The sequence below is a fragment of the Pteropus alecto genome, unplaced genomic scaffold (genome assembly GCF_000325575.1).
Source record: "Pteropus alecto unplaced genomic scaffold, ASM32557v1 scaffold106, whole genome shotgun sequence".
NCBI lineage: Eukaryota > Metazoa > Chordata > Mammalia > Chiroptera > Pteropodidae > Pteropus > Pteropus alecto.
In genome coordinates, this window is record NW_006442103.1 from 13,633,350 (window position 1) to 13,704,405 (window position 71,056).

The 71,056-nt window shown below is 36.5% G+C and overlaps 3 protein-coding genes, 1 non-coding gene and 1 pseudogene across 9 annotated transcripts; all 5 read right to left on the reverse strand.

Moving 5' to 3' along the window:
- Positions 1 to 3,209: 3,209 nt before the first annotated feature.
- On the reverse strand, positions 3,210 to 13,350 carry NRAS (NRAS proto-oncogene, GTPase). 2 transcript variants are annotated; one of them, XM_006919666.3, is made up of 7 exons: positions 12,635 to 13,350; positions 12,003 to 12,130; positions 9,422 to 9,600; positions 7,782 to 7,941; positions 7,142 to 7,265; positions 6,748 to 6,790; positions 3,210 to 6,632 (listed from the first exon to the last, which is right to left on the reverse strand). In XM_006919666.3, exons 2-5 carry the CDS (start codon positions 12,111 to 12,113, stop codon positions 7,146 to 7,148), a joined length of 570 nt encoding a protein of 189 aa, XP_006919728.1. In that variant the 5' UTR covers positions 12,114 to 12,130; positions 12,635 to 13,350; the 3' UTR covers positions 3,210 to 6,632; positions 6,748 to 6,790; positions 7,142 to 7,145. The 2 variants fall into 2 exon arrangements, with proteins under 2 accessions (XP_006919728.1, XP_015450925.1); XM_015595439.2 differs by having other exon boundaries at positions 7,239 to 7,265; positions 12,635 to 12,785.
- Positions 10,703 to 10,818, reverse strand: LOC112469066 (annotated as a pseudogene).
- Positions 10,828 to 10,900, reverse strand: TRNAV-UAC. The gene has a single exon. It is a non-coding gene; the product is annotated as a tRNA-Val (tRNA).
- On the reverse strand, positions 12,899 to 47,871 carry CSDE1 (cold shock domain containing E1). Of its 5 annotated transcripts, XM_025052329.1 has the most exons (21): positions 47,716 to 47,871; positions 41,266 to 41,653; positions 34,387 to 34,527; positions 32,489 to 32,687; positions 31,397 to 31,506; positions 30,907 to 30,999; positions 30,203 to 30,300; positions 27,885 to 27,966; positions 27,421 to 27,549; positions 27,179 to 27,304; positions 26,350 to 26,562; positions 24,653 to 24,793; positions 24,407 to 24,571; positions 21,580 to 21,687; positions 20,795 to 20,970; positions 20,129 to 20,241; positions 19,001 to 19,120; positions 16,425 to 16,603; positions 15,419 to 15,582; positions 14,551 to 14,683; positions 12,899 to 14,191 (listed from the first exon to the last, which is right to left on the reverse strand). In XM_025052329.1, the coding sequence occupies exons 3-21, from the start codon at positions 34,516 to 34,518 to the stop codon at positions 14,144 to 14,146; spliced, it is 2,529 nt and encodes an 842-aa protein (XP_024908097.1). In that variant the 5' UTR covers positions 34,519 to 34,527; positions 41,266 to 41,653; positions 47,716 to 47,871; the 3' UTR covers positions 12,899 to 14,143. The 5 variants fall into 5 exon arrangements, with proteins under 5 accessions (XP_024908097.1, XP_006919725.1, XP_024908098.1 ...); XM_006919663.3 differs by lacking the exon at positions 34,387 to 34,527; XM_025052330.1 differs by lacking the exon at positions 30,907 to 30,999.
- A 3,518-nt stretch (positions 47,872 to 51,389) lies between these two features.
- On the reverse strand, positions 51,390 to 59,971 carry SIKE1 (suppressor of IKBKE 1). Its single transcript, XM_006919667.3, has 5 exons — positions 59,697 to 59,971; positions 59,358 to 59,463; positions 58,362 to 58,504; positions 57,090 to 57,203; positions 51,390 to 55,836 (listed from the first exon to the last, which is right to left on the reverse strand). The coding sequence occupies exons 1-5, from the start codon at positions 59,853 to 59,855 to the stop codon at positions 55,735 to 55,737; spliced, it is 624 nt and encodes a 207-aa protein (XP_006919729.1). The 5' UTR covers positions 59,856 to 59,971; the 3' UTR covers positions 51,390 to 55,734.
- Positions 59,972 to 71,056: the final 11,085 nt, after the last annotated feature.

The following is a 71,056-nucleotide window of genomic DNA, read 5'->3' on the forward strand; positions in this document are numbered from 1 at the left end:
GGGTCCTGCGGTAACAGCGCTGGGCACTGTTCCAAGTTTTTTGTTTTTTTTTTTTAGAACATATATCAATTTATTTAAATTACACAATAAAAGTCTTTTGAGGAACTATAATTGAGGAACGATTACTATAAAAATTGAGAAACTATTATCTCCATTTTACAGTTGAAGAAATTCAAGCATAAGACACGGGCTTGTCTGAGGTCTCACAGCTAGTAAGTGATAGAGGAGAGATTTAAACCCAGGTATTCTGGCTCCAGAGGGGGGGGTCACTGTGTGAGAAATACTACTGCTTAGTTGTGCACTGACCATGACGGCCTAGATGGGTTCTGGACTAGACATGAGGATGTGATATAGTGCCCCCCAGCTTGATAGGTGATTGGAGCAGATGGGTGAACTGGTGTTCAAATGTTTACTTATGGAATCTTCGGACTCAATCTTGAATGGAAGCCTCAAATAAAAGCCAGATGAAAGTGGAACTGCTTCGTTGAAGGAGGCGGCAAGGGAGGACAAGCAGAGCCCCGCCCGCTCAGACTTTCTTGAATATCTCCCTTATGACACTCCAACAGCTTTTGAGCGGCATGGTTTGAAAACTACTGGTGAACCAAAAAGAGCAAGGATCTAAGATCAGGAGAACTGGGTTCAAATCTAGAATCAATCCATCCTTTTGTAGTGGATTGTTTTTTTCATCAGTAAAATGAAGACCATTTCTGTTTTACATGGCTGTTATGGATTAGATGAGGTACGTGAGAGCACTTGGAAATTGCGAAGCGATATATAGCTTTGAAAGAAGAGACCCAGGTGGCAGTGAGGCACAAGACAGTTTCTGGTGCATCTTGGGTAGCCCTGAGTGTTGAGAAAAATTGGGAAGGTGACAACCCTGGGCAGTGTCAAGAAGGCAGCAGCTGGAACAGTAAGGCTAAGCTATCTACGTCGCTTGCTTAGAGTAAACAATGTCCTTCTCTGCTGAAGCGATCACCAAACTGCAGCTAAGAAATTCTGTTTTAGAGATCCTCTCAACAGAATGTAAGAGATGAATAAGGGGCCACTGTCCATCTAGTTCACTGCTGTATGTCCAGAGCAGCACCAGGCCTAGGCACATAGTAAGTACTCAATAAAAACGTCCCAAATGAATTAGGAAGATTCATAAGGAAGATGTACTGAGCCAATGAAACAAAAGGGCACATGGCTATGCCTCACAGCGGGATCCAAATGTGGTTCTCTGAGAGGAAATGTCACAGTAGCTACAGAATGATGGGATGACAGGGGCACAGACCTTGGTAATTTCAGTTCACGTGTCATGGTAGGGTTTCATTTTGGACTTTAATATTAAATGTCAAACTCCTCAAATTTACAGGCAAAATGAGCATAAACTTAAGATTTCTTGATCTAATTTTCAAGATCTTTTCACTTTGTTCCATTGATTAAAAAAAAAAAAAAAAGTTCATGCCAGGGATGTCGGGTCTCAGGTGTAAATGTGGAGAACTGATTTACACTAAAACGCTTTTCAAAAAGTGCAAGTTTTCTTTCGTACTTAAATAGCACACGTAATGCAAACAGCTTGAGCTCCTCCAGCAAGTGTCGATAGTGTCAATTTCCCCACTTGCACAGCAGCCATTCTAGAAGATCGCTTTTCCTAACCTGGATATTTCAGGCTCCTGCATCTAAAGGCTCTAGTAGCAACTGCTCAGTTCCAACCATGTCCTCCCGTTAGGCATGTAGCTGCCTCTATCTTTAGAAACATTTGATATTAGCCCTCAGTATAGCAGGTGCTGCCTTGTTCTACGTGGTTCTTACAAATTCGTGGTAATCCGTATTTACACTGGCTTTAAAGAGATTAAGTTCATTCTTTTAAGATGAAAACATGCCTCCCACCTCCTCCGGTAGGTTAATAAAGAAACTGTTTTGGAGCTAGTGTGAAGGAAGTCATCAATTCAGTCTCCAGAGAATGATCAATTCTCTAGGTCTACTTCCAGCCAGGAATCTGAACCTCTGCCCCTTCTGGCACTGCACAGGGCATTTGTTACCTGTATTTTCTATGTTCCTAAAGTTCCAGTATTCTTTGACTAAGGTGTTGGACCATGTCTCATTGCCCAGTTATTTTGAAAGCACGCCAAGCATATCCCTCCCACTTGGATCCTAGATGTTCTCTCTCTCTGTGCTCTCAAGTCATGGAGATGGACATTCTCTGAATGTCTCTCAAGCAGCTTTGCAAAATGATCCCTCATACAGCCTCTTGGCCCCTTTACATGTATTTATGGATATCAAATAACTCACGCAACTATGTTGGCCTTTTAATGACCTTCAGTATCGCTTGTGATGAGAACAGAAACCCTAACAAAGGCACCTAAGAGGTCCCCTCATATCAAGTAAACAAGCTTCTTTAGCTACTTTTTCGTTTGTCTCCCTGTAGCTTCATTTTGTCAAGCAGAATAGCAGCTATCTCCAGAATAAAACATCCTTTCCTCTCACTTATTGGGGGTCAAATATTAGTAGAACAAAGTATCTGATATGAGACATAGATGACTGATCTAAGGGGGAAATCTGTTTTAGATACACAGTCCATGACTGTCGCATCCATTTTACAATCTAAAACATTTATACTCTTTCTAGTAGCCCAATGTAGAAACAGTATTTGTCACTTGAATGACGAATCTTCTTGTTTAATTCTGTCAAATATTAATAATCTCCCTCCTTGCCCTACTTTTAAAGAAAAAACAAAAAAAAATTGATGTCTTCGGGAGAATAAACCAATGTCCTCATAATTACAGTATTCCAGTGTTAGGCGGAGAAGTCTATGTTTGAAATTATTTTTTTATAAATAGTTGGGATATGCTAATTCGACTTCCCTATTTTGCAAATGAGGAAACCATGGGCCAGAAGAGTAAAATTACAGTTGAAGCCCATGTTCTCTGACTCCTAGACCAATGCTCATCCACTGTACCAAGACTGGTCGACTAGATGGAAGACAAAGATGAGATGAAGACCTCCCATGGTTGTTTAAACACGTCATGTTAGCGTGAGAGAATCTGCCATGTAGCTACAACTCATGCCTATGAATTGTCCCCAGGGGAATAATTTAAAGCAGGCTCTGACATATTTTATATTGAGATAAAACGAGGAACTCTGATCTTCCAACAAATATCCAAACGTCACATCCAAATCTGAAATTAATATTAACTTTCAATAAAGGCACTTCAGTTGGAAACAAATTATAACTAAGCAAAGAACTTCCAGTTTTTATTTTTTAAACACTGAACAAGAAAAACATTCAACCAAATTTTTAAAAATTAGAATGGATTAATTTACAATAAAATAGGCAACTTAGAATGTCAGCCCTTTCATTTAGGGCCAAGGAGGCCAAGAGTTCCCGTTTTAAACAGCAGAATTGCACAATTGATAATTTTACCTATATTTGATGGCACAAAAATATAAAAGTCATACAATATCCATTGAGATCATCCCTTCCCTCCAGAGTAGAATTCATATCATCGCTTCTTAGGTCAGTACTCAGGCTTTTAAAAATCACCAGTAATATTGTGAAATATATCTACAACTACTCCGATATGAAGAACACTTTTAAAACAATTCTTATAGGAAACACCTCAAAATAATTTTGTGGCACATTGAACAAGAAACAGCAAAGATGAAAAGTAATGTACAAGAATTATAGTCCCTTGTTTATAGAAACCACCCAAATAAAATATTTTCCCTAATTAGTTATCTTTGCTTCTTGTAATTTATTAGTAGAGATGAATTACAAGAAGCAGAATGCACCACTTTTTTGGTTCTTGGTTGTAGCTGCCAGCTTAAGAGTTCGTGACTGTAAATGTAAAGCAAAATATGATTATGCTCACAAATTCTGGAATGGGAAAAAAAAACACAAAATATCTCTTTAAAGTGTTTCTCTATTCTTGCTTTCAAGTCAAGACAAAAAATTCACAGCAGTTTAAAAGGATGATGACTGACTAAACACGGGGCCCACTAAAATACATACTGAGAATAATCTCACCCATGACATTCCCGAAGTGAAAACTGTAAGAAGTATAACATTATGTCACCAAGTAACGTTCTATAGGGAGCTGCTGGAGCAAAGACAGCACATGACAGATTAGGCACAGTGGCCTTTAGACAGAACATCTTATTTTCATACTCCTGAACATGCGACCTTAAGAAACAAACAAAGCAATGTGTGATTTACGACAGCTGGCCAGGCACTTAACTGGGGCAAAGAGACTTTCAGATTCTGAGGTAAGCTGGAATTGTTTTAGCAATTACATACATATTCTAAAAACCACACTAACTGAAGTGATTCAGCATTCAACTGTAACTTCGTCACTCTATTGCGCCAAAATTCACACCTAACTTCTTAAGCTAGGAAAAGAGCAGTTTTCAAGTCTGAATTTTGGCCCCATTTAGATACTTCTGTGCTTACGACATATTTGAGAAAACCGTAATGTACATCCATACAAGGGCTAAGGGGACATGAGAAAAAGAGTCACGCTGTCAGTCACATAAACAAGACAACAATGATGACAACTGAGGTGACAAGCCTCAATCCAGCCCCAAGAAAAATCACAGAGCAATGCTCTAAAAGGGCAGAAACAAAGCAGCAGAGAGTTTCTGTTTGCAGGTGTTGACAGCACTGTGGAAGATCTCAAAATTTATGCTAACACTCTAGTTTCATTAGACTCTGGGCACAGTGTAGATTTCTTTTCCTCTTCTGAATTCATTTCAAGGCAATGTGGACTTTGCTTAATAAATGAAAATTCATATTAGAAGATGCAGTAAGGTATTTACATATTAGACCAGAAGAGAAAGTGGCCATTTTGGAACTAGTCTTTAACCAAAAGTTATCTAAACCTATTTTTCATTAGAATTACCAGGGTTTTATCTGCAAATGAAAAAGCCAAGTCTCTAAAACCTCAAAACTAATAAGTAATTACATTTCCCACTCCCTTCTCAAACAGAAATTACAGTCCAAAGGTTACTTCTTGTTCTGAACAAGCTCATCATGTTATGTCATATGCTGACTAAATTAATCAACATGCTGTTTTAAACCCTTCAAAGGACATGATGGATAAAGAAAAATTTTTTAAATTTTGAGCTGAGGTACTCTCATTCTCAAAAACATAGTGAGAAAAAATATTGGCTTAATTTAGAGTGTCCATGTGGCAAAAAAGAAAAAAAAGTCTGGATACTTTATAAGGACTCTAAGCTGACGCTCCTCAGGATACCAAGTTTTTGCAGTCGTGGTAAAGGATTTGTGCTAACTGATCTCTTCTTTCCTGCAGGACTAACACCATACACCTGGCAAAACTACCAGCTGGAGTTACCGGTGCAATGAGCAAATGTGGAAGAATTTCTCCCTCTGTGACGCTAACTGGCTCCCACAAGTTTTGAAACTGTGACCCTGGTCTATTAGCACCACGCTTTACTCAACTGAAATAATTAATCAAACTGCAGTTGCTGTGGGGTGAGGAACGGGGGCGGAGGGGGGGGCGGCGAGGTGAGAGGGGATTGAGAGCAATTATACACATCATTAAGATACCATGATACATGATACGCAGTGAAAATGGGTCTTTTCATATGTTTGAGGCTTGAAAAATCATTCATCACAGCTATTAAATAAAAGGGCATCAAATTTTTAGTTTTGAACACCTTCTGAGCTTTCTGATATGACCCAAATTTAAATACAAATGGAAGTTCATTGAACATTAGATTATCTTATTGGAAGAAACAAATTACATACATTTTGTAGGTAGTAACCTACACACAAAAAAGTGAAGCATAGGTAAAAATTAAGAGAAATTACTTATAATTGTTTCCAGTTTCATCTTTCTCATGAGAGAGCCTAAAAACAAGTCTATGGAAAGCCAACTTCACACACGTAAGAAATGGCATCTGCTACCTATCGGTATACCTTTCCCTCAAAGGTAGACACATCACACACATATCTCAGACATTCATTTCCATGTATAATGGTTTTTGAGACATATATCCCACTGAAGTGCTATAAAGGAAGTCTACGAAGCACTTCTAGGAAAAAGGCACTTCATTGTGAAAGTTAGATTTAATTGCATGAAAGTCGAGAAGGCTGGGATAGACTCAGGTCTGCATTCGCTTATGTATTTACGGATACAGAGCAGATGCCAATTTATAGAGCTGCTAACGTTACAAACCAACCAAACAGCAACATTAACTATATTCTCAGCAGAACAGTAATGTATGACATTTCTCCAAAAACCAACATAGTTCCAAATTCAACAGTAAAAAGGAAAAAAAATAAAACAAAACCACCAGCACTTGCTACTTTAGAGATCAAGACGTTGTTTTCTACAGAATTTCATGTCGAGTTTGGTTCTCTGTTTCAGAGCATGAATTGCTTTTCAGATGAAAAACCTGGGGTGGCAGAGGTGTGTGTGTTTGGGGAGAACCCAGGGTGGAAAAGCACTCGGGAGGAATGAGGTTCATTTCTCTGTCAGACAAACAAGTGAGGAGGTAGTTATATTCCGAGAATGTTGCGCTGATCTACCGAGAGCTGGGGAAGTAGCGGGCGCGTCTCTGTGAGACTGGAGAGGGCGACAGGGGGAGTGTCCTCCAGGAAGTCAGGACCAGGGCGGGTGTCAGTGCAGCTGAAACGAAGGCAGAATTTGTGTGTGAATGTCAATGTCACCCAGAGAGTCTGAGGAAAACAAGGTGAAGAAATCAACATGAACGATAAATCGTTCCTCTCCAAACTTGTCCTACCTTGACAGTGGCTCTTTTCTGATGCTAGAACTTTAACAGTTATCTGTAAGAGAAGGACACACACCACGTCATTACCATGCAGTTCAGATGTAGGGATTCTTCAAACTCCCGGTCAGCGCCAAGAACATGATATACATACAGTTCATAAACAATGTCTTCTAATTTCTAATATCACTGAAAACTTAATGTCTATAAAATAATTACATGTTTTAAAAATTGTTTAGAGCTCAATACTCTCAGATAAAGGGTTCCATAAGGAAAATATTTTATAGTTGTAAGTAAGCAGAGATTCTCAGTTAAATAACAACATAGAAAAAATAACAGCAACACTCCTCCAAAATGTCTGATACTAAATAGTATGATTTATAATTACGTCAAGAGAGCACACGCTCACCTTGTTACATCACCACACAAGGCAACCCCATGCAACCTTGAGTCCCATCATCACTGCTGTTAAGTTTTTTCATTCGGTACTGACGTATTTCTCTTACCAGTGTGTAAAAAGCATCTTCAACACCCTAGAAAAGGAAGAAAATGATAAAGACAGCTTAACAGACAATTCAAGTTGTAAGCTCTCTCTCATTTGTACTTTCTTACATATATTTAAAATTCCGATTATTAAATTAGATGCTAAAATAGAGTGGTTTAGAAAGATGACACTAAATTTAGCATTCTTACTGAATCACATTAACAGACTGACATACAAATGGCACATTTTACAAAAACAACATTCAATCAAAGGACAACTGGTAATGCGGAACACACAAAACTGGTGTTGATGGAGAAAGGACAAATGTTTATAAAAATATCTTTAATCAAGGATCTTCATTCTAGTAATATTTGTGTATGTTAATGTGGGAGTAAAAATGCCATACCAGAATATTAACAAGTTCATGTTAGGTTTAAACTGATTAAAAAAAAAAAAAAAATAGAACACTATTAAAAACCCGTAACAAAGAATGTGGATATTTCTAGTCAGTCAATCACACTTATCTGCCTTATACCCTTGCCAGATGCTGAAAGCTGCACTGTACCTGTCTGGTCTTGGCTGAGGTTTCAATGAATGGAATCCCATAACTCTTGGCCAGTTCGTGGGCTTGTTTTGTGTCAACTGTCCTTGTTGGCAAATCACACTTGTTTCCTACTAGCACCATAGGTACATCATCTGAGTCCTTTACTCGCTTAATCTGTTCCCTAACAAAAGGGAACATGTTGTAAGAATAAGCTTTCTGGAAGGAATAAACAGCTAGGGCAAAAAGGAATCTAGCAAATTTTATCCAGCCTAATAGTTTCTAGTAGTTTCACTCCCTCCTCCCCCCCCCCAACTACTTATAATAGACCGTGTATAATGAAGAGACTGGTTTAGACTTGATTCAGCAGCCACAGGGAAGCCAGGTACCAGTTCGCCTTCTAGCGGAAATAAACGGCTAGTTCATCTTGACACGTGCCCTTGTTAGGCTCCTCCATTCTTCCCAAGAATTTGGCTCTGGATTTAATTGGCAACTCTGAATCGCACTCTAGATTAAGGTCCGAAGTACAAAAAGTAAAGTTCGCTGCCTCTAAAAAATTTTTTGAGGCTCCCCTGAGAGTGACAATATTTAGTGGAAGATAGTCTAGCCTCTTCTCTAGATGGGTGGTGTCCAAATGTTTCCTTCAAACAGAATTATAGCTGGAAGTCCACGATATCACGTAGAAAACACCAGAACTGCCCTTCTTAGAAGGGCACTAAAGGGTCAGGAACTCCCAGCTGGCACCACTCCCCCAGGGACATGTTACAACATACCATGGAGCAGTCTGGAAACTTGCTTTAGATTCTCTTGACCAACACTGTCCAACAGAACTTTTTACCATGAGGGAAATGTTCTGTATCTGCAATGTCCAGCTACATCCACTAGTCACATGCTGCTACTGAACACTTGTAAAGTCAGTGGCTAATGTGGCCAATGATCTGATTTTTAAATTTTATTTAATTTTAATTAACTGAAATAATCATATATGGCTTGTGGCTACCATACCGCACAGCACTGCTTTAAACTCTACCCTTGGATTCCATACAAAGCCATGTACCTGAAATGTATCACACTAGCTAGCTGTGGAACCAAGCTGGGGGATGATGGCAGCGGCCTATGTTAAAGGATAATATAAGACAGCCTAAGAAGAAAAACGGCTTCTAGAAATTCAGCAAATATTTAGTAAGTGTTTGCCAACTGTTGGGCATTTTATGAAGTACTGTTATTATTTCCAAAGAGGAAATGGGAAGTAGAGCAGGTTTAGGAGGAAAAAAACACCAAATTCAGTTTTGGACTCGTTTGTTCCGGTGTGCAGAATTCTTCAAGTGGATGGAGCGTAAGCCACGATGCGAGGCTGCAGGCAGAGCACTTGCACAGGCTTTACCATGTGCTAGGCACTGTTCTGGGTGATTTACATAATTACAAACTTGTTTAATTTTCACAACAAATCTTGGTAGGGACTATTACCCTCCACGTGACAGATAAGGAAACTGAGTATTAACTTTCTGCAATAACCCCAGATTCTTCATGTCAAGCAACCTAAAACTAACACTTCACAATTAAAAAAGCTCTATCTTTCCTGGTGTGGTATCCTCATTCCCCCCACAAAGCTTCAGAACATGCATAAAAATCATCCTGTCAGAAAAACACCACACGCCTAGTACCTGTAGAGGTTAATATCTGCAAATGACTTGCTGTTATTGATGGCAAACACGCAGAGGAAGCCTTCGCCTGTCCTCATGTACTGGTCTCTCATGGCACTGTACTCCTCCTGTCCAGCTGTGTCCAGGATGTCCAACAGACAGGTCTCACCGTCTATCACCACCTGTTTTCGGTAAGAATCCTGGGGGTGTGAAGGGTGGGGACGACGGGGAAAGAAATTCCATTTTTATTAAAAACCACAGGAAGTGCAAAGCTATTGCCAAGATTAAATTAGCTCCTAAACAAGTCCACTTCTGTCTTTCTGATTTGCCCCTCAACCCACTAATACAGAATCACAAACGGAAAGTACTTAATGTCTCTTTTTTTTTTAAAAAAAGCCCCAAATCCTATATGCCTGCAGAAAGGAAAATGTGGACACTGTTCCTGGAAAAGATGAAAAAAAAATGTGGTAATTCAAGACAGCTCTACTGAATTCAGACTAGAGATTAGGTTTATGGTGTAGTTTACTAAAGTATGAACTGAACATTCTTATTTATTTACTGTATATTTAAAATTCTAAACATACCTCCATCAATTATAACCTGGCCCTAGTTAGTGTCGCTTGTGTTTATGACTAAACACACAAACACTTTTTATTTCAGACAAGGTCATAATACCAAAATATTTTTCTCCTTCTAACAGATTGTACCTTTGGGAAATATTCCTCGATCAAATTCCTAAAGGTTCCAGAGATAGTTAATAATTATTCTTCAGGAAGACAGACATGCATAGATCTTATAAAAAAAAAACTTTCAATTTGGCTCAAAAGCAAAAATGTTACTTGTATTTTAATACTTATGTTCTGGGAATGTAGGTCAAAGATAATAAGCTGATCACACTCAGTAAATATCTGGCTCCAGAAACAGAATGAGACCTAGTTTTCTCTGTAACTCACTTCATTGTGGGACTTTTATATACTTTCAAATTGAAATAGAATTCACATTGCCAAAACTCCTTAGAGCATGAAATATAGTTAAGTGTATGGCTGTTCTGAGGAGATGAGCAAAATAAAAATTATAAACACAGATTTTAGCCAAACTAATTTATGATAATAGAAGTCAGAGAAGTGGGTATTTCCTGGCAGAGTGAGGAAGTTTATTGACTGTAATCGGCATGCTAGAACTCTCTGGGGAACTGGAAATTGTACATATTTTTATTTGAGTGGTTACGTGAGTGTATACAAATTTAAAAAGTCACTGAGGTGTTGATACAAAGATTTATGGATTTTTTAAAATTATTATTTATGCCTACAGCACCTGGTCTTCCTAGGTGGTCTCCCATCCAAGTACTAACCAGGCCCAACCCTGCTTAGTTTCTGAGATCAGACATCAGGCTTGTTCAGGGTGGCATGGCCATAGACCATGGACCGTGGCTCCACTGGGGTGCGAACCCAGGACCTTCTGCGTGTAAAGCAGATGTGCTAACCACTACACTATGGAACCACGTCCAAGATTTGTATATTTTACTGAATGTAAATTACTCCACAATAAATTAGACTCTGAAAAACATTAAAAGGGTCTATTAATATTAAAGTAGTAAGCCTAAAATAAAGTTTTTTTCCTAAGGATTAGGGTGTGGATTAAAATAAAATAACCTATACAGTTAGGCATTTCTCAATTGAATAAAATTATAAAACCTTTTATTTAAAGCAGAAGTCCCCAACCCCTAGGCTGCAGACGGGTACCAGTCCATGGCCTGTTAGGAACCGGGCTGCACAGCAGGAGATGAGTGGCAGGCAAGCTAGTGAAGCTTCATCTGTATCTGCTGCTCCCCAGTGCTGGCATCACCGCCTCAGCTCCACCTCAGATCATCAGGCATTAGATTTTTATAGAAGCATCGATTCTTGGTGCCAAAATGGTTGGGGACCGCTGATCAAAAGACCTTAGATGCCATTTATTGAAGCCAATCTAAAACATGAACTCCCCCCTCCCAAACAACAGATTCATGCAGTGCTTTACCATTCACAAAAATTTAAACATATCTGATTTTGCACAACACCCCTGTGTGGTAGACAAGACAAGCCTATGGTAATAGACGAGGAAAATGAGAATCAGAGTGATTAAGTGATTTGCTCGATATCACATAATTAAGTTGCAAACAAAACTGAAATCCTAGACAGTGACTCCAAATCTCATTCTTTCTAGTCCAACCCCAATCTCAACTGCTTCAATTAGGTAAGAAAATAAAATAGCACTACACCCAAATCTCCAAATCCTTTATCTCCATTCTGATATTATTCAGACATTGCCCTTTCTATGGCCTGTGTTTCTTTTTAATAGAGCTGTCCTATATGAAGAAACTAAGTGAGTTCAACAGATTTTACAAGTTTACAGAACTGTTAAAAACTACTGTTTTCAGAAAATCTTCAGCAGCTAATAAACTCTTATCCACAAACAGGGAAAGCTTTATTGTACTACTGCATGCAGTACTCAAAGTAACTTTCCACTTTCTCTTCTGATTATTTCTTTATCTAAAGACTAGCTAAAGGGTAAGGGTGAAGGTAAAACGAAAGAAAGAGGTCGGCGGACTACCACTGGGCCTCACCTCTATGGTGGGATCATATTCATCTACAAAGTGGTTCTGGATTAGCTGGATGGTCAGCGCGCTTTTCCCAACACCACCTGCTCCAACCACCACCAGTTTGTACTCAGTCATTTCACACCAGCGAGAACCTGTGGGAAATAAGCAGTTAGGGGTAATTGGCGAGCGACATCTACAGTACTTCAAAGCTTTTTTATAATCAATAGCAAGTAAAACCAGAGTTTGAAATGTATGTTTCACACACGTGACCCTCCGCTTGGTTCTCAAAGCGATTTAGGAATGCAAAAACACTTGCAGGTGACTGTGGGCCCCAGAATTCTGGATTAGAGTCTCCCAGCTACCCCCACCCTCATCTATTTTTCAACAGTCCTTGAGCCCCGCCCGCTGTCAGCCTAAGGTCAAGGAAACCCCCTGTTCCTGCTCCTGCAAGTATTCTCGGCTTTGTGGGGGCTGCCTCCAGGCCGTTCCCCTTTTAGAGTCCCCCGCCTGTCTCCAAATCTCCCTCTCGTAGGGATCCAAACGAAGGATCCCCGCCCAGGGCCTTTGTCTCCCGCGTGCAGATTCCGCTCGATTCCTGCCAACAGCGAGTCGCATGCACGCTCCGAAGCCGAACACTGCACCCGCCAGAGCCCTACCTCAAGCTCCGGTGCCTCCGCTGCCAACGGATTTAGAACCACAACAGGGAAAAATGTTGGAGACCCCGGAACCGCCATGAACAGCCCCCACCAGGGAGCGGCACTTCCGGCCCCACCCGCTACGTAATCAGTCGGCGCCGGGGGAGCCAGTCCCCGCCCCGGCCACGTGGGCCTCTGAGACAGGAGTCATGCGAGAGGCCGCACCCAGCCCCAGCCCCTCCCCACACAGGACGTTAGCAATAATGAAAGCGCTAGGTGCTAGTGTCTCAAAAATCAGTAAAACTTTATTCGCTTCCATTCTTTCGCCATTAACAGAAAACCGGAGAAAGCAAAAATGTTTTGTGTTTACAAAGATAAACGGCCTCTTTACCCAGAGATCAAAAACTCAAATGACAATGGGGAAGATAAAAGTGCCCTCCCACACATCCCCTGAGCTGACCTTTTGTCATCTTGTGGACAAAACCTTCAGTCCACTGGCCAGGGACCCTGTCCTGTATGTGGCCAATTCAAGATGAGGGCCAAGAAATCAGACCAATCCAATCCCGTGATATAAAGTCGAACAGAAGCTACACCAAGGGTCAAGTGCCTGTATTTTACAGGACACAGGAACCAGGCGGCTACTTATAAAAAAAACAAGATTCATTTCAGGCACAACTTTTTTATTTTTTTGTTTTGTTTTGAAATCAGTAAAAGAAACTGGGTCCTAGAAGCTGCAGTGATCTAAGCAGCAGCGAGTTTGTGCATTTGTCCTTTTTTGTTGTTTCTGTTTAAATACGTTTAAATTATCACACTGCTGGCACATCTCATTTGCATGAAATTCTGCACCATACATACTATTTGTAGTAAAGTTTACCCCCCTCCCATCCCAGGAAAAAAAAACTACTCTGGAAGATAATTTTCATTGAAATCTAACCAAACTTTGTTAAGTGGACTGTGACAAGATTATAAATGATATGAAAAATAACATTTTAACATTTGGCCACCAACTTAAGGAAATGGTTCGCCTATACAAATTTTTGTAATTTTTAATATATTCTACCCTCATATGGTCCTCAGAATTAAAGCATAATGAACAGGAAAGAATGCAACTGAGTGCTAAGGCCGAACACCTTGCCAGAAGTAATGAAGGTAGAGTATATACTGAATATCAAGTGCAGAATTTCATAGGGCCAACAAGATAACAGTCTATACTTTTCACTTACACAGGGGAAGTGGATTTTGCAATTACCAGTTGCGTTAAATGCACCAAATAAAGCTTCTAAAATTGATACTATAAGGCGCCACCTTAAGTTTTCCAGGCTGCAACTGTGCATAATTTTAAAATGGTTTTCTTAAATTTATTTATTTTTTTTAAACATAACACGAGGAAGGTGTTAAAACTGGTGTAATAGCTCAATAGAATAAGTATTCCAGATTTTGGGAGGGATGAAGAGGGAGATATTCAGAACCCTTCACCAGAATCCCCCCAACTTGATCATAATGGATTAATGATGTGCTTTGTGGATGTGGTTAGTCAATGACACCAGCCTGACGGATCTTTCTTTCTGCACCAAATCCCTGTGAAAAATAAAACTGCAGTTAATGACTGGAGCGCATGACAATCACAGTACATTCACAATTCCAAAAGCACTACTTTTCAGAATCTTCGCCACCACCAATTCTTTCCCTCAGGAAATCTATATTAAGCCCTCCTGATCTATTATCTAAGCTATGTTCAAACTATCAGGAAAACCAATAAATGTGCTCCTAATGGTAAAGTTGGGGGCTGAACCAATGTGCACCAAGTCCTAACTAGTTCTAAGCAATACTGAAGCTCCTTAGGCTCTCGAGATATGCTGAAATAGGACCTCAAGCAGTATGTTGGTCTGTCCTTTTGCCTGCCACCCCCAGCCCTGAAACCCTGTATGTCCTCATACCATTGAGTTATCTGGTCCCCTTGGCTGACGAAGAACCATTAGGCGAGGAGCACTGGCATCATCCAGGGTTATGTTCTTCAAGCGATTGACCAACCTATCAGGTCGTGGAGCTGCAACAGCCTTGGGGCCTTCGCTAAAACAAAGTCAAGAGGTGAGAAGCAACACTGGTGGGAAGAAGGCAAGTGCTTGCAGAGGAGAGTGTTTTCCACCTAACTTCCCAAATGACTCAGTTTTAATGAGGGGGACTCTTACCTCATCTAGCCAGCTAGCTAGCAAGACAGGACAGACAAGTTTATGTTTTTATTCCCAACTCAAGGTGTATTACTGCATACAGCTGGGAGAAACATTTGGGTGAGGGTCCCCCCTAGACTGGTCTGCAACCAGAAAGACCAGTTTCACAGACATAAAACAAGGTAGCAGATGTGAAAAACCTTATAAATGTTAATATGAAGAAATATTTCTGGAGACTCTCGGCTCCTCCAATGGCAACAATGTTATTAAAAAAAAAAAAAAAGGCAAAAAACCAGAGCCAGAACTGCTAAACTATAAAATTAAAACTTTTAAGCAGCATATAACCTAGAAATGGCTTAATTTGAGAAAAAAAAGGTAAGCAGAATCCTTTAATAAGAACTATACACCTTTTTATGTTTAAGATCTATCATACAGCAAGTGCCCAATAAATATTTCACTGGGCCAGATGTATGAGACTAAAAATTTAGACAATAAAGACTAGAGGTAAAAAAGGCATATGAAGTATCAAGAAATAACCAGAAAGTGGCAGAATAGAAAAAAGCAGAGATGGAAAGTGAAAAAATGTGATAAAGCAAAGATTAAGAGATAGTCCAGGGAGATTACTAATTGAACTCACCAGACTCGCCAAACATTACAAGCACTGCACTTGCCAGTGCGCTGATTAAGAATCACTGAGAATTCCACCTCATCTCCGGCCTGTAGCTCAATGCCATCCTGAACTTCTTTCACATGGAAAAAGAGCTTCTTGCTATCTCCTACTTCATAGTTAATGAAGCCAAACTGAAATTTTTAAAAGAAAACAGTAACTAAAAAAAAGAACATACCACAGGGGGAAGAGAGCACCTCACTTCGAATGAAGCACAATGTGTGGCCGTAGCTAGAAGGGGTTTATAAAACATGGTACTGATGCCAATGCTCCAGTCCAGCTGCCTATGCTAGGATGTAACAGAATGGGAGTCTGCAAAACCTGTCAGGGAAGAAAGAGCTCTGAAATCACGGAAGCTGACTATAACAGCCTGACTAAAGCAAATAAAGTTGCCTTGTGCCTTCATATATAAGCTAAGTTTTTGAATTATGCAGAATCATTAGGGAGCTGTTATATGAATGTATATATTAGTCTGATTCCTTCTGGAATTAAGCTGGGTTATGGTAGTACAAGAAATAGCCATACAAACTGGTTTATTCACAGTATTGGTATTTAAAAAAGTCTTCTCTGAGGACTCGCAGAAATCTCAGTATCAGCAATAGTTTTGTTTGCTAATATTTTATCGACCCTTCTACACATGGCTTCTTTACACAGTATGCAAAAGAAGCTCTGAGCTAAAGTGTACAAAATCTTATAGGCTTTCTACTCTGGAAATGTCATTCATTCCATTTTCCCCATCATGTAACATTATTAAACACATTTTTTTTTTTTTTGCTAATATCACCATTTTTTTCTTTTCATGTGGTTTCCTTTATATTTTTATAAACTACCTCAAAAATTGAAAAAGGGGTGAAATAAAAACCAAATGAATGTTGATGGTTCTGCCTTGGCTGAAAAAATTTCAAAGTTTTGGTTACAGTTTAGTTACTGACTCATTAAGAAGACCAAATTCTGATCCAGAGATACTACCACTTACCTGATCTTTCACACATTCCACTGTGGCCCTACGTAGGGGTGTGATATTGTAGGCCATAGTCTGTGCATTCTGGCCCAGGACACACAATTGGAACTTGACACTCTCCCCTTTCTGTAGGCAATCCCCTTTGTTGGCCATTCCAACTATGCCAAATGGATAGACCTCACCTTTCATATCCCCTGTAAGGAGAAAAAGGTACCAAGTCTAAAAGCTAATAATTCACAACAGTCCTTTGCTGATGATCCTAATAAATTTTTAAGTTGCCCCTAAAAATATTTTATTACCTGAAATCCTCTACTTTGAACTTTCAGTGAAATCCTAAATACTACAATGAAAACAAACGAGAACCTGTAGCTCATTAGTACCTTACTAGTTAATGAACAGTTTTAAAACCTTTATGAAATTAAAAATAACACTACCACTCACAATCTCATTACCTAAATATTTGGTTTTTTTTAAGCATTATGGGTTGCTAATATGATCCAACGGATTATCTTCTTCCTAAGTTCGCATTATGAGCCAACGAACAGTGAAAAATGTTTCTGACCATACCCAACTGGGCATTAAATAATAAGCCAGGCAAAGACAAAGTAGATAAATTTCTTTGCCATTCCATCCCCCTTTGCTCTGATTATGGCTCCCTCAAACTAAGAGGCACCGTTCTCCTAAGTCAGAGCTCAGCACACTTTTTCTGAAAGAGTTAGACTTGGCAGTCATCTTGTCTCTGTCACTACTACTCAACACTGCTGTTGTAATGACAAAGCAACCAAAGACAATATGTAAATGAGTGGTTGTAGCTGTATTTCAAAAAACCTTATTTTATAAGAACAAGCCACCATCCTCAGCTCTGCCCTAGAGTAAAAAGCTGGTTGGAAGTCAGGGCAGGCTTTTATAGATAAAAACTGGGCCAAAGAGTTCAGCTCCTTTTCAGTTCACCTGGATGGTGAATTCGCTGAATCAACAAAAGTAGAGAAAAAGAGAAAAAATTCAGGTGAAAGTAGAAGCTTCATAACTGCAAATGCCTCTAACTATTCTCTTGATTATAGGGGTAAAAATATGCAGTGAAGATTTTCTTTGCAAACATACAGCAATCACAAACTTTGAGGAGATACTTCCAATAGATCACGTCATGAAGGATTAGAGACAGCTGGTCTGACGTAGTGGTATTAACAGTAACTACCATTTATTATATACTTATATTGATTCATACTTAATCTTTAGAGAACCTTCTGACATTGTCCTTAGTTATACAGCTGGGAAGTGGAAGAACTGGTGTTCAGATCTAGGTCTGCCTGACTCCAAAGTCCATGGTCTAATATCAAGTTACCTGTATTCCTAAATTAAGAGCTGTTCTCAGGACCAACTGAGAAGGTATGACCTGTCTAGTCCCAGAAAACTCTAGGCTCAGAGATTTCAGAAAAAGTTTCCTTTCCCACTAAATCCTTGCTTTGAATTCTACCCTATAGCCAGTGTTGAAGAGTAAGTAGGCTGGGGGTTGGGAATGCAAAAGGAAGTAACAAGTGGGAGGTTAGAGAGGAGAAAGACAGGCGATTTCATATTATCTCATGAGTTAAAGTTAACCGCCCATATCCCCTGGCACTTTTAAAGGTATAGTGTCATCATGGCATTAGTTTAAAAGACTGATTTGCTATAAAATCAATTCATATTTGGAGGTGTGTGTGTGTGGTGGGGGGCTGGTTCTATGTAAAACAGAACTTCTTAAGAACCTCATGAATTAAAGGAACATCGTGTTATAAAGATTCATTTCTTTCCCTCAAGTGACCTGCTCTTCCTCATTTATGTTCTCTTTGACTCCTAGATGACACAAGATTTATTGTGAGCCAAGCTACCATCTTTAGTTAGAATTTCAAATTCTCTCATCAACTCCATTACAGTATAAGTTTGCTATAATAAATCATCCAGTGTTCCCTACTACCATTTTTATTGAAAATTTATTTTATACATGTTGGTCCTTTGGGTGGTAACTGTTAGGAGTAAGGGGTAGTACTATAAACTCAGAGAGTTATTGAAGATGGGAAGAAAAAAGCAGAAAATGAAAATTACAAGGAACCTTTGCCTAGAGACAAATAACAGTAACCCCATGGAACCCTAGCTATTAAGGAATAGATATAGTAAACTTTTACAGGAAGTAAATATGTTTATAGAATTAAAGGGTTACTAGGAAATGGTTACTAGTGCTGATATAACCAGTGAACAAAAGGAAATTATGAAGTTGTACTAAATTCAGCCAATTGTGAATATGATTATCACATGTCATTTTATGCATATTTTTAGTGTAAGATTTTGTTCTCAGTCTATTTCAATTTTAACTCAAGAGTCAGTTGCATACAAATGTTGTATGCTCATACAGTAGTCATTTATTCACAACATAAGCCCGGCTGATCTCATTCCTAAGGGATATAAAAATAAAAACCAAGCAAAGGGAAGAAAAGTCACTTTTCCCTAATTCAGTTTTTAAGGAATCTGAAAATAACTACCATCATATTTTAAAATCTTCATGAGTGCTCATATAAAGGTAAGGCACATTTCAAACAATCTGACAGGGATGCTCTTACCTTCCTCCACGATCTCAATCATTCCTTGGTACTCAGTCTGTGTCGGATCAACACTCCTCAAGGGGCGAATGACTTTACCAGAGTAGATGGTAGGATCAGCTTCTTCAGTAATGCCATTCACTGCAAAACAAAAGTGTGTATACCTTCAAAAATTTTAAACTCTAAACTACAGGAAAAAAAACAAAATTCATCAGAACAAATGCTAACAGAAGATTGATTGGTTGCCTGCGATTCTTGAAATGCTTCTAAACTACCATCAAAATAAATTCATTTAAAGATTTAACAAGTATTCCTATTTAAAACATGTCTTGTTCTCTCACCTTTTCCAGGTAAACAAATATCACCTTTTCAGTGAGGCCTTCCCTGGTCTCTAACATGGCAACCCAATACTTACATATACTTCCCCGATTTACTTTAATGATATATATTACTATCTTTCTAAATATACTACATACAATATTTTACTCGTCTCATTTGCCTGTTATTTTCCACTAAAAAATAAACTCAAGGAGGCAGGGGAGTTGTCTAATTTCTTCACTACTGTATCCCCAGTATCCAAAACATAACGTGCACTTAAGATATTTACTGAATTGAAATGAACATTCTTGGCTGTCATTTCTCTAGGTCTCACCACAACAAAGTGTTATTTGGAGAGTTTATGAAAGCCAAAACTAAGTGGCAGGTCTTTAAAAGTCGAAGATCCTAAATGAAAGTGATTTTCTTAAGTTCCCCTTATTTTTCACATTTAGACTTATTCTTCTCCAAAGTGGTCTTCTAGAGTAATGCCCCTCTCTCCCCAACCCCATGGAGATTTCTATCTTGTTCTGTTTTTAAAGAGAGACAATGAATAAAAAGAAACTTAAAGTAAATAACCTAAAATATCTAGAACCTGTTCTAGATATTTTAAACTTCAGTGTACATCATCAGAATTACCTGAAGGGTTTATTAAAATGGGCTGCCCATCCCCAGAGTTTCAGAAAGCCTGAGGTGGGGTCAGAGAACCTGTATTTCTAACAAGTGGTCAGATGTTACTTCTGGATCTGGGGATCACACTTGGAGAACCACTGATCTATCTCTCATTTCCCACCCAAAGCACAGACTGAATAAGCAGTAGTCACAATTCATTACCCGAGTGCGTTTTGTTGACTTTTTCTGCACTGACTTTGTTGCCTTTGCCTTTGGACAAGCTGTACTCGACCATGTCCCCCAGTTCCAGACTATCGACATCACCAGAGAACTCACTGAGGGGAAAAGAAATGACATTTGAATAAGCAATGACCACAAACAACAACAGTAGCAAGTAGCTTAATTTCCTGTATAACAACATTCATGGTGTGCTTACCTATGCTGGATTGTTTTAAGCACATTTTATGTACTGACTCATTTAATCCCCAGAAATACACTATGAAGAGGTACCATTATCCCCAGCTCCAAGATAATGAAACTAAGATACCAAAAGTTAATCTTTCAATAAAAGTTACATAGGTAGTAAGTGGCAGAGGCCATGCTCTTAACCATTATGCTATATTATAACACCAAAGCAAGTGCACAACTCTCTGGTAGCAACAGATAAAACTATTTTCATTGAAGCAGAAAGGCCCCTCTCTAATGTTCAAAGCAGATATAGGCCTTTATCTTTTGGCCACATGTTCTTGATACAAAGGTAGGTGATTAACTTTTTACAAACACGAAATCTGAGATTAAAAAACACATAACCACCCAACACTAAATGCTTTTGACTCCAAAACCAAAGAATGAATAGTAAGCTCCAAGTTCCTAAAAGGCATTTCTCACCTGTAATGGAAAAAGATTTCCTTATCATGATTAGCTGTTTCAATAAATCCAAAATTATCCTTCAGAGTCGCCACATAACCCAAGAGCCTCTTGGAGTTAGAATTACGACCTAAAAGTCGCACACAAGTTGCAATCTGCTGTCCAGGCCTCTGTTTGTCACTAATACTGAATTCAACCTGTGAAAAATAAGGAAGCTCATTAATACCATGTCACTTCCACAAAGCTCAACTCTGACCTTCAACTACCCCAGACCATGCTTCCCTATTCCAAATATCCCTTATAAATTACTCTGATGGAATAGATTTTCACCAAAAAACTAGCACTTCTATGTCTCATTCAACTTTTCACAAAGGATCAAGTTTTGTCCTCTGGTGTGTATTCCTTACAGATTCTTAATTTCCCTAGAGGGCTATCAGAAAACCAGACATACTAAGTCTGAGAAAAATGAACAGCAAGGTAAAATCTTTGGTGTGATTTCACTTTGATAATGTTTCAGTGACTGTTTGAACTTTCTGGCTAATATTAATTTTATCAAAGCTAACTGATTTAGACATTATCTTACCTAATGCTTAATACTGACTCCTCATAAAGCTTTTAACAAAGAGCCTGCTAGACCCTGTTCTAATTGAATACGCCGCCTTTAAACTGGAAGATGTTCGTATATTAAACTTGTAAGCACAAAAAAATTCAGCAAAACGATCAAATTTCAAGAAACCATTTTGTAGAACTGATAATTAAGATGACAACTTTTAACCCCCCTCCTCAAATAAGCAAAATTGTCTTGCCTTATCTCCTATTTGAGGAGAAGTAGATCCTTCCACATCCTTGGCTTGAAAAGCAATAGTCAATTTCACTCCACAATCATCATAAACAATAATACCATCCTCAGCCTCCTAAAAGAACAGTCAGAATACAATCAAAGAAAACAATTTTTATTTTGAAAAGAATACAATTTTTGTTTTGAATACAACTTTTGTTTTGAAAAGAATCAAAAGCAAAAAAGCACTATAAAAGCAGCTTTAGTTCTTACAGACCCTTGAGCCAACAAATTAGCATAGCTAGAGGAATTTCCTATTCCAGATTCTCTATCAGATTTTTCATATGAACTAAAGGTGATCTTGCCTTAAGCCAGATCTGACTCAATCTGCTTTAATTGGGTTATTTACTCTTGAGAATTTCTTGCTGTTAAAGAGGGAAACCTTACTGAAAATTTATAACACACCCATTCTATACTTCTCAAAACCCATCAGAAATCAAACTGGTCATGTACTTTCAACTAGGTAGAAATTCTGTAGCTCAGGAAGCTTTTAAATCTCCCATAGCACTCACAATGTTTGTATTTTATGTTAATCAGTATATTTACCAATGCGTGAGAATTTTATTTGGTACAGGATCTAGCACAGTTCAGAGCATTTGATGTTCAAGTAGACAATTAAGTTATGACATACCAATGTTTTCACACTAACACTTAAATCACTGTTAAAACCAGGAATTAGCTCTTTGCAAGTCTAAGAAATTTCAGATATGTCATAAGAATCAATCAGTAAACAACAACATTGTACAGCAATATACAAATTATACTGTTTCTATGGTTTCAGCCATCATTTCTATGGGAATTAATGCCCACACATTCCTAAACTGGCTTCGACTCCTTTGCTAATAATAAGCTCCAGAACTCATTACCAACTATTATGTATTCAAAACCAATTAATTTCTACTCTTCTACTATTCATATTCCTGTGACTGCTATATGTTACTGAACATTTATAATGTACCAGATATTGCTGTGTACTCTGTATTATCAAATTTAATGTTATGATAAAACCATCTTCATAATTACTGTTACTTCTCATTTTACAAATTAAGAAAGTTTTAGATGTTCAACTTGACCAAGGTTAGACAGCCAATATGAAGTGATGCTAAGGATTTGATTTTGGTTGAGTGATGATGTCAGTGAATGCAGGTCTGATTCCAATGGCATCAACTCTTTTGCCAGTCAACCAAATGTCACAATCTCAGCATTCATTTTTGCTCTCAACTCTCTCTACCCATTAACCTCAATATCCAGTCGACATCTGACACTATATACTATATACACTAAGTATATGAGGTAAGACAATCCCTGCTCTCATAGAACCCAGTCTAGCAGAGCACATAGATTCATAAAGTTAAGTGTAATATACTATCATAAACACAATGTAAGAACCTGGAATACAGTGTTGGCCTAAGAAGAAAATAACAATAAAGTCAAGAAGTCTCACACTAAGGCTGTCTTGGACCAAGCCAGTTTTGACAGAGACGTTTGGAAAGCAGGCCGTTCCAAGAGCTAAAAGCCATTAAAAAATAAACCCTGTTGTTTTTTTTTTTATTCTTAATAACACCATCTGCCAATTGTCAAATTCCTACTACAGGCTAGGCACTGTGAGGGCTTTTTTAAACAAAACAGGACGCAACCATTTAAGTTCAAAAACTGAAGCTCGGAGATAAAGTAACTTCCCAAGCTACAAAGTAAGTGGTAGGTACGATGCTACCCCTGCTCCTTCTGGCTCCTTAGTTATTTCTAAAACTACATTACTTTCCAGCATCTCTTATGTACTTTCTCGTGTCTAAATCCATGATCTCTGTTCCAACTTCAAGGACTATCTAAACTATTAAATAATTTCCTATCAAGCCTCTTCCAACTTGTCTTTCTCTACCTCCAACTAGGGTTCATACTATTGCCATTATCTTCCTGAAGGGCACACCTAATGTCACTCACTGTCCAATAGAAATCTTTTTCTGAGTACAGAACAAGGCCTAAATTCTTTAGAGTAGCAATTAACACCTGCTCAATCTATCTCCATTCTGATTTTTCATCTTTATTTCTCCTACATACTTCCACAAAAGGAAAAGTCCCTATCTGCCTGTCAAACTACTTAGTGCTTTCTAAAGAGAGCCTGAATTTTTCACCTGTATCTCCACCACTCTGTGAGGAATGTCCTTCCCTCATTTATTTCCACCTATTAGATGTCAATGCCTAACTGAAACCATCGCAGATCCTGCCAGTTTAGAATTTCACCAGAGCAAAATGACCTTTTATAATAAAGCTACATTTTACATTCCTTATGAATCATTTGTTTCTATACACCTCTCAATTTGTTATTTACTTGAGAGCAGAAGCCATCTTAGACATCTTTTGTTATTTCCTATTCAGTGACTTTTTCAATAAATGAAATTCAAATGTGTGAACTGAGTCTACCCAAATTTGAAAGTTTTAAACTGCATGGAAGAAAGCACTCTCATTTTAGATAAGCAGTTCATAACAGGGTTATTTTGGGATATTTGGTGGAATCTGGAGAAACTTTTGGCCATCACATGGGGGAGAAGAGACACTGGCCTCTAGTGGGTTAAGTCCGAGGATATTAACACTACAACACACAGAACCCCATCCCCGCCCTTGCAGAGTTATCCAGTTCCCAAATTCCATAATGCTGAGGCTAAAAAACCTTGCTTTAGATTAGTTATTACAGGGAATTCTGAAAGAGATAACACTCCATTATTGTGTGGACAGTGGTTGCCTTTAAGCAGAAGAGAAAAAAGAGCTACAAAAATCATTTATCATGCAATACTTACCTTTTCTTTGCCTTTATTTGGGCTAGTGGTTTTAGGATTGGAAAAAGTGGCTTCTTTTTCTACAGTGCCCAGAAAACGATGATCTGAATGAGAATGGAATGAAACCGTGCCCTTGGGAAGCTTTTTAATCCTAATAGCATGATTTCTTTGGGCAGAGAGCATATCCTACAAAGGATAAATAAAAGTAACTTAAACTGAAAAAAAGAATCAAGAAAATCCCCCTTATTTTTCTCAAAAACTACTCACAGGAACCACAGTGAACTCTACTTCATCTGCAATATGGAGCTGGTTCCCATCCAGAACTTCACTATAGTGGAAGAACATACGAGCATCACGATCCACACACTTGATGAAACCAAAACCATCTCTCATGGCAGCAATTACACCCTGAAATCCAAATAAGATTTTCACTGGCTATGAAACTTTTTAAGACAACACATTCAAGTGTGGAAAACATCATCAAGTTAAATTCGTTAGAAATTCTCTGTCTCAATGACCCAAACTCTGTATCCACATGGGAATTTTTCCATTTTAATACAGATTCATCACTTTCAGTCAAGTAAATTAACCTTCCACCAATTGTCTCAGACTAGCCGGATGCTATTCTACTTGGCCAACATACACTAGAAAAAGTTATATTTCAATGGAAACACATGCATTCCATTTAATTCTCAATGCTGTGAACTAGGTATTATTATCCTTTTTTTTTTTTTTTTGCAAAATGAGGAAATTGAGGTTAAGAGAGGCGAAACAATTTGTCCAAAGCACATAGGTAGTAAGTGCCAGAAATCAGAATTACAAGTAAAATTCAAGTTTTATAATGAAATAATTTCCAGAAATTAAAAAGAATCTACAGATTGGTACTTCAAATACTTCAAAAATTCAACTAAAGGCAACTCTTTAGTCTCTACTTCAAAACGTTTATGCTGAGTTTAGGCACAGGAAGGACTTAAGATTTAGTTCTGAAGAGTAATAGAAATTCTTTTTTTTCCTTCTACATTTCTAAAATATCAATTCTGTGAAGGTATTATATTCAGAGTATACAGCATGTGGCAGGTACTCAAATGTTTAGTGAAACACAATTATTATGGACCTACCAATGACTTACATAATGCACACTTATGTATGAGATGGCTATTCTATAATCAGTTTTGAATACGGACTTAATAATACTGACATTTAATCCTTGCTAAAACCTGATGGTAGCCAAGCTACTTGACAATGTATTCTATACTGTAAATAGAAACAGACCCAGACTGAGAAACTTAACTTTTTTATAATTATGCATTCAGATCTCCAGATTTTTAAAGTTAAAAGCACAATGCAACTGTCAAGCAAGATCTGTTCTCTAAAAGATAAAGTCTCAAAAAAAATTTTTCATTCAATGTATCCAATTTAACTGATATACTGTAGATGTTATGACCTCCAACAGAACTAAATGTAAATTATATCTAAGAAAAATAATTAATGAAAACTAAGCTTATAAAACGTATCTGGGAAACAATTCTGGTGTATGTCACTCCTGAGCATATGCCCACTAAAAAATTTGCAAAGTCCTGTCGTAAAATACAAAAGAAACCAACCTACACTGTTTAATCTAATGTTTACTAAACATCTTACAAAAGTTTGGGAAATTTTACTTTCTAAATGATGGACTTGAACCTTCTTAATTTTCATACTTAAAGAGTCAGATAATCACTCTCAAATCATCCTGCCCAAATTTCCATTCTAAAACTTTTCCATATCTATTTCAGGATAAGCAACAGAGCTAGACATCAAACCTATGCTAACTCAAACTATATTCTTCATTACCTTAACATAAAGGTAACTGCCTAATATCGTCATTAACTTAAAGAATTTTCAATACAGTATTACAAACTTGGATACAACATTCCCCTCCCCCATACTGGATATTTATCAAATACTATCTATCCAACACTTACCATTTCTCTGGCTTCATTAGTGAACTGAAACGTGTTTGATAGAACTTCTATGTTGGTTGCTCGTTCTAATTTGTCGCGTCGGTCTGTTGAAATATTAAACCTAACATGGTCACCTTCCAAAAGGGTCACCTTGGATTTTGTATCTTTGTCTCCAAAGGGAAGTTCTTTAGGAATCACAAAGTCAACTTTGATGCGTCCTGGCAATGGGTCACTCTGATGAGAAGAAAAAACTATTTTAGCTCGAGATTTCTCATCCTTCCTAGTTCTAAGTCAAACAAGAACACAGAGCAAACCCATGTTATTTATAATAGTTCCCTAAAGGGAAAAATGGGGTTGCCAACATAAGTCCACTTTGAAAGCTCTGTGTTCTATGGCCACATGATACAACCATATTATCACAACACTGCAGTTAAGATCCTAAACTATGACACTAAGAGTAAGAAAAAGAATATCAGTCTTTCATGTTTCACAATTCCTTAGCACTGATACCACTGGTTTTATCTCGTTTCCCCCACAAAAGAAACAAACTAGGGGTGGGGTAGGTAACAGTGGTAATAAGTGTGTATACGCAAATCAGTTTTTTCCCCCAATGTGACCATATTGCTCTTAATCCTTTCTCCTTACCTCCAAGTGAAAAAAAAAAAACAAAAAACAAAAAACAAAAATAATACTTCAGGAATAAATCAACGAATGGCTTCTCATTTAGTTTAATTACACAAGAAATATTTCATGTCCCACTATTATTAACTAAACGGAATAAAATTTATGAACACTATACCCTACTAATACTGATGAGGAAAAGAAGACTCTCCCGAAAAAGACTATTTACCTGGTTTTTACTGGGTACTTTTGGGATAACTTTGGTTACAGTTCCTTCGAAATGTTCAATGCTGATATCTTCAAAGATGACTGTTCCTTGAGGCAATAGTCTGACATCTGTTGCAACTTCTTTACCCTAAATCAAAAGGAATTAGGGGGAGGAGAAAAATGTAATTTTAAGTGCTTCCTAAAAATGTAATTTAATACTGATCTTAAAAGAAGGCCAAAGACCAACTTAGGTAACTATCTTACATTTCTGTCCTTGATTGTGAATTCCACGTCATCTCCAGGCTGTAAGGTTTCTAAGTCATCCTTAAATTCACTATAGTGAAAGAATATCTCTTTTACAATATCACCTCTTTCAATAAAGCCAAACGCCTCCTGAAGCCAAATAAACAAAAAAACAAAAATAAAAGGAACATTATGTACTAGTCATGTACATATTTATGACTACAATGTACAATCAACAAGCCTTTTCATAAAATTATGCTGCAGTGGAAACAATATCTTTGGTCAAATCTAACATTAACAATTAAATTGCCCATTTAAAAGAACATAATTAGAAACAAAGGAATTTTAATAGATTACTTTTAAGGTTAACAGTGAAATATTTTTAAAGGGAAGACAAAGAGGAAAACCAAACGGTTTGGGTCTGAAGGATAAGACAAAGTAGTCAAAGAAAAAAACTCTAATTTCTCAAATTTGATGACACTTACCTTCATGGCACAAACTACTCCCTGACAGCGGGCTTGTTTCTTTTTCAACAGCATAATGTTTCGAGCACTCACAGCACCAGTACTAGAAAGGAAGAATCGGGTGGGGGTGGAAAAAGGGGTGAGAATCAAAGAGGGATGAAAAATGCATTGGCTTGGTTAGATATGTCTACAAAAACAATAAACTAGTTTTCTAAGGTCTCAAGAATTCTGTCATCACTAAAAGCAAATGTAAGGTTTATGACACCTGATCCTTCTCACACAGCTCTATATGCAAAGGATTTTTGCTCAAATCCCCTTGCCTTCTAAAGGGGGAATATATATATACAGGTCATTTTCTCTTGGACTGTTTAAATAACACCACGGGTACATGATCTTCTATTTTGCTTTTTACATTACAAAAGACATAAAGCCACAAACTAAATGCAACCAAAGATAGGGAATGCTACAGTTTTAGGAAAGCCATTCATTAAACAAACATTTGAGTAGGTATTACGAGCTGCAAACAAAGGTATAGGAGATAGAGATAAGAGATGGTTCCTGTTTGCAATATGTGAATTTTGTAGTTATCCCATCTTTTTTTAAATAGCCGTAAGACAAAGTTGAACACGGTGATCATAGAAATTTGCTACACTTTAAAAAATAAGGACGTTCACCTTCGCTGAAAGCAGTTTGAAATATCACATGTTGCTATACTGTCCCCATCTTTGAACAGCAGAAATGTAAATCTGATTTAATTTTAAAGATGGCGCAGACCGTTAGGGTGCAAGAGTATTTGCTGATGTAGTTGTTTTAAGAAGAGCTGAAGACTAAGCGATTACTTCCCTTAATTCTTCATGATCAAACTGTGCTTCTTACTTCGAAAATTTGACACTGAAAAAAATCTTTCTTGCCTTTGCAACTTACTGCAGTGACAAGGCTTTAGAGCCAGATTGGGGTTTAAATGCCTGCTATTTAAATGCTGTATGACTTTAGACAAGTTACTTTAAGAGAACACACCTCATATTACAAATGAAGAAAATCAGGTGAGGCTGTTCTGAGGATTAACTAACTATAAGGCATTTAGTACAAGTGCTTGGCACATTTAAAGAACTTAATAAAGGTTAAGAAAGCTCTTCCACTGGCTCCCCGTTCAAACCCAAGCCCCATCCCCTAGTTTCCTACTTGAGATTGAGGCATTTAGATGAAACTTGTAATATCCGTAACCTACAACTTAATTCCTTCTAGTCTTATAGGAGGTAAGGTTCAAGGTTAATTCTGCACATGCTCTTGGGGCTTTTCCTTCCCTATGCTGTTGGAACATGCATTCCTAGCACTTTCTCCAATTTCCTATTTTTAACTTCCTTCTGCATTTTTATCTCTCATCTCTAAAAATCATCAACCTGGGCTTTCTTCTTAACCACATTTTTCTAACTGCTATGCTAATGAAACAGGCAGCTATATCTCCTGCCCATTATTAGCTTGTCTCAGATCCCTATGTGCAACTGCATATTCAATATCTTCACCAAGAAATACCAACGCCTCAAATTCAAAATGCCAAAATAAGTATAATTCTTCTTCCACTCTTAATACTTTCTGCTGTATCTCCTTAGTCCAGTTAATATCATCTGCCCAGTACCCCAAGCCAGAAAATGGCATTTGGGACTTCTCTTCCCTTAATTTCAGTACACATTTGTCTAATCAGTTATAAAACTTATCTTCTCAATGTGACTTGACTTCTTTATCTGGCCACCCTTGGCCTATCTGTATTAGCCCCTCATTTGTCATATTAACTCTCATATCACTGCCTCATATTAACTCTCATAGTCTAGAGCACCCCTACTCTCAAAGTCTACCATCTTCACCACTTCCAATAATCTAAATCAATCATATGCTCCTCCATTTAAAATCCTTTAAAGATTCCTATGATTAAGGGATAAAGTTCAAATTTCAACTTCCTATGATCCAGTCAATTCAATCAACTCAAACTTTTGGCTATTTCCCCAAAACGATACTTCCTGCACCAAGAATGCTTTCCCTCATCATCTCCCTAGTGATTCCATACCCTTCCGTCAAAACCTACCTCAAGCACTGCTGCTTTTGCGAAACCTTCACTGACTTCTAGAATAGCTCCTTAAAAGCTGTTTTAACTACTTTCCTATTTCTGGTACCCTATACAGGGCCTATCAGAGACTAGACCCTCAAATGCTTAGCTTATGAATAAAAAGTTTAAAAGATAATGAAAATTATCCAAATTTACAAGTTAAGTTTTTAACTTGCTTCAAATTTCTTATTGTAAAAAAAGGAAGAAAATCACTTTGGTGGGGGAAAAAACAACTTACTGTTTATTGTTATCAATTACAAAGTTAATTTTATCTCCGGTTTCCAGCTGAACATTCCCTTCCACATCTTCAGGGGTGTAAGTCAGATAAAACACTTCCTGTGAATTAATAAGCTGTTATTACTACATTGGCAGGATGCATGTTCACTGTATATTGTGATTTACTTTGTTAAATACTTCTTAAACTGGCATTTTAAGCCAAATTTCTTAAAATTAAATGCTTTATGCAAGAACATTGTTTTATTCATATAAACACACCCTTCCCCTCCATGATGCTGATGACTTCTGCGAGTCCACAGCTGAGCAGCAATTCAACTTCAAAAAGCTTACACACGTGGAAGCATTTGCCCAGAGACTGTAGTTACATTTCAAAAAAAAACAATTTTTATAATAAGGCATTCCAAACAAAAAAGCTGGAGTTAGTGCTTAAAAGGAACCAGAAAAAGATCCCCTCCCACAACCCCCGAATAGTGAGTAAAAGAAGCATTTTACCTTAATGTTCTAACTAAGGTCACACTTGGGCAAGCTGACACTTGGAAGACCTATGGATTTTTTTGATTATGCTGCACTCAAAGCCTCTTAGAAACCAAATTTAAAACTGATTTTTATTAACTGCAGCTTACGTTTTCTATTTTGAATTTTAAAGTACGCTTATAGATCACATGGTGGATCAGGCAAAGGTTTAAGAAAAATACACAAGTTTACCCCATTACGTTCGTAGCATACACTCCCTGTTGGACTCTGACCCGGGGCAGCTGGAGATTTACTCTCTAAGTTGTGAGGAACAGCGCACACAACCTACCAGTCAAAAAAAAAAAAATTTCCATTGCTAATCATTCCAGGAGCAGCACTGTGCAATATCAACTGAATTTTAATATCCTCTATACTATACATAGGGATGCATTTTAATATCATCCACAAGAGGATGCCATGCTGCCAAGTTTCAAACTTACAGTATGTAAATTTGACTGTAAGTACAGATTTAGGGTTATATGTAAAAACCCCAATTGAGTCTTGACCATATTTTTATTTCGGGTCAAGAAATGCCAGTGCTTCTAATTTTAAAATAGTAATCTTTATGTACTATAGCTCTCTTGCGTGCAAACTGAGGAGATGGGGACAATCTTCCTTTTCTAATGTGAAAGATATGCAAATGCAGGGCCCAAAGAAAACACAAAGCATCAAAGTCACTAACTTGTCCATTCATTCGTTCTTCAGGGAGGATTTCTGGTTTTATCTTCACCAGTTTAATAGCAATGGGTTTCCCAGTCCGCCGGTCAGATGATACTTCAAATTCAACATCATCTAAAATAAAGAAAGTGCTGTGTTTGTTGTACTAATTTTTGGCAAAATGGTATCTCATTTTCAAGCTAAACTTAATGCAGCATTTGAGTTGCCTTAGACCAGTGATTCCCCAAGTGTGGTCCCTGGGCCATCACCTGGAAGCTTAGCAGAAATGCAAATTCCTGGGCTCCACTCCACATCTATTTAAAGGCAACCTCTCTGTGTCAGGTACAGCAATCTATGTTTTAACAAGCCTTCTAGGTAATTCTGATATACACTGCTTCAGGACCACTGCTTTAGACTAAGCCATATCTTAGTTTTCATGGTATTACCCATACTGCAAATAGGGCAATGTAACAATAACCTTTGCCAAGCTTTTTTTTTTTTTCCTTCTGTACCTTAGTTTCTTCATATGTAAAATGAGAATTAACAAAAATAACGCTCTCGTAGGGCTTGAGTATTGGGCCTACCAAATACTCATGTTAACTATTGTTCTGACTCTTTTTCTCCCAAAGGTATTTTAAAAAACACACTGAGACCTTGTTACTTCAGTCCTTTAATAAACCATACATTTTCACATGTAAAAGTGGTTACTATGGTGTTACCAAGATGAATTTCCACATAGTCCAAGTGGTGAGATTGTAAGTTATTTTCTTCAGGCTCTACCAAAAATCATACCTTGTCAAATAATCAAAACTAACATTATATTAGTTTAATATTTTCACTGGCCTGAAATCTAGTATAGCGTAACTAAGGAATCATTATTAGGAAGAATAACAAATCTTCCAAGTATCTATTTTAAAAATATTCAAAAATATTTTAGTCTTTCATATCTCAAAAAGACCCCACCATGATAGAAATCAAAATTCTGCTAGTTTACATAAACATATTAATTGGTAGAATTAAAAAGCCAAACTTTTACACTCTTATGAGCAAGTAAGAGAAATTGCTATATAAGAGAAATTTGTAATCAGTTTTTTAAAAAGGACAATCAACAGATTACCTCCTACTTTTAAGTCCTGCAGGTTGCCATTATACTGTGAACAGTGGAAGAAAAGTCTAGCTTGACGTTCTGAACACTGAATAAATCCGTAAGAGGTTAGCAGTTTTTCAATAACCCCAGTTTCACGCAGTGCTGCTGAAGTACCATTAGGGTACCCGTTGTGTCCATTGTTGTGGAGAAGGTTTGGATCAAAGCTCATCTGTTTTAAAAAGAAAAAGAACTCAATATATACAGATCTGCACATTATCTCCACAGCATACTAAGTCTGATCAATCACTAAATTTTTAAAATAAAAAGGCAAAGAAAATAAAAAGTAAAATAGGTAAAGGGAAGATTATGGGCTTTCATTGTTGAAATGAGTTAGTTAATAAAACATTTCAGAGTAAATATCTGAATTATTTTGGGGAGTTGTCCCAATTTATGGTAGAATTTTCCCTTACCAAATGGAATTTCCATACTATTAAGGTAAAGCAACTACATAATTAAAGCTGCCTTTATTTTAACCTTAAATTACTAAAACGACCATTTCAGAACAATGGTAAATATTCAAGAGATGGCAACCCAAACTACAAGAACACTTAAGAAATTTATTAACACTTATTTTGAAGCTTAAATAGAAACCTTAATATTATTTGGTAAGCCATGCATCTTAAAAGGAATTATTTAAGTTAGTAGAGATTAAAACCATAGAAGAAACTTTCTTTGCAATACTTATTTCAAACTCAAAAATACTGGAGTAATGCACTTATTAGGTACTTTAATGGAAAACCCCAAACAGTGAGTTAGAAAGCAAGACTTCTAACAAACTCCAAGCAACTAAACTCTTAAATTCTAAAAATGTTCAAGCATTTCACAGGTACTTTTAAGTCTTTTCACCTGTGTCAGACACTGATGAAATCTAAATGCTATATTTCTATGATCACAGAAAGCAAAGGAAAACATTCTTTAGTGAAAAGAGAAGCTATTTAGATGCAACACAATGAAGCCTATTTAGATCTTCAAATACTGTCTATCGCATTGGATATTTCATTTTTCCTTATTTGCGTAAAACCATAAAAAAAAGTTATTTTGTTAATTTAAGTGAATCATAAAATACAACAAAATCCCTAGCAAAGCTTAAGTCTATAGTTGACTTAACTATGGCAGCAATATCTATGTCCACATCTTTACAACTAGTTTTAAGCCCTTTCATTGCAAATTTGGTTTATAAGCATTTTCGTTTAAGTGCTATGTTGAGCATTAATAAAAATATTTTTCATTAGGAAAAAAAAGAGTAAAATTCTGTAAAAAAGAGAGTAAAATTCTGTAAAGATAAAGCCAAGTAAAATAACTTAAACAGTTTATGGGACGGCTGAATCATGCAAATCAAAGCATGATTTATCACTTCTGTAGGTGGTAAAGTTCTAATTCTTTTATGCTAAACATTGCTCTGTGTTTGACGTGTATTAACTCATTTAATTTTTACAAAAGCCCATGAGAAAGTAAAATTATCCCCATTTTAACAATGAAGAAACAGAGAGGTTAAATGACTTGCCAAAATCAAATGGTAGAGGACTGAAACCAAGAAGGCCTACCTCTACAATCTGGGCTCTAAACTAGGCCTCCTCAAACTTAAATGGCAATCTGGTTAAAATACACAATCTGATACAATGTGGGCAGGGGTTTGAGATTCTCCACTTCTAACAAGCTCCCAAAGTGATATCAATGTTTCTGATTCTTGGACATACTTTGAGTAGCAAGGCCCTACACTATTAAACTTATCTTTCGAGATTCAAGGTGAAGGAAATGCTTAGGGAAGTTAGAAAGTGAGTTTGCAGGGTATTTCAACCAAACTCAGTAGCTCTTAAGTCATGCTCTTAGCACAAAGCAAAACTGGGATGACTGCTTCCCTGACTTACAGATCTCTGATACATGGGGGTCCTCTTTTGTTTTTTTGTCCCAGATGAGGTAGAAGATGAAGATAAAGAAAGTGAAGGAGGGGCTGCAGGAGAGGGATGAGGGTCTGATGACACAGGAAAAACGTTCTCCATCTCAAACAGCTGTGATAATATAGCATAATGTTTATAACTGATAATAATTTAACATTTTTGACAATCGACCTATATATCTTTACAGATTTACGATTAGGTTACTTTAGCAATATATGACTCATTTAATAAGACTTCTATTGAAAAAAATAAATTATAGAATTAACATTAAAAGGTCAAACTGAAATATACTTTCAAAAGCCCTTACACCTTCTATAAGATTTAAATTTTAAAAATGCCATAAGTGGTGGCTACAGTGAGACGATTCAGTCCAGTTTCTTCTCAATGTCCCACAAGTATTCCTAGAATCCAATATTCTCAATCATCTCCCTAAAGTAGGGTACACACAGGATGAGCCAAAGGGGTGTGGGAAGGAAATATTAGAACTATAAATATTTTTACCCAGAGATAAAGATTAGCTTTTATAAATATTATGTATTTACAGGAGAGGCCTCACTGAGTTGGTATGTCAGATCACATCACACATCACATATATATTACTCAGGTATTCTGAGAGAAGTGGAGAACTCTGTAAGAGGTTGACAATGAAGGCCTGACTCACTCATTTGCTTTCAGCATATTACAGTTTATACTTGCTCAACTCAGTAGACATACAATTTTAGCTATCTAGTTTAATTAAATTGCCCTCAAAAATAGAGAAATGGTTGAAAAAGATTCCCCCAGAATAATCTAGAAAGAAGATAATGCTAATAAGGCAAGCAAAGACAAAGAGTATGGAAGCTGACACTTCTAACCCTAGTACTAGTTCTTTAACCTGCACGTTATGAAATAAATGATCACCTAATGAGATTTGACAAGTCTGCCACAACATTAAGATCAAGACTATGATACAGACTTATATGAGCAGCAATAAAACACACTACATGTATTCTGTCCCTCAGAGAGTCATGGCAGTATAAAGTTTTTAAACGAAACACTTATAAACTAAGCATCCAGGCACAATATTTTTGGTGAGGGTAGGAAGTTTCTGTACTATCAACAGGCAAATTATTTGTATAATATTGCTTATTTTATATTTGTCCTTTTTACAACGTTTTACATTTCAAAGGCAGTAGTATAATCACAATTTATGAGGACATTCACATGTACATACTGACTGTACATGCTTTTACTAACCATATGATCAAATTCATTGGAAGACCCCATATCAGACTCAGATTATGACTTTTAAGCTGTGCTTCTTTCATCTTTAGATTTTAGTTTTTATTACCATACAAATAAGAATATAATATGACCTGTAACACATAGGCCAGGAAGCTGCAAAAACCACATTGTCAAGTCTCCAGTCCTACCACACATTCCTGCAGGTAGGAGGTAAGACTCCTGTTTTTTTTTACCCTAAGAGAAAATGAACCAGAATCAGAAGGGATTAGAACTATCATTTTCTTCTAAGACTCTAAATTGTTCCCCAATGTGGATGCTGGAATTTAGGCTGTATTGCTCGAGTCTCATCTCACCTTTAAGTGACCAAAACAGAATTTTCTCTTCTCCTAGCGTCTTTCCTAAGGTTCATTCTGCAGCCTTTATCCATTTTGGGGGGGCCTTTTTAAGGAAAAAACATACCACTCAAGCAACTTTAGATAAGACAGTATGTGAGCACCCTTCCCTTCAAAGAATTCCAGAAGCAATGAGTTGAATGTCTTAACAATTATTTAATAAAAATGCATGTACTTAGAAAACTTTTGGAAGGGGAACTTTCTACGTTTGAAATCAATAGAAAAAAACTGCAAAGGATCAATATTTGATTATATAAAATATTCATGCTTTTACACTCAAACCTAAGAAAAACAAATTCAAACAAATACATCAGTGTATTATTAAAAAATTTAAGCAAATCAGTAAGAATTAAACCACTAGACTATAAGCTCCATAGGGACAGGGACATTTTGTTCAAAGCTAAATCTCTAGTGTATACACAAACAGTGCTTGGCACATAGTAGGCACTCATCTGAATTACTGAAAGACAGTAAAACAAATTAGTCTTAAGATCATTAAACATTAAAACATGAAAAAATTCAATTTTGGCAATCAAAAATTTAGATAAAGCAAATTACTCATTTATCAAACTACCAAAGATAAAAGATTTAAAAATATTTAGAAACTGGACTAAAAACACACTCATATACTTTGATGGTGGTAAATTGGTACAACCTTTCTGAAATGCAGTTTAGCAACATGTATCAAAATATGGAAGTATTTTCCTTTTTTTCTACCACAGGACACTTTTGGGAAAATGAAATGTGGACAAGACTTTTATGCATAAATGTGTTAACTGAAATGCTTTAATAAGAAATTCCAGGAAACAATCTTAAAGTCCAACACTGGTTCGAGAAATCATAGTAGTATATATAAACGCTATGTAGTCACTAGAAAGAATGTTTGAAAATGCTTATGCTGTAGTACAAAATGACAAGATATTTATACAGTAAAACTTCAACCTTATTTTAAAAATGAAAGACCAGAAAAGCCTAATTTAATGCTTACACATGAGATAATACCTAGGTGTCTTAAAGGCACAGAGCTAAAAATGTTATAAGAACAGCATCTAGTATTGACGCCATGGCTCATATTCTTAATCACTATCTTTTACATTAAACTAAAAGTTGAGTGCCTACAATGCATCATACATTAGTGAACACGAGCATCTCCAACCTCGTGAAGTTTAGAAGTTCTACTCTTTTCTGTGTATTTAAAGTTGGAAAATCATTACAATGTTAACTCTCCTTTAAAAAAAAGAATTGGGCAGAATCTCAGGTCAAATTTAAACTTTACTTCCAATCTAAGAATATTATTAGAGTTCCCTGAAGAACACAGACTAGAATCAAAAGGCTAGCTTTTTGTCTTCCTCATATTTTTAACTTTTCTGGGATTGTTTCCTCAACTGTAAGGTGAGTGCCTAAGTGGTTTCCAAATTTCCTTGGGGGAAAAAAATTAAAATTCTGTGTTTTGTAATTTCTTCTTGCAACATGAATTGTTTTCCCCTTTTTCCTAACTAGTCTGCTTGGCTTCTACTGTCAAGGAATTCTTTTAGAAAAGGCAATCTAATTCAATGTAAAGATGGTTTTAGAAAATGACTATTCTTAATGTAAACCTATCTTCTCTTAACTTTCATTGTTCCTTTCAGTTTTCAGAATACAATTGTTTTTCATACTAATTGCTGTCTTCTGGATGTGTTCTAAATAACTGTTCATTAAAGTGCATTTCACTACTATTCTTATTGTACCATGACCATTTATACAGAGGACACAGAGTGATACTATCTCATGATTCTGTAGACTAAGTTTCAGTAATTTAGATCATTTCTTAAATTAATTAGTAATATCAGGTTTTCTCCTTTTAGTACTTCTGTAACTGATCATTTGTTCCTAAAGGGGGGAAAAAAAAAACAATGCTCTTAAATTTCCTTTATTGATTAACCTGGAGTTCCAACTTATAGGAATAATTTTAAATTATTTCTATAATTTATTCCTTTAGCATTCTTCTGTGTTCTTAATAGGTATTTCACAGGGCTGATGGGATGGTTAAATTAGCTGCTTCACATAAAGGCCTTAGAATAGTGCCTAGCACATACTCATATAACTTATTACCAAGTTTTTTTAAAAAGCAGGGCAAGGATAGAACTTGGCAGCACACACCTGGAGACCTCTCTGGAAATCACTCCATTAGTCAATACCCTTTAATTTACTATTATCCTACTTAAATTTCTCCATACTGACTATTGTGCTATCATGAGATACTGTTAAATGTCCTTATTGAAAACTTTATTCGTTTGCTCCTGGACTTTTGCTAGGAATGGAGAACAAGCTCCAACGTTCCCACACCTGACTTTGGAAATCAATCAAGGTATTTACAGTTCCTAGTCATAAGTCTCATAAGTTCTACCACACCCTAGCAAGTTTCTGTTGCCTTCTCATTCATCTGGGGTTTTAGTTTTCTTTTAATGTTCCTAGTTTTTTTTTTTTCCTTTTGGCACCTTTAGACTGTCTTGATCAAAACACTCACTAAACCAATCAATATCTATTTCACATCTCCAACAAACTTATCTTATTCGTTCCTGACATTTTCTAGGGCCAATCCCACTTTTCCATATTTATTTATTCCTAACTAGGTACTATTTTTACCATTTTTACCAAAGTCCCTCTTAAAACCTGGGGTTCTACTGCATGACTAAAATCCATTTCCTTAGCTGTAATTGTTATTTTTTTTTCTCCTCTTTAATTCCACCCTCCCCGCCACTTCTACCCCTGACCTATGGATGTTGCCATCTTCCCTTAAGAACTGGATCTCTGAAGGCAGGGCATCTCCTCCCACACGCTTGTAGTGTGCACCAGGCGCACTTGGGGTGCCTGGCGCACCCAGGGTATGTATGGTCTGGTCTGTGGCTCCACCTGGGACGCGAACCCAGGACCTTTTGCGTGTAAAGCAGATGTGCTAACCACTACATTATGGAGCCACTCTTGTAATTGCTACTTATCTGTAAATATGACAACATATATAACTTAAATTTTGATATACATTAAAAATTTTCATGTAGCAAACTATTCAGAGTACACAGATTAAGGTAAACAAAAAGCACTTCTTTAATTTCATTTCTACAATTCATGTCAATAAAATGAAATGGAGACCTTAGTATCTAGTATTTTACCCTTTTGAACAGTAAAGATAAAATGCATAGTTTGAATTTGTATTATCTTATCTAACCCAGTTCAATCAATATCTGAAACTATTTTTTTAATAACCAGATAAGGAGGTAGGAAGAATCAAACAGAAGAGGCAAATGATAAAATAACCTTAAAATTGAGTAACTGATGATCTGTTTACAGAACGTACTTAATGGAAATAAACTGGTATTACTGCTAGTTTTTAGTTAAACAATTCTGGCCCACAGTAAGGTTATTAGCACAAAAAGGTCATCACCTGTAAATAAATTGGATATAATGGGCCCAGTGCTTCCTAAAATGGTGATGAAGCTTTTCTAAGACAACCACCTAGAAATGACCTATTTTCATTCCTCATTCTCTTTGATCGCTGCAGCATTTTAAAAAAGGTTTATCCCTAAGTTCTCCTTGACATTCTTTCTTTGGCATATCTTCCTGACCACCTCTATTTCTTTGAACATTCTCTTCTTTGGCACTTCTTCCTGTATTACTATAAAGTGATGACTCTTTCCTGAATTCCAAGCCTTTATTTCTATCCATTTTTAGAAAATCTACAAACTAAAGATTAAAAAGGAAAATCGAACTTCATAATCTTACCTCCCCAAAATAACCATTGTTTAACATTCCGCACTAGCATATTTTCTCAGTATTTGGATTATTAGTTAATGGCTCATCTTCACATTCAATTAGTTACCAAGTCCAATCACTTCCACCATTAACCCATTTCCCATTTGCCCCAAGAACACTTGCCAGTGGTGCTTGTGGCTGCAGCATTTACCCTAACTCGTGGATTACAGCCCTAACCTTAACCCCAAAGTATGCCACAAAATATCTTGCCTTTATTTTTTTCGCATCGCTCTAGTATATCGCTGGTCTCTGGAAACAAATGACATCGTTCTATTTACAGCATTCTGCTTTTAGTAGTGGTATTTCCATTTACAAATTATAGTAATTCTTGATTGCTGAAAATGTCAAATCCTGGAAAATGTAGCATTCCTACACGTGATGTTAAAATTGTCCTCCAACTGTTAGCCAGACTCATCTGATGAATCTGATTTATATATACATTTGTTAATTAGGATTAGAAGCAAAGAAGCAAATTCTGTTTAGAATAACTCCAAGAACAGTTTTTATATTTTATTTTCACACTGAAAACCAGTCAGATTTGCTTTAGCCTCAAAGAGCGGGTTTATGTAATATTAACACTTGTAGCAAGCTGCACTTTTTTTTTTCTAAACTAGAAATGGGTTAAAACACCTAATGTCTACCTCTCACTCAGCCTATACCCTAGCTTTTACCTTCCTTCACTCTATCCATTGCTCTTAACGTGTCAGCCCATTCTCAACCTGTCTTTTACAAGTGCCATCATTTCTTTTAAAGATACACTTCTGCATATATAACTTTAAAATCTAAAGCAATAAAGCTATTTCAGTTTTGAAATACAAAATCCATTAAGCCATTGCTTATAAACATCTGACTTTCCTTACAAAGTGAAATATAGTAGGCCCTTCAGAATCTGCCTCCAGCAAGCCTCCCTTTCCAGTTACTCTCTCCACCCCAGAAAACTGTATACTCTGTTCATAACGAACTATTCAATATGTACCACGTGCTTTCGAATCTCCCTGGAACTGCTATACTGTTACCTCCCTAACTTTACCAGAAGATTCTTCCTCTTAACAAAGTACTGCTCATCTTCAAATGTTCCTGCTTTGTAGGCTTTCTTTACCCTAGATTACAAAGACCCCTGAACAAAGACTGCAATGGGCATTCCCATCTAAAACCCTAACTTCTAAATAGCCCAGTTTTTCTGAGACCAATAAGTCAAAAAGATCTGCATGTACTAATAAATATAATCTTATATGAAAATCTCATAGTTCTGGCTATAAACATTAATCCCCATCTATCAAGAGATAATAAAATAATCTAGCGTTGGTATTTTCAGACTAAATAGTTACAAACACAGTTTTCAGAATAACTTTAGAACAGATTAAAACGATTTTGTATTTGACCAAATAATAAGAGAATCCAGGATTATAAGCTAATTCTTGCCAAAAGGAAACTGTAAACCTACCTCGCAGTGATAATCAAATATTGCACTTTCAGTAGTATTTGCTGATTCTTCTTTTTCAGCACACGTTTCAAAGGATGAAAGTTGCTAGTATTAAAAAAAAGAGCGAGAGAAAATGATCTATCAGGCTAATAAAGAATACAACTGCTGCTGCACCGGGCAATCTCACAGTACAGCACTGAAGAAAACAAAGACTACTAGCAGCGTTGGGAAGTGCTCTTTCAAAGCTGTTGAGTAGGCACAAACTTCTTGTTTCAGATCAAGTGTTGTGTCTTCAATTTAAAGTGTACTCTTCTTTGGTCTTGTTGGTTGTTTCGAGGTTTGTTCCTTGCCTGATCTGAACTTGAAGCAGCAGTTTCAGGTGGTAAAGTCTGTTCTGTTACACTTCATACTAGAGATAAAAAATGAAGACGTTAAAGAACAACTTACACAAAAGAATCTGGGATAGAGGCTGGATAGAAAGACAAGCTCATTTCATTAACTTAGAATCACTGGTCAAGCAAGTAATGCAGGAAGCTTGGAAGCACACTTATTTGATGTTATTTGAACAATTTCTCATGTGCTAACAGATACTTCCTTTAGAATCGCAAAACCAGAAATTTCAGTCTTTATCGATGTCCTCCCCCCTCCAATAAACTTTTAAGTTATATAGCATAATATTTAGTATGTGTGTTTTATAAACATCTAACACTCTTAGGTACCGTGCAAAATATAAAAGAAGTTCCTGCCACTAGGGTTTTACACTCTTGCTGTGAAGTTATACATGGAGAAAAATCTGAATATAGAAAAGAATGTCAAAAATTAGTTTGCTCAACTAATATCTGGGTAACTACTCTGTCACATACTATACTAGGAATTCTTATTGTTTATGTTTCACTGTATCGAAGCAACATGACCTGTACTCAGAGAAGGCTGGCTTTTAATAAGAGATAGAATTTACACTTAATTTGGAGAAAAAGGCAGATTTTTAACATCAAGAAGACAGCTAAATATCCTAGGCTTGAAAGCCAGAGTACGTCACTAAATTCGAAGTTTCCTGAGGGCAGGGACCACGTATATGATTTTCTATGCCCAGCCTCAAGGGAGGTTTACTGCATGAATGACTGTTAAGTGTGGCTTGTTTCAGAGGAATCAACAAGCTGGTCTAGCTAGAACAGAGGGCTGGGTTAAAGTGAAATGAGATATGTAGTGTGACAGGTGTAGCAGACCCAGATTCTGAAGCATTTCAACTTGATATATATAATAGGAAACAGCCTCAGTTCTTTACAAAAGGGTATTAAGTCTTGAAATCCAATGAGAGATGAATTAGTTAAGGAAACAAATGTCATGTGAGCTATTGCCATACAAGAGAAATGTCTACAGAATAGAAACAATTGATATGAAATGGAAAGAGAAACAAAATATATTTATAAGTAAAACCACAGAATTTTGCTTTATTTTACCTATAAAAATTATTTCTCACTGACTGAAATGTTAACTAAAATAGTGCTATTAACTAAAATGATTTATATGGGGAGAAGAAAAAGGTGGATTTCATTTTAGATATGCTGAAAGATGAATAGTATATTTGAAAAATATAAAAAATAAGAATGATTATAATAAAGTGAGAGGTCAGAGCTGGTGACATATAAGCCTTTCTTGATCATTCCAGCACACACTCACTACCTTAATTCCCACTGTGTGAGGCAGTAGCTCCTACTGCCTGCATCATTCTTTTTGGCACCAAATCATTTCTGCACTTGGCTTACTTCATGTTTATGTATCTTGTTCCTCCAATTATAATTCAAATTTCTGAGAAACAAACAAGTTTATCACAGCCCCCTTTAGTGCCTAACCCAGCACAACTAAATTTAACCACAGCAGAAATATAGCAAAAAGGTAGTTAGTCCATAATAGGCAAATAACATGATGCAAGCAAAGACAGTTCCATCAACTTTTAACATTTTTGTTTTGGTTAATTATATGAAGTCTTAATTATCCAAACAAGAAATAATCTTTTCTTTTAAAAATACAGACTTGGTACTGTTTAACTTTACTATCTCAGGTCTATTTATGAACCTAAAGACTTCAGAATTGCTATCTGATAAAACAGGCGAGAATTCCAAACTGCTAAGGACAGGCTGTATTACTGGAAAACAGATCAAGAAAAACAACATCTTGAAAAACATGAATTGGACTAACCCAGTCTAGGGTGTTGTATTATGTTAAGAACTATTAGGTTTGTCACTTAGTAACGCAAAAATAAGAGACTTCCGGAATCTAAAATCTGAAGCCAGTACAGGGCTAGTCTTAGGCATTAATGAAGCCTATTAGGATCTATTAAAGCTCAAGCAAGCCCACCAACTATCATGAATAATTGAGTGACTGTATTTCATTTCATCAGTATCTTAACAGCTATGAGATTTCTATGGTTAACTGCTTTTCAAATTAACACTTAATAAAACACTTGAAAGGTACCCATTGGGCATTTTAATAAAACTGGCATCCCTTTATGTCAATATTATTAACAGTTATGGGTGGTACTGACAATTTCTTTTGCCTTAGCTCTCTGAACAGAGGTGCACTGCCTCCACCGTCCCAATCCTTAGACGCTTAAGTCACAGAAAATACAGAGCACCAATCAAAAAACTAAGTAACAATTTAAATGTGGATCTGAGCCCCCCCTTAGTTTGTTAAGTAACTTTTTTTCCTTTGCTTGGTATGGAAACAGTATCACCACTGGTTAATTACCAACTACTATGTCATGCTTTAGAGGTTAAATCCATTTACTTGAACTTTAATAAACCAAATAGTGAATCTCTACTTCACCTGTCTTAAATTTATCACCTGTTCTGTTTTTTACTTTCTCATCCAGTTTGCCACTTTATCTCAAAGGCCTAGCAGAAACCAAGAACATAGTAGGCACTAAATTAATAAATGCTACATTAAAACAATTTATGTGATCGGTAAATGGTAAACCAGTCTACAAAAATCTCTCCACCTAACACTCTTCAGAGTATCTTCTTCCTTTGAGAAGAGCAAAGACCCAAATAGCACGGGAATGAAAAAGTTCCTTATTGTTTATTTATATGAAGAATATTCTTGTCTTTAAGCCCAGTTCATATTTCTACATGCAATAACTCAAGATAAAGTATATCGCATTTTGCTATAATCTGTATAAATGAAATGCTTAACAGGTTTTAATTCACTTTTACTTTAGGATCTAAGGAAAATGATGAAGTTTAACTGCTTTCACACACACTAATACTTTGAAGTAGGACAAATGCCAGTGTGGGAAGAAGCTGAAGAAATGCTCCAAACACAAAATCAGACAGAAATACACTGCAAGCCACACATGTAACCTAAAAATTTCTAGTAATCATACTGAAGTTGAAGCAGGCAAAACTATTCAGGTGAAATTATGTATCTTATTTATATTAGCCGAATATATCCAAAATGTTATTTCCCACATGTAATTGATCAAAAAATTGAGTTTAATATTCCGTGAAATCTGTTTATTTTATAATCACAGTCACATTTCAAGTCAGAATTGTGCACAGTTCAAGTACACAATGGCTATACACATGGCTAGTAGCTACAATACTGGTCAGAGCTGATATATAGACTGCTGAGGGAAAAAGGCATTGATATGACCAATAATGTAATAGTAAATAAGGCCCCTGGCCAAAAACCTTCACTGATAAAAGGCGAGCAATATCTTACAAATTTATGCTCTGGTTTTCCTTCAGAGCGTATAAATCTTTCACTTTTTACAAATTAGACTACAGCGGGAGTACAAATAACTAGCTGGTTATGTACTGGCTGTAACTGCGAATCAATAAGATAGCTTCATATTCAATGTGAAGATCAATCTATTTTCAACTACACATTATTTTATCTCAGAATAAAAGGACATATTAAAAATAAAAATGCTCCAAAAATATTACTATTCAGTACTTCTGAACAGAACACTGCCTAGAATACCACATTCAGTTTAATATCCATAATGAAAAATGTAGTATAATAGAATTTCTCAGGCTTGGCAGTATGAATTTTTAAAAAAGTTCTGTATTAAGCTGGTACTCACACATGGAAGGGGAAAACACTGACATCAAGACAGAGAAATTTTTAAAATCCTGATTTGGCAGAAATGATTTAAAAGAAATGATAGGATTCAAGGAAACAAGTGACAAAAAGGAAAAAAAAGATTAAAAAAATTAAAAACAAAAACAAGTCACTCCCACCAGAGAAGTTTCACCCCTGAAGATATTCAGCTATTAAGTCTTAAAAAATAGTTATAATTTAAGCTGTAATTCTCTATTATGAAAAATCCTAAAAAAGAAAAAAGAGAAAAAGAAAAATCCTACAAGTTTCACGGCTCACCATAAGACAACTGGGGTCAAAGCTCTCAAAATAATCTCCCGTTTTTTGAAAAGACAAAGCTAAGAAGGCAAATTGGTTCATTACACTTAACAAGATCTCCATTTATTTTGTAATACAGTCCTAAAATTCAACTCCTTAAAAATCTATCCAAACAGCACTTCTATATTTCAACTACCTTTGTCAAAGTATATGCTCCTCACGTGAATGAACTTAACGCCACTGAACTGTACACTTAAAAAAAAAAAGGTTAAAATGATAAATTGTATATTTTACCACAATTTGAAAGAAATTTTTTTTTAAATGTTGGATGGCCCTGGAATGTGTCTTTAGGTAGAGGGAGAGGAAAACAGAAATGGGTTAAAGCAGGACTACATGTCGGCTTTCACACTCTCATTTTTGATTTGCTAAGAATTTACCAGAATTTTCGACTACACTCTAAAGGTCATACTTGTTAAGTCAGAACTTATTTACAAAAAAGAAAACCTATCTTCTGTGCCTCAAATATTTTACTTTTCAACTCAGCTGCTATAAATACTCATCTCGATGGTAAACATCCAGAGCAGCTGCAAAATCACTCAAACCACTACCATCTCTTTTATTTCAGGCCTAGGGCTAAAAGGAAACAAAAAGAAACAAGGTTGACTATTTATCGAGATTTTATCACTCAGGCACACGCCTGTTCAATACATAACCCCTCTCCTTATCCATACCAACACCCATTACTGATTAGTACCAAAATGACAAAGTATTATATTGCCCCCTCAATGTAGTAGCTTTCTAGAAACTCAAAATTACTCAGCGTTTTGATACAGTATAACATTAGCTGGTTATAATTTGGTACCTACGTTTTATAAACAGGTAGCTGTGCATGAGAGCTACCAGTTCATACCGTCCTGATAAAAAACTAGGTCTCTCAAAGGAAACAGATTTAACTACCAGGGTCTTTTGAAGTGTCCTCTCTCCCCCTCCACCCTGTCTCCCAGGTTGAAGGCTCTCTTAGGAAGCGTTCCCTGTCTCACTTAAGTCAAACGAGAGGAGGCATCTGGGTGTTTCTAAAGGAAAACCTTAAAGCAAAAGAACCGTGGCACTAAGATTTTGTACTGATAAAAACATAGGATGGTAAAAACCTAGAAAGTATCTCCGACCAGGGCTCTAAAAAACTAACTCCACATAGAATGACGAAGCCAAGCTGTTCGTTACACAACGTGGGCCAGGTTCTTGCGCCATTAAGAGCCAGCAAAGGTGGTAAGAAGACTCCACTAAGCTCTCACAAAGCACGCCCTAACCCCTGGATAGAGGGGTGAGAGCCATGTGCCTAAGATTAGGGGTTAATTCCCTTTTTCAAGAAACTGAAAGGAAGGCGCAAAGAGAAAGGTAGAGTGTAGGAGCTCAAGATACACAGCTCTAGGTGAGTGAAAGAATAACAATTGGGCCGCGCTTCTGTGCCAGATGCGGCTGGGGACAGGAGGTGTCTCTAAGCACTTAGGTGGAGCGGGGTTTCAGTCCATACACAAAGGAGGTGCCACTGCCGCACTGCGCTCCGGTACTCGTAGTCAGATCCCCAAGCAGGTGACAGCCAGGAAACTATAGGATCCAGTCAGAGTAGGCCCCTCTCTTAAGCCCCCAGCTCTTTCAGCCTCACACAAAGGACCGCGCCACCACCCTCTCACCCCGCCCGTCTGGACTTGGAGTTCCCGTTTCCTCTGCCAAACCGCAGAGGAGGAAGCGGCCAGACTACAACTCCCAGCAGCCTCCGCGCCCGAGCCCCGCACCCCTGCCTCCATCTTGGCTGCGGTCGGAGCCTCCATTTTCGCTCCCTCCCCCTCCTTTAGTCACCACCACCGGTACCAGACGAGGCCGCCTGGCCTCGACTCTTCGCTTCAGCCCTGCGGCCTGACGTGAGGCCTAGACTGTTGAATGGGGGCCGGGTGGTAAAGCCTAGGGTAAGAACTCAGAGTAAGATTTCTCCCTACCCGTTGCTCTTACAGTGCCCACTTTGACTCAGAAGTCTCTCCCATTAGTCTTGGTCTTCTCATCCGCCCTTAGCCTGGCTTGTTGCTACCCCCAATTGGACCCTGAGGTCGTACTCACCCCAACAGCTCAGCGCCCCCTTTCCAGCGCCGCCATAAGCAGCACGGCCCGGTACGTAGGAATAAATCTCGCTTCTCTCGCGAGAGTTGCAGGCTCCGAGCGCGTGCACAGGAAGGGGAGGGGAGCGTATTCCTAATACGCTTGCGCACGAGGGCCGAGTGACGCCAACTAGTGCGCAGCGCTTAACCAAAACCAAGATGGTGGCTGCGTTCCACTACATTGGCTCCATCAGTTGCTGGAAGCAGTTTCGTTGTTTACTGGGTCCGCTGGGACGCAAGGGCTAGGGTGGCGGGTGACTTTCGGCGTCTCTGATCTTTGCAAACTTGAGTATGCTTTCATCAGCTAGTCTAGGGCGAACAATTTGGAGGGTATATAAACGATTGTCATATTAAGGATTTCTCTTTTCCCAACGATAATCCAGAAGCTCCCAAACCCCAGTTTTTCCTTACAGCGCAAGCTTCTTTCTTTTGTCTGTTACATTAGGCTGGAATTTTCATTGTATGCAGAGTCAGGTTTTTAGTTAAGATAATTTGGGAGTCTTAAGTGAGACCTTTGCCTCCCAGAAACTACATCGCTTGCCACAGACAAGAGTGTAAGGCAGCATAATCCACACCCCTCCGCAAACAAAACAGCACCCCGCCCTCCCTTTTAACTGACCTTTCTAGTTACCAGAAGATAATTCGTAGGGTATCAGGTAATCGAATAGGGTGAATCAGTAACCAAAAAGTTGAAATCAGGGCAAATGGATGATTCATCCACCGGGGTAAGAGGAAAGCAGAAAAGTTCCATGAATTATCCCTTGCCAAACAATAGAGCAGTCCTCTCTGGTGAGAGGAATGCTTTTCCCAGATTCTGTGGCTTTCTCACTTAACAATATTGGATAAACAATGACTAGTTACGGTCCTGAGAATTCTCCCTCCCACTCATTTTATTTTGGCTTTAAAGACATTTATTTGGCATCTCATATTTGTCCTCATTGGCGTGTATACTGTAGTAGGACAAACGGATATCTTTCTGTCCTCAGGGAACTTCCAGTCGAACATCATTCAATAATCACAAAAACAAATCTAAACATACACATTAAAATAAGTGTAATGAAGGAAAGATGCAGTGTTAAGAGAATATATAACCTTTCATTCTGACCAATTCATCTTGAATTCAAAGAAGCAGCAATATTCTACTGACGTTCAAAGATTTTCTCTCCACCTGAGTTGCTATTGGTCCAATGCCATACCACCTCCAAGCTGCCTCTATTCTTTGATGCTTTCCCATGCTTTCCTAGGCACAGATGTTTGCTTCACTTTCAATGCCTTGATAGCTCACCCTATTGTAATTATTAGTTTATGCTAGCTAATGATACTTTAGGACAGGGCTTGTGACCTTCATCTTTACATCCTGGTTCCTGACAGTACATGGCATAGACAACTCACAAGCTTGTCGAATGAACAGCACTGAACAACAGCGTAAGAAGTTGTTAATAATTGGAATGGTCTGTTGGGGAAGTACAGAACGTAAACGTATCAAACCAGCTCTTTCGTTTCCTTTATCTGGTTCTTAAATTGAGATCTGTCCTTCCCAGCAATAGATCTAGTCTGGATATTCTAATCTTATGTTAGAGAAACTGCCCTGGGCTCTTACTCTAGAAACAAGGACATGTGAAGCTGGGCTAAAAGTAGAATTAGGTCTAAGAGTACACATTCTCAAATATCACAGCAATGGGAAATGTAAACAATAACAGTCTCATTTTTTGTATTTAAATTTTATAAATTCCTATTAATAAAGAATAAAGTCTACCATTAAATTTCTACCATTCCACATAGCTCCTAAAGATCTTAAACCATATAACCATTTCATCATCCTCATTCTGAATGTCTCAATTTTGTATAAATTCTTCATTGATACATAATTTGAATCAATTTACATTTAACACAAAATGCAAATATAAACCCAGATGGATATTTTAGCTTCTGATATGTTAAAAAAAGTAAAAGATGTAATAACTTGATTTAAATCACTAGATGATTTATTATTTTTACAAACTAATAATTAGAGATAGGTTTCATTTTTAGAAGATCACTACCTTTTAAGGGGATAAATTTTTTCAAATTAATTTTGAAGTCAAATTTAAAAAAAAATGTAGTTATCTTTCTACTTTTTTAAAAAAACAAGTTAATTAAAGCAGAAACATGTGAAGTCATTTTGGAAACCATCTCCTATAAAACAGAGTAGTCATGGATTTTGGAAAGATAGTCTATTAAAAAACCATCAGAACAAAAAAATGCATATATTATATCATAATTTTTCTTCTCTGAGAAACTTAAATCAACAATGAAATTGTTTTTTTTCCTCTACAATTATCAATAAGCACATTTCTCTGGCATCTGAGAATCAAAAGTTAGCATCTTTTATACATTTATAAGGTTTTCTTCAGCAGTAATGGATTTTTTTGTCAGTTCTCTGTGAAATCAGAAAAATTAGGTCAATGTAAAGATTTTTAAAAAAATAAGGCTACATTTATTCAAGACTTTAAGGACCGTTCTTATTTTGACATATCCTTCCTATTTAGGGAAGTTAAAGGGAACTTCTTTTATGAAATTATGGTAATAGTGAATGGTAAAGTGACCTACATTCAAAATTTGTTTAAAGCAAAAACTTTCATAAAGAATAATTATTTCCATCAGTCAGACAGAGAAAGACCAATACCATGTGATTTCATTTATATGTGATATCTGAAGAACAAAATAAATTAACAAAATGAAAACAGACTCATTGATGCAGAAAACAAACTGGTTATTGCCAGATCGAAGGAGGGTTGGGGGGCTGGGTGAAACAGTTGAGGCACTTAAGTACAAATTGGCAGTTACAAAATAGTCATGGGACGTAAAGTGCAGCATAGGGAATATAGTCGACTATATTGTAATAACCATTTATAGTGCCGAGTGGGTACTAAATGGGGGGAATTATAGAAATGTCTAACCACTATGCTGTACACCTACAACTAATATAATATTGAATGTCAACTCTAATTGAAAAAAGAATAATTCCAAAATAAATAATTGAGTTTTAGAACCCTACAATCTAAAACTTTATCATTAACAAGCCCCCAGTTAAAATGCATTATATAAATAAGATTAACAACTATGTAATAAAAGTGTTAAAATTTAAATAAGAATAATGCAGAAGTTCTGTATAATGCACTTAATGGAAGAATTATGTGGACATGCTAAGCTGCTGTGCTAAAAGTAATCACTCATTTTACATATGCTTAGACTCAACCACACCACAATCCTACATATATGACATATCACAATTTAAGAGATGTTAAAATATGAAATAAAAATGAATCTTAGGATCAGTGACATGCAGAAATTCACTTCTGTTGATTCCACATGTATTTCTAGGAGGCTAAATGGAACGTTGAGTGAATTGTAGTTCATCATAGCTCTGAAGGTTCTTCCTCCTCTTTAGCATTCTTGGAGAATGACAGAAGAAAATGCACCCCGTTTTCTGCTGTGAATATTAGTGGATAATACTCCTTAATTCACTCTGAGAGTTACCATGAGACAACTACCAGTAAAATAACTGCAAAATATGAAATATGACTGCTTATGGAGCAATGTGTCTCATATAAATGAAGTAGATGGAGAATGAAAAATTAGCAAGTCAGATATTAGTGAGAATTTTTAAAATGTATTTTATTTATGTATCCCTTAACAAAATATTGTATAGTCACACAATGAAATACCGTATATCAATGAAAATGAGTGAATAACTATCAACAAAACCAATCTTAGAAGCATAATATTGAGTAAAAAAAAAATCAAATCCTCATAGACCACATAGAACTCAGAAAGGAACAAAACTAAAAAATGTCACTTTATGGGTACATACATATTTTAGGTCTTTTTACATGTGATAAAACTATTAAGAGGGAGCAGGGGGCAGGCAGGGGGAAGAGAGGAGCTCAAATAGATGTAAAGTTGGGTCATGTTCTAATTCTTAAGTTAGCTGATGAGTTACTGTGTTTGATAACTTATTTGCATGTTACATTTATCTTTTAAGTGCCAAATATTATATTAAAATATAAGTGCATAGGTATGCATAGTGTTGATAAAATTTATATTTGCATGGTTGTTTTTTAAACTATGCTTATCAGTCAGGGTTCTTAATTGTAAGCAATTCAGGTTAATTTTAACAAAATGATTTTATTAAAAGGCTAATAAGTAATCCTCAGGATCTCTAGGACAGACAGAAAACTGGAATTAGAGGCTACACGGCCTCTAATCACTTTAGATATCTGCTTCAGTGAAGATCCCATGTCCCCTGTTGGAAAAGACATTGCAGGTTACACCACTGATTTTGCTGACACTGGGCACTGAATGTTGTCACTAAAGCCACTTCTGCTGCTCTTCTATGGAGCTGGATGTCATAGCCAGTGTTGCAGGTCACTGCCTTTACTCAAAAAATTCTGCATAGTTTACTGCTTCTATCACTAACTTTAAAGTTTAAGGCAGATATAGCTTTCCTAGCTGCAAGAGGCTGGGAAAACATATATCTGACACTTTCAAATTTTTTAGGAGGGATTTCCTCAACACAAGAGTTAGGATATTGGGCAGCCAAAGAAGAAATGACAGATGTCTGCCAACAGCCCATTCTATTGGCTACTTGGTATCAACACACTCCTTCAGCTAATGCTTATACTTGTTAAAAACTATGCAGTGTTAAAGGACTCACATCAGACATTGTTAGTTGCTTTCTCAGTATTCTCTCCTTTTTGCTACTAGAATACTGATTTTGTTTGGGGGAGCTATGTACACAGCCTCCTTTGCAACTAGAAGTGATCATTTAACAAGTTAGGCAAATGAGACAAGTGGGGATCTGTGGAATTTCTGAGAAAACTTTGCTTTTCCTCCTATAAGGTTGCATATAGTTGACACAGGCCATGTTCTATGCCTTCAACATGACATCTGGCACAGCAGCAACCTTCTTGCAACCACAGGAAAATAGCATAAAGGGTGAAAAACAACATGCTAAGGAGGCAAAGTTGAAAGACTGAACTGTACTTTCCGTATGTAATAAGGACCACTCATTAAGCATTGTTTCTTTCAGCTGTATGCACACATGCCTTATTAGAGCTCCACTTATTAAATTCATATTTTCTAACATGTGGACTGTGGTGTTTCTTTTGCGCTATTAATAAAAATAGGTTTTGCTAATCAAGAACAATTTGAACTCTGAATACTATTGTCATTTAATGGGATCATAACTTAGTGATTATTTTGGAGTCCAACTGCACTTGAATCTTGGTTCCAGTTTTGACAAATAACATAACCTTATCCCGAAGTATCTATAAAAGGAGGTAGAGCTGAAATAGTGATTATACAATGACTAGAAAGCATCAAGCTTTCTATTTCTCCTTCCCATTTTGTCTCTCATGCTTAGTCCCATTCCCACTTCTGTATCCTACATCTTTATATTGGATTTATCACACTGCATCATAATTATATCTATACTTGTTTGTTCTATTTACTAGATTTTTCTTTGAAAACAGTGTCAATGCCCACGCCCCCTTTTTCTATTTTTAACTCTAAATGACGTGCCTGGCATATACACAAGACATTTTCAAACTAGTGTCCTTAGAAGTTTTCTGGGATTATTTATAAAATACGAATTCCTGGATCTCATTTCCAGATTTCTATTTCAGTAGGTCCGTGAACCACATTTTGAGGAACAGTGAAATAGACCTTCAGTGTTTAAATCAAATTATGCCTAAGGTGTTAATATAAATCAAGGTAAGAAAGGTAAATATTTAAGCATTTTTCAAAATACTTCCAAACTTAGTTTCAATTTTATAATTTGGTCTGTAATCATATAATTTATTTCTAATCATGAAGAAATCTTCAAAACCATTTCAAAAACAATTACTTATAGTGTTATACTGCTTACTACACTGTGCTTATTACAAAATATTTATGAAAACCCCTCTGCCTCACAGGTTGCTACCCATGCAAAAACAAACCTTTGCATTTCCTAACAATTAGACTTATTGCTGAGTAGAATTAGCTGATATTCTCAAAACTAGGTTTTATTAGGAAAGATAGGTGTGTACTAAGATTCTGCAAACTAGTCAAGTTCCTCTACCTACTGCAAAAGAAACTTTAATATTCATGCAAATAAAAGTGTAAAACATTCCTTCTCCTCTTCAATTTTTAAACAACACATTATCTTCATAGCATTAACACCAGCCAGAATTTATGTTTTGTATAGTTCTGAGAGCTCTTTAGACTCATACTTCAAGCTTTTCATTTTTCAAGGGCAAAAGTCAACATATAGATTTATCCTGATATCTGAGATGTATAGAACTTTATAAATTCAAAGGAATGTAAGGCAGTTAAAGGGATACCATGTTATATTTTAATGGGCCATTTCATTACTTTATCATTTTCACTAAAAACTGGCAGCTAATGAATGGTATAGGGTACTTGGAATTGTGGGACACATAGTGGCACTTAGGGTATATATGTCAAGGCAAATGGCTGGGGTAAAAGTTTATTTACCCTTGGGAAATGAGATAAAAATGCCAGCACTTGGGGTAGAAGTACTTTTCAAATTCTATGCAGGACTTTGAATAGAAATTTGACAAATTCTGAAATGACATATACCTATTCATTAAAGCTTACCATTATAAGCAAAGTCCATTAGTATTACTGGGATCAGATGCTTTTAGGGTATCTTAGAATCTGTTGTTTTAGTTGTTAATTTTTTATGGAAGTACAAAAGAAATTTTACATCACACACAACTCTCACAAAAAACCTTTTAGTACTGTGTCTCTCCCATGCAGAATGGTGCTTAATGTTACTGGAAAATATTGACAGGTTTAGCGTTCATTATTTCAGCTATTTTTTGGCAAACCTAAATTGATAGTATAACATGAAGTAACTTGTAAATTTTAAATGTGAGTAAACTGAGGTGGGGGAATGAGTTGATGAGTGAGCCTAGTTGACCACTAAGCATTTGAATCTCAACACTGCTTTGTTATCTACATAGCACTATGAATGTAATAACTCTGATGAGGTGATAAAACTTTGCTTCACTGTGAAAAATGAATCTAACAAGAAAGCCGACTACTGGCACTAGTAATGAAAGGCAGCCAAGTAAGAGATGGTTCCTAACTGTAAAATAGAAGTTACATTAGTGCAATGTAGTACCTAAGAACTATGATGTGAATAAACCTATTATATGCTCTTCACACTTGGTGAACTACCCAAGTTGAAGATTTCCTAGTAGGACAAACAAAATTGATTATTAATATCTAAAAGCATTTGAACTAAGAATGTGTGTTGCACAGGACAAATTTCTCAGTATTCTTTGAACAATACAATGACTATACTACTGCTAGGAAAAACAAACAGTTGACTTATTTTCAAGTATGTTTCCTGGGGACTTAGCAGTAGGTTCTCTCAAATTAAGAGTAAAGACACAAGGCCATAAGTGCCAACTCTCAGCACCAGAGAGACTTAAAACTTTATAAATCAGAGAATTTGCCAGGCTAGTTCTGTGAACTTGTATTACTTTCCTCAAATGGTAAACAATCCAGGTACATGCCAAATAGATTCAAAAAGGTAGTCTCTTTTTAATTTTTTTATGATTGCAATATACACTCCTATATAAAATAAAATTGTTGCCTTATAATAAAATGCTTGAAGTTTCAGAGATGTGAAAGAACAAAAACGAACTGAAAACACTGTTTATATAAATCAAGGTCCCATAAATGAAAATTAAAAGTAGTCTCTTAGAGAAAGGAATGGTGAAATTCAGTGTGTTGAAATTCACTAACACACCCAAGAACTGTTTTGTGGAGAGCCGATTCTGATTGCCAGTTCTAAACTGCCACCTGATTCCTTTAATCAACACTAAATCAGGTCTGAGGCAAGACAGTGACAGGACAATACTTGACTAGAAAGAGAGTAACTTCCTTCCTTGATAAACTATCTCCAGTCATCATTGAGAAGATGAAGTTATTTGATAGCTTGGGAAGCAGTGTCCATTGAGTTTTCCTTCCTGACCTGAAGTGACTCGCTGCTGATGGACAATAACTCTCGAAGTTCCTTATTTTCAAGCTGAAAAAGAAAAGTATATATTTTAGATATTTTGACTGTCAAACTGCATCAGAACACATTGCTTTGGACCAGGAACAGAAAGCATATTATTTTAATTTTAAAAGTTTAAGAAAACAAAAGAACTGAGAATTTCTTAAAATACTACTTATTTATTCATTTAACAAACATTTACTGAGCAGATTTTTTATGCCACGTTAGGACTACAAAGAAAATAACAAGACTCCTCTCCACTGGAGGAATTCACTACTTGTCATGCTCTTCATGGTTCACACAGATTTTATTACTGTTTATTCTATCTTTCAAATTCCTAGTAATATTTTTACTCTGATCTTCTTAGATGTCCTCTCTCTCTCCTAGCAATTATATGCCATTTCATATCATACTAGCACAGTAAGTCCTCACTTAACGTCATCGATAGGTACTGCGACTTTAAGCAAAACGATATATAAAGAAACCCAATTTGCCATAGGCTGACTGATACAAACAAGAGTTAAGTTCCTATGGCATCTCATCAAGGTTACAACGAAAGGACGTTGAATGAAATGAAGTTAATTCGAAGACCTACTTTAATAGTCTTATTGCTTTCACTAAGCTCTGAGCAGGGACCCTGCCTTTTTCTCTCTGGTATTTCTCAAAGGTCCCATGATAACATCTTATAATAAGCAGCATTCATACCATCTATTATAATGTTTTTCCTTAACAATTTTGGGGCACACTAACACCCTAGGCCTTTCTTTTTAAATTATTTCTATTTTAATCAAAATATTACATGAAAATAGCTTTAAAAAAAATCAAGACTACAAGGCTTATAAAGTAAACAGTAGTTCCTTGGCTTTGTTCCCCAAAGGCAACCACTTTTAATACTTTTATCTACTTCTTTGGTATTTGCTTCTATAATTTTAAATAATATACCTGTATTGCTATTTCCTGATTATCAATTTCAGATATCATCTACTGAACTTCCTTATATGGCAGATGAGGGATTTTAGTTCACACGTAATCCGTTCCACTCTTTCTACCCTCTTGATATGATAATATCTCAATTTCTAGCAAATACATGGTTGGTATTTTCATTATTTGCTGCTGACTGCATTTCCTTTCTTGAAAAGGGTGTGGAGGAGTTGTTTTAATTTTAAATCATGAGCATACAGAAAACATCAACACATTGCAATGATAGGATAATAATGGCATACCTTCCAGACTCTATGAAAACTCTCTGAAATATTGTGAGCCTGAAACAGCAACAATCTTACCTCTAATTGGGCTAGTTTTTCCTGAATCTTACAAAATTGGTCATCATCCACCTGAACTGCTTTCCTCATCACTTCTCCCATTTCACAGATTCTATCAATCTGACTCTCAATCTCCTGTGAAGATATTAACACAAAAAAGGTGAAAATGTTATCTTTCCTACAGATATGAAGTTCGTGAGAACATATGCACTATGATGTTAAAAAGTTCATTTAATCTGTGGTACAGAGGTTACACACAAGTTTCACTATAAACTGAGTCCTCAGAGGCAAGGCCATGATAAAGTTATCTTGTGGTATTCACAAATAATTTGTTTTCAAAAGATCGATTCTAGTCTAACCACCCACTGGATGTTGGACGATATCTCTAAAGGGCTGTTTAACTTAAATTTGAATACTTTTATTGGCAAGAAGCTCACCACATTCCAAGGTATATTATTCTGTCTTTAGACTTTTAGCAAGTTTTTCATATGAGCTAAACTCTGTCTCCTTCAAAGATCAAGTTTTCTCCTTTAGACTAGCGAAAATAAAGTTTATTTTCCAGATGAAAACCATTCACATATTTAAAACATCCCTGTTTCCTAAGACTTTCATTAAGTCACTAAAATGTTTTCAGTAGAATCTAAGATGAAACTTCATAAATTCCATCGTAGCAAACGGTGAGGCACCAATCTATTAATCCAAGATTAAATGATATAGGACATGTGAATGTACTATGGCAACTAGCACTTTACAGAGATAAGAACAATTACTGGGTCTCCCAAATTAAATCATGAGCAACCAAAGTGTAGAAACTATGCCATGTATGTATTTTTAAAACCACGCTTCTCTCTCTTAATGACAGAATAGGATGCTGTGTAGTTCAGACTAATAAAGGTATACTGACTGCCTGCTATGTGCCAGGTCCTATGACAGGAAAAAAAGATAAATTCAAGCTCTTTACAACCAAAGAGTATACAGTTTAGTGAAATGTACAGTAATAACCAATCGAGTATTCACTGAACACCTTCGACATTGACTGGCATGTTTGGTGGAAGAACAAAGCATTCATTAACATCTTGGAAATGGATCTTGGTGAGGGAGGGAGGAACCTTAGTCCTTATTAAATAAAAGGACCTGTGCAGCCCCTCACCCCCTTCTTTCTATTCATAGCTTTACAAAACTATAGCAAAATCAACAGCGAATGTGATAAACATGAAAGGAAAACAAGCTAACTTCTCTTCAAAAACGCACACAATCTAAAACTTCAGTTCATTTAGAATCAAAGTTTCTTACTGCAGAGTGAGACTGGTGAGCTTTCAGGACTGGTTCAGCATCCACAGCTTTTTTAGCAACCATTAATTGTAACATCTGTTTCCGGTACTTGCTCATGATGAGTTCCAAAGCATCCTGGTGTTCCTCCAAGGAAACCCACAGCTCTATCAAAAAATAAAATAACTTGGCAGTGATGTCTGAGAGATGGCACTCAAAGCCAGACTCTTAACAGTTGGAATTTTATGGAACTCCATGAGATACTGTGACTTCAAAGATGTAAATCAGTGTTTAAGTCGATAAAACTCAACAGTTAAGGTCTATGTGAAACATAACTTTTTAGGCAGAGGCAGCATAATTAGGTAGAAACATGGGATGTGGAATCAGATGTGAGTTATTAGCTTAATACTCATAAGCAAATCATTTAACCTCTCTGAGGCTATTTCTTATCTGCATTGTAATAATAAATACCTGACTTGTCTACCTCAAAATGAAGATATAAGAACATAATGGGATGATCTATGTGGAAGTCTTCTGTAAACTGGTATACAAATAACTACTCATACGATCATCAATAATGTACTCATCAAGCCTAAGAATACATACCCTGAGTATAAACTTCAGCTCTTCTATCTTGCACAAGAACATAAAAAATCTTTAATCTTGACCGTAGTAGTTATTTCAATTAATATTTAAACATTGAATTTTAATCCCCGAGGATCTTTTGTTGTGCAAGTCTCCATCTGGGGATGCCTAAATAAGCCATGCAATAATTTACTCTATTAAATACCTCTTTGATAAACTGCCTACAAATACGAAATCGGTCGGACCACCTTGAATAGGGTAATGTAACAAACTTTATTGTTACTGGGTCAGCACAGAATAACTTTTATTAAAAGTACTGATCTGGAAATATATATAGCATGTGCACTTTTGTGAACAGTTTGGCGGTTTTGCAAGAACTTTTGAAATATCATAATAACTAAGAAAATCATAACTACACAAAAAGGCCTGACTAACCTCTGTTTTCCTGCTGCAAGTCTCTAATCTGTGTATTCTCTTGGGACAGCAGAATGTGAGGTTTGTATTTGGACATGTCCTTTATATCGGATGCATCCTCTTGATACTGGACAAACAGAGACAGACTAAGCGCTCCGTAAACAGAACAGCCCCAGATGTAGCTGAAGAGGCAGAGGTCAGGGCTCCAAGGCAGCATTCTCAGCCCCGACCCCGCAGAAAGATCTCACGGCCGCCCTCTGAGACCAGGAATAAATTCCAGGCCGAGTTCCCAGCTGACCTCGCCTTCCACCCCTCCAGCGCCCGGAACGTGAGGGCACGGACCCCTACCCTCTGCCTGACCTGGTCCGGAAGCGCTGTTCCCGCCTCCCGCATAGCAGCCACCCGCCGGTGCAGCGCCGCCGACTGATCCACCAGCGACTCGGCAGCTGCATCGTGCTCCCGCAGCCTCTCCAGCAGCGTCTTGGCGTCTGTCAGGATCTTCTCGATGGTGCAGCTCATAGCGGCCTCCTCCCGACCGCAGCCCCAGCACTGCCCACCTAAGCGAATCGCTCTGATCCTCCCTGAACCTGTCTCAGCGTCACACACGTAACTTCCGGGTCGGATTACAAGGCGCCGGGGCAGCGATGCACGCCTGCGCAGTGGCGGCCCAGCTCGGGATGACCCGCTTTCACCCCAGGCTTCCCTGCAGTCCCACCCCAGACTTCCCTGCAGTCCCGCCCCCGGAGCCGGAGGCCTGCCCTTGCCACGCCCTTGGTTTCCCATGCGCACAGCCTGGTGGTCAAGATGAGTTTTAGTCCTGCAGGGTCCGAGTTTCTAATTTACCTATTGGTTTTGATGTGGATTGTTATTCAGTCATCCTTTTTTTAATTTAGTTTTTTTTTTTAATTACGGTTAAATACTTATAAAATTTACCATCTTAACCATTTGTAAATATACAGTTCAATAGTATCAAATGCATTCACAATGCCCAATCATCACCACCATCCATCTCAGAAATCTTTTCATCTTGTGAAACTGAAACTCTGTGCCTATTAAACATTAAAGTCAGACTTGGCTGGTCCTCCTCCCAGCCCCTGGCAACCACTATTCTACTTTCTGTCTTTATGAATTTGACAACTTTAGACACCTCATATGAGCATAATTGTACAAATCATATTTGTCATTTTGTGATTGGCTTATTTCACTTAGTGTAATGTCCTCAAGGTTTATCTACACACATCACAATTTCTTTTTTCTTTAAGGCTGAAAAAATATATATTTTCACATTTTGTTTATCTAGTCATTCTATCTGTATTTATATATCTATGTATCTTATACCTATATGTCTGGATATACGTACATCTATATATCACTTTTTGTTTATTCTTTCATCAGTGGACACTTAGGTTGCTTCCACTTTTTGGCTACTGTGAATAATGCTGCTATAAACATGGATGTACAAATATGTTTGATTTCCTGCTTTTAATTCTTTTGAGTGCATATATAGAAGTGGAATTGCCTGGCCATATAGTAATTCTATTTTTAAAATTCAATTTAAAATTTTTTGAATGACCATAATGTTTTCCATAGTGGCTGCACCATTTGACATTTTCATAAACAGTGTATAATGGTTCCAATTTCTTCATACTTTTGCTAATTTTTGTTTTTCTCCACACTTGCTATGTTTTGGGTTTTTAAAAATAGCCATCTTAATGAGTATGAGATAAAGTCATTGTTTTCTGCTCGCTTCTTTGTTTCAGGAACTGTTTAGTGTCTGGGATCACAGCATTATCTTTGCTTCTAAACCTGTTCCTCCTCCTGTTTCAGTAAAAAGCACATTCATATACCCATTTGCCCAAAACACAATCCTGGAAGTCATCCAGTCATCCTTTATTCTTTCCACCAATTCTTTCCACTTAATCTGTTTCCACAGTAACCTATCTCTTTTACATCTTTAGGACATATTTCCTTCTTTGTATTTTCACTGTTACTAGGTCGGTTAGATCATCATCCTTTCTCACCCTGATAAAACAACAATCTTCCAACTGGTCTTCTATCTCAAGCCATCTCCTCCTCTAATAGCTCTCCATGAAAAATCCACGACCCTTTGCTACCCTTTCAGTGGCAGGTAATTATTTTTCTATGCCCCACCCACATTAAGACTGAGAACAAGACTGGTTATACTAATTTCCCAATGATACTGACAGTTACTCTTACTTGCTTGTGTAAAGCTTCTATTTTAAGTTTGTATCATCCAGCTGAAGAAGCTTCTATCCTTCCTTATGGCTCACAATTGCTGACCTTCTACCTTGGGATTTCTCTTTTATTCATAGAAGATTTCAGGAGTTGATTTACAGTCTTTTAAATTACTCCACACATGGCCCTCACCTTGGGTGACATTTATGTCCATGTGGACAGTTCATCCAATGTTCTATTTTTTCTTGGCTTCCTCAGTTCTAGAGACATTCAATTTATTTTGTTTACCCATGGCCAAACCCTTGATCATTCATCAAAAATTGTTCCTCATCGGAAATGTTAAGCTTTAATATCTAATTCTTTGATTGCAAGCTTTGTTTCAATCTATCTAGTTCTTGCAACCCTTTATCTCACTACTGTCTCTTTGATCTCATCCAGCTCTTCAGTTTCTGAATACATCAATGTTTCCCCTACCTATCAGACTCTTCCTTGTGGTCTAATTTTCTTTCTCTGACCAGACTGGGCTCTCATGATTGGCAGTCTGAACTATTGTCTTTCTAGCATGCCTAATCTCTTTGCATCTCTTTCTTTAATCCAAATGTAAGCAGTAAACTCCAATTCTTGACCAATCCTAGTAGTGATTAAAAGGGAATACAGAAATAAGGGAGGGGTTTTGTTTCCATTTTTTTGCTTTTGTTTTTATTAACAAGTCTTGAACATGTTTACAGGCTTTATAGAAGAAGGATCCCATCAAGAAAGAGATTCGAAAGAGTAGGGGGACATTTAAAGGAGGAGAAGGGACATAATAGTCACTTAATAGATCTTTGCTGAATAATTATTGGAATGAGGGGCATAGGGTCAAGAACACAGGTGAAGATTCTGGATTTGAACAGAATAAGATACATTTTCTTATAATAAAAAGGATAGGTACAAATATGGATTCTCGATGAAGAAACATGAAGCTGAAAGGAGTTGTAACCTTCAAGCCATCCCAATACTTCTGCTTCCCACCCATCGATAAACCTAAAGGTAAGCTCAGGCACTTTTAATGTTTTTTATGGATATTACAAAAACTTTCCAAGACCTCTTTTGCTTGTTCTGACTTATTTCCATTCTGATCTAATTTCTATCTGGCTCCTATTTCTTGTTTCCATTTCCTCCTTATTATTTAACTCTTACTCGTTGAGCCAGGAAGTGATTTTGGGTCTCCCTGGTTTTATTCTCAGCTGTCAGATGGCCCTATCAGCAATTTTACTTCTGCCTCTCTCAGAGTATATACCTTATCTCAGGGATCCTCTGATGATCCAAATGCCAAATCTGACCCACGCACATTTACATGAACTCTGGTGAGGGAGGGACTTGGACATTTTACTGGAAATGCCTCTGCTAGTACCATGCTCATTGCTGTAGCCATACCACACAGACAGGATCACAGGCTTACTCTTGTGCCTGAACCTGAGAAACCCTGCTCAGAGGTGTGGGAGTACAGGGCCCTGGGGGGCAGGTGGCGGTTCCAATGGTCCACAACAGAGACAAGGGTAGAGATACTTGACCTTACCTGGCCCCTAGTACCCCCACACCTTCCTTCAGTCATTGTCCACACATTCATCCTGTTCCTCATTGATGTCACCCTTTTGATACCTCTGGGAAATTTCTGAAATAATTCAAAATGCAAATCTTTATAGATATTTCGAATCTATGGTTAGGAAGTACAAGGTAATACATGTCCCATATTGCATTTAAGAAGTATCCTATTTTGTTCTTTTTTCATTCTTCATATGGTGAATTTTGAGTTCTCAGACTTTTTTTTTCTTCCTGTTGCTGTTAACTAATGGCTTTCTAGGATTTGGCCTTGAAAAACCACAGACCTTCATAATTATGGTGAACGAAATCTCAACAAGATATGGAGAAATGTTTAGTCTTCTAGAAAGTCAGAAAAGCAGAATCTATTTTGTATTCTAAAACTGTCCTTGTGAATGTTAATTCTAATTAAGAGACACCCTGACTTAAGAGATTGTTGCTATGACCTATGAAAGTAAACTTTAACATCTAAAAAGTCTGTAATTCTGATTGGTTGTCTTAATTTATTGTCCGGGTAATAATATTTAAATTGACATTTCTATTTCCTAAAAGATTTAAATACACTTTATAGTGGGTTGAATTGTGTCCCACAAAACATATGTCCATACCCTAACTCCTGGTATCTGTGAATGTGACTTTACTTGGAAAAAAGATCTTTGTATTTGTAATTAAGAAAAAGATCTTGAGATGCAATCATCCTGGATTAGCATGAACCCAAAGTCCAATAACAGGTGTCCTTAAAAGTGACAGAAAATACACAAAGATACACAGAGGAGATGGTCATGTGAAGATGGTGGCAGAAATTAAAGTGGTGGGTCTACAAGCCAAGAAAGGCCAAGGACTGCCTGCAGCCACCAGAAGCTTGGAGAGATGCATGGAACAGATTCTCTCAGAGCCTCCAAAGGGTGTCAACTCTGTTGACACCTTGATTTCACACTTCTGGCCTCCAAACTCTTGTGTTAAGCCACCCTATGGCAATTCATTATGACAGCAATAGGAAACTGATATACATATAGGTTTTTGTTTTTTAAAAATGAAATCAGAACATAATTAATGCTGTCCTCTTCTCCTTCATGTATGGAGATTTAAAACGTAGAAACAAATGAGATGACTGGTGGATTTTTTAAATAAACAGAGTCTAATATCATTTAAATTAAAAGGAGAAAATCTAAGAAACAGGCATTTTGGTATTATCAAAATGTGGGGAGACAGCAAGTCCTAGTTATGAAACCTCAAATATTCTTTATCACTATGCTATAGTGTGGTGTTAGGGCAAGATGGGGCATTAAGTATGTATTTCTCATTGAAAAACGTGGTAAAATTAGGTGCTGAGAAAGGTAGTGGGGTGTTCGTTGAGTGGAGCTAAGGTCTGGAATAAAGTAATGACTGAAGTGAATCAAAGGGTGTATCATTTATCTGTTGCTGCATAGTATAAACTCTACCCCAAACTTAGTGACTTAAAACAATAACCATTTCTTTTGTTCATGAGCATGCTGTGTAGTTCTTCTGGTCTGGGTCAGGCATGGCTGATTCTGGTTTGTGATTAGTGATTGGCAGGGGTCTAGCTGGTCCTGGATGGGTGGTAGGTCAGCTGACAACTGGCGTGATGGCAGTGGCTGGGTGATCTGGTAGACTAGCCATGATCGTTCACGTGGCTACCGGATTACGAGATCATTCCAAGCCCCAATGTGCAAGTGTTTCTTCAAGTCTTTGCTACTCATATATGCTACGATATCTCATTGCAAATCACATGGCCAGCCCACATTCAAGGGGTAGAGAGACAGACTCTACTTTTTTATGGGAGGGGAAGAATGTGTGTTCATTTTTTGTAATCTGTCATAGAAAGAAAGGTACTGATCATGAAAGGTAAATGAGAGTATTAGGGATCTGACTAAAATGAGAAATTATAGGTTCGTGATGGTATAATCTCTATGATTTTACAATTTTCTGTAGCATGGTTGAGCTTCTTAAGGGCAAATTGTAGTATTAGAGGTGGAAGAGAGTGAGGCCTTTGGGAATCAGTAATGATGTCTGGCTGAAGAAGACGACAGTAAATTTAGAGAGATACTATCTGGTGGATAGAACGATACCCAACTGAGGCGGCAATGGTGCTTGATAGAGACAGAATCATCCAGTGGAAGGCACTCAATAGAGATCTACTTTTAGTGGGACAGAAGAGGCAAAATAATACAGATTCCAGATAGTCTTTGGTCCTATTTGTTATCACATGTAATGCATCCTTTAGGACATCTACAAATATGAGTGTGAACTTTGCTGGAAGACAGAGGTCTTGGAAGAGCAAGTGGGGGCAAAGCCAGTGATACATTAGGTTTTAAATTTTATACAAAATATAACCCATCATTCCTAAGAAGACAGTGCCTTCAATTTTTAATAAATTGAAAAGTTGGATTAGATAAGCAGGCTTGCTTTCTTTTTTCCTTTCCTTTTCTATCTGCGAGTGGTACGTGTATATATGTAGGGAGTACTGGCAGGGTTGTAACCTCAGCCGTGTTACTCCCAATGGATCAGTAGTGATTATGCAGTTGACTTCCTCTACTGGGCCGATGCCAGAGTTTCTGCTTTTCCACTTATAGGGTTGTATATGCTTTTAATAAAGGGTTAGGGTTGTAATATGCAATTTCTAAACAGTGCAAACATTTTTGGATATCATTAGACAATTTTTTTTCCTTTAAAAAGTGCTACAGGTATTCTTTGGTAAATTTGACTTGAGGGAACATCTTTGTTAATAGAATTAAAGTAGGAACAAAACTGAAACCAAATATATTCACCAAAAAGCACAAAAATATCTTTAAATAATAATAATTACAATAATAATGTATATTTATTGAGCACTTTCTAGATTTTAGGCATGTAACAAGCATTTACTGATATTAGTATAGTTACTCTTCACAACATTTTATGAGATGAATAAGAGTAAAGGCTGTTTTCAAACTTTCTAAAATGTTCTCTAAATGTAATAATGGTAAGATCATTCATACCAACCAACCAACTACTAAACTTCTTCCATGAATTTAAAATAGAGAAGACATCCTTGACTGAAAGAGATTCAGACTATCCATTCATATACCCTTTAAAGGCAGCAAACTAAATAGGCTTTTACCATGCAATCCAGCAGTTGAGCTCTTTACTAGTTACCCAAAGGAGTTGAAAATTTGTATCCACACAAAATTTTCATCCTTGTTTGTAGTGATTCATAATGTCCTAGGCTAAGTCAGCTGGTGGAAATATGACAGAAGAAAAACTGGCTACTATTTTTTAAGTCTTGTTTCCACCAAGGTTCTTAGCTGGTAGCTATGGAAACAAATTCTGGTTGGTTTGAACGGAGAATCATTTAATTGAAGGACATTGGGTCGCCTACAAAATCACTAGGAAGACTGGAGAATCAGGTTCAGGCTTGTGCAACCAAGAATGATGTTCAAAATCCTGTTGCTGAACTTGTCCAGTGAGAACGCCACAACCACTGTCCTATCAATAGATGCTTCAGCTTGCTCAGCAGACACTTTTTGAACAACTCTGCTGCTGTTGCTCCAAAACTTTATTTGCAATTGTAGCCACTACCACAGAGAGAATTCTGTGCGGTCTTTGTTACTTGGGCAGAGTTGGGGGTAGGGGTGGGGTGGCTAGTCAGTTGAGCCTAAGCTTTAGCTGCAAGGGAGGATGGAAAGGTACATTTTTAGTTTCCATAGTGGAAGCAGGGCCATGCTTTACCAAGAATCATAGAGAGGGAATTTTACAAATGAAAAGTTTCAGATATGAGGTGGCTAGAAGGAATGACAAATTTCCTCTATAAATGTTTATTGTGGGCTATGCTAATTATTTATTTCTTCCTTTGCTATGTCCCTGTAATTCTTTGTTTGGATAGCATTTACTACATTCTACCCTAAGTAGTAGTTACTTACATTTAGTCCTACACCCCATCTAAAAAGGAATTATCTTGTTTTTATCTTTTCATTCCTCCAGTGAAGTGCTTAGTTTATAGTCAGGTGGCACGAGGTTCGATGTAGTCATTAATGTTTGTCGAGAACTTCCTATTAAGGTGTGCTGTGAATGGCTGTGAATTGAACTAAATTAAATTTGTGATTAGAGGGACTGCTATCTAAAATATTCCAATCTAGAAATTCTTCAATCTAGAGTTCTCATGTAATATTTAATAAATCAAGTCTTGATATCATTAATTCTGTAATCCTAAAATTCTGAAGAGTAAATGATAATTATAGTGAATGTTTCTAGAACAATCCCTTCTCTGACACTTTAGTTTCACCAGCCATAATGATTAGAATTATGATGGTTAGCACTAAAACAACTGTTTACATTACCTCTTCCTCCTAATGCCTTTACTTTCTATCACATGTATTCTTTTGAGGCTGAAGAGAATAGATAAGTTGTTCACTTTAATTTTCAGTGTTTAATTATAGTGTGATAAAACCTTAAACGTGGGTACCAAGTGAAAAATGAGGTTACTAAAAGTTAATGTTTTCGTGCTTTTAATAACTGTTAGCACCACGTCTGCATTTTGTCAAAATGATACATGTTCATTCCGGCAGGATGCAGAAAAGCAGCTAACGATTACTTGATTTAGTTAAAAAACAAGAAAGTACTTATCCTATTCCATAGATAATTTTAAAAATACTCATTCTAACTCTGGCATTAATTAAAGAGAAGTGTCAAGTAGTCATAAATACTACATCAAAAATGTGAATAATTTTTTTCTCCTTACGATTAGAGCCTGAGTTGATTTGTCAGTGCCCAATTACACAAAACAGACTGATAATGACCAAAAAAAGAGTATAGTATGTACAAATGATGCTCATTTCTAAAATATTATGCCAAACATAATATTAAGGAAAGGGAATAGTATAATGAAGAAGTCTTGGAGTATTTAATTCTCTACTTTAAAGTGCACTTATACAAAATGTGACAGTCTAAAACCAACAGTAAAATTTCCAGGTAAAGAGTGTCAGTCTCATAAATGGTGATTCCCAAATTCTCCATGATATTATTCAGTTCTTTAATTCATACACAAGAGATTTACTTGGCTATTTAAACCAAGTGATTTTTCCCTTCAAAATAAGGACCCTTAATAGGTACTCCTATACTTTTGTCATTTTGGAGAAAAAATAATATTTATCTCTGCAGATTTTCACTGGTAAAATATAAAAATATTGGGCAGTTAGTGTTTTCCAAATTCTCTAGATAGAAAAATTGAAACCAGAACATTTTAGGAAACTTTCCTGCCTTTGAAATTGAGATCGTTATAAGGTTTAATTTCCTTATTGGTTATTTTATTAATATAATTTTTAAAAATATATAATATTCTTTAAAAGTTGAATGAAGAAACTTCATAAAATATGTATAACTTCAAAAAATAGCATAAAATATTTAATGCTATTTAGAAGCCATAATTTTTGAAGTTATTTCTCCATAATCCAGTGCTAATCAATAAGGTTACAAAAATATATTAAGTATAAATTATAGTTAGAAATATCCCTGCCATTATCTACAGATATTTATATTCTGAAAGGTCTATGCTACATTAATGTACTAGAAACGACATAAAAATGAAGAGGAAAATATTTTAGAAAAAGTATCAGTTTTGGGTTCAACCAGCATTTATTAAGTATCTCATATGCAAGTCACTTAATTAAGCACCGTGGAAATAAAAATGAACATGATTTCTGCTCATAAGGTCTACATGATTAGTTTGTTAGATAAACATGAATGAAAACAATTATAGCCCAGAGAAAAAGCACTAGTAGATTTGTAATCAAAGTGTCAATGTGCTCAGTTTTCCTTCTACAAAATGAGAATAAATCAATCTTGAATTTAAAACAGATGTAAGATAATGAAGTCCTTTAGTAATTATTCTGATTTTCTTGAATGCCAGAGGCATTACTTTATTACATCTTTACTTTTAATCTCTGGTTACCTCAGTTGGTTAGTGCAGCAGCCATTCATTCTTCATTCATTCATTTACAAAATACTTACTGATCACCTGCTATGAGACAGGCCCTGTGATGGGCACGTGAACACAAAAGTGAAGAAGATAGCTGCAGACCAGACTCTAGTTGAATAGTAGTGAATAAAAGATCATGGAACGAATCACCCTATAAGCCCTTTTCTGCTCCACAGCGACAGATTGACTTTAGCCAACAAAGTACATCAATGAACTAGAAAAGAAGCTCAAAGAACATGCTCAATTGATAATCAGCCACTAGCATCATTTATGTATATAAAGCTTGCATCTCATCATTATCCCTTATATTTTCAAATAACATTCTAGTTTTTTGACTTCTCTAAATTAGTAACATTTTCAACTCTATAAAATATGAAGCCTTGGAGAGAAAGTATTACAAGAGTGGAGCATATTTTCATGTAAATTATTTAAAACATTGTGGCATTTTCATTAAACCCCAGAAGAACAATCTTTTAGAATTGGATATTTAAATCTAATTTTGTTTTTGGAAACACAAACTGATAGTTTTGCTTGTACAATCTCATAAGCTAAGAAATATAGCATATCTTAAGCTAAGAAATATATCTTAAACTATCTCCTACCCTCTTTTCCACTCAGTCAACTAAAAGTTAAGTAGAAAATAATGCCTCTAAAGGTGGCTTGATTTAATAGGAATCTGACTTTTATAGTTTATAGACACAAATAAGCAGCTGAAAATTCTGCTTTTACATCGATGAATAAAAATATTGTTTAAAATAATTACTCTTATATGAAAAAATTCAAATAACTGAGCCAAGAGAAATACTGTAGGTTTTCAGGATTCTTTCATAATAAATAGAACACAACAACAAAATAACTATAATACTCTTGTAATTAGTTACAGTAGCTTTTAAAGAGCTATTACTTTGCCCAGATCCTATTCTTTGTTTAAATTTTGTTTGACAAATGTTTTATAAATGATTAGAAGAGGTGGTTTCTGTTTTGTTAATGAAGCTGATAATGGTTAATTGCTAAAATGGAGTAAACAGTTCAAAAACAGAGGAAGAATGAAAAGCTAATTATGTAGAAATGATCCAGCTGTACTAAATATGATTTCCTTTTACTATTAAAAATCTCAAAAATGTTTTAAAACACTTGAGAAAAAAATAATTAAACCATCTATCTTGTAATTTTATTTCTTACTAAATTATTTGGAATGGAAAGCCACATCTAGTTTAGTTTTCAAATTCAATGGAACAGCTCTCAAACACAAAATGGAATTCATTTCATCTTAACATGAAATGAAAATGAATGCAACTTCAGGATACATTCTTTTTGTTGCTTAATATGAACTCCAACTATAGAGACTGGCTTTTCTTTTTTTAAAAAAATGAGATGAGATTCATGTTACATAAAATTAACCACTTTCAAGTGAACATTTTAGTGGTATTTAGTACATTCACAGTGTTGTACACCTACTCCTCTATCTAGTTCCAAAATATTTTCATCATGCGAAAAGGATAGCCCATACCCATTAAGCTATTACTTCACATACATTCCACCCCCAGCTCCTGGCAACCACCAATGTGCATTATGTCTCTATGGATTTACCTATTCTGGGTATTTCATATAAATGGAATCATACAATATGTGACCTTTTGTATTTACCTTCTTTTGCTTAACAGTGTTTTTGAGTTTCATCCGCTTCATTTCTTTTCATGTCTTAATAATATTTCATTATATATTTATACCACAATTTGTTTATCCATTCATCTATTGATGGATATTTATATTGTTTCCATCTTTTGGCTGAAGTGAATAGTACTCTTATGGATATGTATTTGTCTGAGAACCTGTTTTCAATTCTTTTGGGATGTACTTAGGAGTCGAATTGCTTGGTAACATAGTAATTCTTGTTTAACTTTTTGAGAAATCACCAAACTATTTCCCATTACACTGAATCATTTTACTTTCTATTAGCAATGGAGGA

Bases quoted from the DNA above. Each gene is read 5' to 3' on its own strand.
- NRAS (XM_015595439.2), bottom strand. From the start codon at position 12,113: ATGACTGAGTACAAACTGGTGGTGGTTGGAGCAGGTGGTGTTGGGAAA. The intron at 6,791-7,238 runs GTAAGAGAAATA...CTTCTCTTACAG, and splicing joins AAGATGCTTTTTACACACTG to ATAACTGTTAAAGTTCTAGC. The intron at 6,633-6,747 runs GTAGGACAAGTT...CCTTCGTTTCAG, and splicing joins AGAAAAGAGCCACTGTCAAG to CTGCACTGACACCCGCCCTG.
- CSDE1 (XM_025052329.1), bottom strand. From the start codon at position 34,518: ATGGAGAACGTTTTTCCTGTGTCATCAGACCCTCATCCCTCTCCTGCA. The intron at 31,000-31,396 runs GTTAGTGACTTT...TTTGACTGGTAG, and splicing joins AAGAACGAATGAATGGACAA to GTTGTGTGCGCTGTTCCTCA. The intron at 27,305-27,420 runs GTAAGATAGTTA...CTTTTGATTTAG, and splicing joins TCACAATCAAGGACAGAAAT to GGTAAAGAAGTTGCAACAGA.
- SIKE1 (XM_006919667.3), bottom strand. From the start codon at position 59,855: ATGAGCTGCACCATCGAGAAGATCCTGACAGACGCCAAGACGCTGCTG. The intron at 59,464-59,696 runs GTCAGGCAGAGG...CTGTTTGTCCAG, and splicing joins GAACAGCGCTTCCGGACCAG to TATCAAGAGGATGCATCCGA. The intron at 55,837-57,089 runs GTAAGATTGTTG...TTTCTTTTTCAG, and splicing joins AAAAACTAGCCCAATTAGAG to CTTGAAAATAAGGAACTTCG.